Source organism: Myotis nattereri (genome assembly GCF_964212035.1).
Source record: "Myotis nattereri genome assembly, chromosome: 4".
Lineage (NCBI taxonomy): Eukaryota > Metazoa > Chordata > Mammalia > Chiroptera > Vespertilionidae > Myotis > Myotis nattereri.
The window spans coordinates 48,971,196-49,043,284 of record NC_138079.1 but is presented as its reverse complement, the minus strand read 5'-3'; the positions used below and the strand labels follow the sequence as shown (position 1 = coordinate 49,043,284).

Genomic DNA, 72,089 nt, shown 5'->3' with positions numbered 1-72,089 from the left:
TAGGTCGATGCTCAACCACTTAGCCACTCCAGCCGGGCTTGACTTGATCTCTTTTGATTTTGCATTCAGGACCATGGAAGACAGAAAAGGGTAGAGAGTGAAACACTGTGTGTGAATGTAAATCTTTGACTGCATGTTTCGCCTCCATTATTACGTATCCATGTTCAAAGAAGGAGCTAAAAGAAATCGTTTTTTTCTTGCATATTTTGCCTCTGAACTTCAAGCCCAGTTTTAAAAACAGCTTTTAAAAATCGTATTTTAGTAAAGCCTTTTGAGTTGCATTGTGATAAAATAATACTACCAATAGCATCAGGCATATGTATAGAAATTTATATTTTTGAAGTGCCATCACAAGTACGGACTGGGGAATAGATTTATTCAAGAACAATGATTGGAACTGGGGCCAAGAAATTTTAGGTTGACCATTAAGAGTAATAAAAATATGAGGCCTTGAGTCATTTCAACTCACTATTCTAATTTCTTATTAGTAACTACAATTTATACTTATTTAGAGATTTACTTTTAGATAATTAGATAATTCTTTTCCACATATATTAATGTTTCTATTTCAATGTATTATAATATTTTAAACTTGTTAAAGTTATTAAGTATATTTTTCTTTTTTAAATAATTCTTTTTTATTATTGATTAGAGGCCCTGTGCACAAAAATTTGTGCACTCGGGGGGGTTCCTCAGCCCACCTATGCCTTCTTACAGTCTGGGACCCTTCGGAGGATGCCCACCTGCTGGCTTAGGCCCACTCCCTGGGGGATCGGGCTCAAGCTGGCAGTCAGACATCCCTCTGGCAGCCCGGCAGCCCTCGGGGGATGTCCACTTGCCAGCGGGGAGCAGACCTAAGCTGCAATCGGACATCCTTAGTGCTGCTGAGGAGGCAGGAGAGGCTCCTTCAACCACTGCTGTACTGGCAGCTGTCAGCCTGGCTTGTGGCTGAGCAAAGCTCCCCTATGTGGGAGCTCACTGACCACCAGAGGGCAGCTCCTGCATTGAGTATCTGCCCCCTGGTGGTCAGTGTGTGTCATAGTGACCAGTCATTCCCAGTCCTTCTGCTGGTAGGGTCAGTTTGCATATTACCCTTTTATTGTATAGAATAGAGGCCTGGTGGGGACCAACTGGTTTGCCCTAAAGGGTGTCCTGGATCAGGGTGGGGGTCCCGCTGGGGTGCCTGGCCAGCCTGGGTGAGGGGCTGATGGCTGTTTGCAGGCTGGTCAAGCCCCCCAGCGGGGACTCTCACCCCATGGGGGTTTGGCCAGCCTGGGTGAGGGGCTGATGGCTGTTTTCAGGCTGCCCACACCCCCTTCAGGGTGGGGGTCCCCACTGGGGTGCCTGGCCAGCCTGGGTGAGGGGCTGATGGCTGTTTTCAAACTGACCAAGCTCCCCAGCAACCGAAGCTCCCAGCCTTTCTTTTTTTTTTCTTTTATTCGCTACAGCTCCGTGGCCATGGCAACTGGAAGCAGGTATCTGGGGTTTATTTACCTTCTATAATTGAACCTTTGTTGCTTTGAGTGGAGCTCAGAGCTGGCTGGGAAGCTTGGCTTCCTCCATCATTGGGGCAACCAAGCCTCCTGCTTGCTCCAGCTCTGTGGCTGCTGGCCGCCATCTTGGTTGGGGTAATTTGCATATAGTTGCTCTGATTGGCTGGTGTGGCTTAAGGCATAGTGAAGGTGTGTGTGGTCAATTTGCATGTTTGTCTATTATTAGGTAAGATTTTATTTTTATTTTTTCCAAAATACTTCTGAATTGCCTACATCATAGTTTTGAGAATATTGGTGTCTTCTACCCATGTGTGCTTAATTATTGTTTTGGAAATTCATGTTTAGACTTGAATCTATTATTTAATAATTTTAAATAATAAATTTTTAAAAATAGGCACAGAAATATATTATTAAAAGTAGGCTCTCGGGCCCCTGAATTTCACTCTCCAGAGGTAACTAGCAGTATCTTGAGGTTTTGAGACTTTTAAAATTGAAATTACTTTGCTTATGTGAAAGTACCTCTAATTATAATTATATTGGACAGTTAAAAACGATTTTACAATTTTCTCTAAAGCACAATGTTAAGCAAAGATTGGCTTTAAACATAAGTCATTAAGTATCTCAGAATTGTTGAGGTTATCTTTGGGAAAAGCTAGATTTTGGTAAATTAATATTGTTTATTCTTTTTGAAATTCGTACGTTGGAGACTTAAATGAACTTCTGGACAGTGTTCCTTCAAAGGTATTTATTTTGCTTCAAGAGATTTCATGAACATTGTTGTGAATACAAGGAGTTTATAATTATGGTTTATTTTGTAAACTGTTTCCCTCACTATCTCATGTACTTGACCAACTTTCAAAATGCCAAGTAGTTCTCTGCTCATTTCACATTAGCTAATCTCTAAACTTTAAACATCATTATTAATCTTTTTGTCAACTTCCAATCACTTAAAATAAGTTAAAAGTTTCAGGACATAGTGTTCTCATGGAGTTAGAGGAAGAGGCTGCTCTATCCCTAACCTCTGTCCAGTGGTTTCTTGTCACCACAACAAGAATAGCTACAGCAGTGGCCTATTAACTGTAAGTCTTCCCATTAGCAGGTTAGCAATTGTTGTGTCTACTATGCTGAAATCCCCTTAATTCTTAAAAAAAACAACTATATATATATATATATATATATATATATATACATATATATATATATATATATATATATATATATATATATACTTTTATTGATTTCAGAGAGGAAAGGAGAGGGAGAAAAAGATAGAAACATCAATGATGAGAGAGAATCATCGATAGGCTGCCTCCTGCATACCCCACACTGGGGATAGAGCCCGCAACCCGGGCATGTGCCCTGACCTGGAATTGACCCATGACTTCCTGGTTCCTAGGTCTATGCTCTACCACTGAGCTATGCTGGCCCAGCATCTCCTTAATTCTTACCGTTTGTCCTCCCATCAGAGTTTAAGTTAAATTCAGACATTCTGCCAGGTTCTTTTCTCTAGTCCCAAAGCTAGCCCTTCAGTTCAGATCGTCCGTCTTGGAGCAACTGTGGCTGCTAAAGGGAAATTTCACAATAGTGCTACCAGGAAGGTCCCCTAGTAGAACGGAGATGGAGCATTATGCAGCTAGGTAAGTGAGTAACTAAATGTCTTCCGTTTTCTTAATAGCATATAATACAGGAAACTTTGAACATCAAATATATTGTTAATCAATGCCTAAATTGGGGAACAAACCAAGGATGTGAACAAACATTTCTTTCTCATCCATTACCATTATTCCGACTATTCTAGAACTGACAAGGAAAAGATAAATGAGAAGAAAAGACACTGTTTTGAATTAGACACTGCTGGAGCTTTACATATATTGTCTCATTTAATCCTTCTGAGAATTTCATAGATTATGCTAGCTTCATTTTACAGAGCCAGATACTGAGGATTGGGGAGGTTTTTTAAAGCAAGTAAAGAAAAGAAGGGACAAAAGGAGATATGCATAGATATCATAGGATCAGAGTTAGAATATGCTTATATTTAAACAAATAAGAATTAGAGAATATTATGATTTAGTTGTCTATCTCAATAGTTAGGAAAAGCCTCAAGTCAGTAAAAACTCAGCACTTTGAATGTATAAATTACTGTGTTATATCATTGAAGGGGGTGGGGGAAACAGAGACTATTTGATGGGGGAAAATTCCCGAATATGTACAAAATGAATTGAATATTTCATTCTAATATTCAGATGTTATGGTATCATATAGGTATAATTTATAAACACATGCTTGTTTCTTCAAATTGTACATGTTTTGAAATTAAATCTATATTTATGTTTATTTCAGTACTTGAATTTTTTAACAAAACATACTCATTTCTATTTGTGAAAAAATTTTCCAGTTTTATTGAGATACTAGAGGCCCAGTGCACGAATTTGTGCATAGGTGAGGTTTGGCCGGCCTGGGCCCAATTGGGGCAGATCGGTGCTGGGCCTTTGGGGAGGAGGAGATGTCGGGAGGTTGGCCGGCGGGCCTGCCCTGATGGGGACTGATCAGGGCCAGGCTGGCTGGGGGAAAGGGCCATGGGTGATTGGGGGCAGGGCCGGCTATAGGGAGGGGCTGTGGGCAGTGGGCCGGCTGGCCCCACCCCTGAATGGGGTGGGGAGTGCTGATCTGGGGCCAGTGGCCTAGGGGAGAGGCCATGGGTGGTTGGCCAGCTGACCCTGCCCCTGATCAGGGTGGGGCAGAGCCAATATGGAGTGAGGCCGGGTAGGGGAAGGGGCTGCAAGAGGTTGGCCAGCTGCCCCACCCCCTATTGGGGTGGGAAGGTGATCAGGGGCGGGGTGGCTGGGGAGAGGGGCTGCAGGAGGTTGGCCGGCAGCCCCGCCCCCTATTGGGGCAGGGGGAGGGGCTGCAAGCCTATTGTGGTGGGGTGGGCTGATGGGGGCAGGGCGAGGGGGGGGGAGGGAGGAGGCTTTTGGCTGGGCCTGCTCTTGATCAGGATAGGAGAGTCCAATCAGGGGCAGGCCAGCAGTGGGGAGGGGCCGCGAGATTGGCCAGCTGGCCCCACCCCCTGATCGGGCCAGTTTGCTGGCCACAGTGGGCGTCATAGCGACTGGTCATTAGGTTGTTATGGCCATTTTGGTAGCTGGCTTCTTATAAATATATAGATAATTGACAAATAAAAATTGTGTATATATAACATGTACAGTGTAATGATTTAATATACATATACACTGTGAAATAATTACCACAAGTTAATGAACACATCTATAACCCCACAATTACCTTTTGTGTGTGTGTGGTGAGAACACTTAACTTATACTCTGTTAGCAGGCTTCAAGTATACAATACAGTGTTGTTAACTATAGTCATCATGCTATACATTACATTCCCAGAACTTATTCATTTTATAACTAAAAGTTTGTACATTTTGATCAACATTCCCCAGTTTTCCCTACCCTCAAGCCCCTGGCTACCAGTTCTACTCTCTGATTCTATGAGTTTAAATTTTAAAATTACACATATAAGTGAGATCATACAGTATTTGTATTTCTGTGTTTGGCTTATTTAACATAATGCCCTTAAATTTCATCCATGTTGTTACAATTGGCAGAATTTCTTTCTTTTTTTATGCTGAATAATATTCCATTGAATATATACACACCACATTTTCTTTATCAATAAGTAAGTTGTTTTATATCATGACTATTGTGAATAATGCTACAATTAACATGGGAGCACAGATATATCTTTGAGATCCTAATTTCACTTCCTTTGGATATATACCCAGAGGTGGGATTGCTGGATCATATGGTAGTTTTGTTTTTAATTTTTTGAAGAACTGCCATTCTGTGTTTTATAATAGCTGTACCAATTTACATTCCCACCAACTTTGCACAAGCGTTCCAACTTCTCCACAGCCTCATTCAGACTTGTTTTCTGACTCTATAATAGACATCCTTACAGGTTGGAGGTGCTGTCTTGTTGTGGTTCTGGTTTTCATTTCCCTGATTAGTGATATTGAGCACCTTTTTTCATGTACCTATTGGCTGTTTGTAAATCTTCTTTGGAAAATGTCTATTCAGGTCCTTTGACCATTTTTAATCAGGTTATTTGCTTTGATTTTTTGCTTTTGAGTTGTATAAGTTCCTTATATAGTTTGAAAATAACTCTTTATCAGATACAGTGTTTGCAAATATTTTCTTCTACTCCACTGGTTGCCTTTCATTTTGTTGATTGTTACCTTCCCTGTACAGAAGTTTTTCTTAATTTAATGTAATCCCACTGATTTATTTCTGCTTTTGTTACCTGTGTATGAAATTTTATCTTTAATTTTATGGAAAGAAAATGTGCATTGGGATTATGTTTACCTTATATGTGACTGTACAAACATATTAACACTAATGTTAAATAAGTGGCAATTTTCTTTTGCCTTATGTCTAAGTGTGTGAGGAGAGGTGTCTTTGATGATCAAAAGAAAGTTAAAATTAATCCACATTTGGCACTCAAGCATTGTTTCAATCAAAGGTATACTAATCTTTTTCCCCCCTTTAAGCCTCTGAATTTAAATACCCAGATGAATTGTGGTTTGCATGTTCTGCAGAGGAATTGGGCAGGCTGTGTTGTGCAGCCTGACCTTGCTTGACTGCATGGAAGGCAAGTTGACAGTGGGGACATCTGTAACTTGTATTTTAGTAATGGACCCTCTTTGTTGGGAGCCTTTTACCTGGACAGTTTTTCTTTCCCCCACACTCTTATTCCTCCTTGAAGATATCCAGTTCTTTCTTGTCTTCTTTGATTTTTATTATTTTTGCTCTGGGGACAGGACTGAAAGAAACTAATTTCTGAGGTGGAAATGACTGATAGGGTTTAATGTCTTATTTCTTAAAATACAATGTAGGTCAAAGGAATGAAGCTGTTTTATTTAACAAACATTCACTTGCTGTTCTGTGTGTTTTATAAATGTGAACTCATTCAATCCTCACAGTAGCCTGTTAGGTAGGTTTTTAATTGTGGAATTTCAGACAATCAGTGGGGGAAAGCTTGGGAAGCAATCAATCCTTTCATCTTAGAAAGCTTTTCATGAAATGAAATTCTATTTGTATGGCCAACCCCATTTTTTACCCCCACAATAGTAATCAGGAGCCAAGGCAAATGGAGCACAAAATCTTATGGTCTGTCTGGTTGTCTGTGGGGCAGTGATGATAGCCAATGAGACCCTCACAATAGGGCTTTTATCAACTCATACTACAAGTAGAAATGTTCACACTCAGGAATTTGCTAATTCTTGAATTTTTACTACTGCTATAATTGAAGTGTAAGTTAATTTTTGTATAAGAAATCTCACAAAACTTTCATATCTAATATTGTAGTATGTTAAAAAGTGTATATTTTGAATTTTGGAGTATGTTAGTATGATTCCAATTGTAAATTTATGGAGTTATCCATAAACAGTAGTTGCTTGCATTTTTAAACACACACATCTTCTTTTTTTAAAAATATTTTTATTGATTTTTTACATAGAGGAAGGGAGAGGGATAGAGAGCTAGAAACATCAATGAGAGAGAAACATTGATCAGCTGCCTCCTGCAAACCCCCCATTGGGGATGTGCCCGCAACCAAGGTACATGCCCCCGGCCGGAATCAAACCTGGGACCCTTCAGTCCACAGTCCAACGCTCTATCCACTGAGCCAAACTGGCTAGGGCCACACACATCTTCTTATAGAAATTCTATCTCATATGAATGAGAATGAATTGTATTTATTTTTTGTAACAGTGCTATACAAAGGCATTAATATTTTTAAGGCTATGATAAATTGTTTTTTATTTGTTATTTAAGCCTGTTTAATGTGTAAAAATATTTAAATGTAAAAATACATTGTCATTATAACTACTGAGCAATAATACTCTATCAGGAATCTCTTAAACCTCCTTCTAAATATATGAAAGAATAAAAGGATTATAATTCACACAATACCCATTTTAATTGAATTTTTACCCAACTTTTTAGAGTATATGGAAGAATTACTAAGAAAAATTATGTAAGCAGTGAAAACAACAAAGAGAAAAAAATACTAAAAAGAGTACACTGATTTTAATTAGGAAGTATCAAATTTCAATTGTAATTGCAATCATTGCTTTAGTTCCTCAAATCTCACATAATGAATTGACAGGAAATCTGTTCACTCTGAAACTTATTATATAATAATTCCAATTGTATTTGATTTCTCAACTGATAATTTATCAAGTAAATCTTTAAAGAAATATTACAACTTTTTGATTAAGGTCAATACAGACAGGCCTATAACAGTAATTCTCAACTAATACTATACTGATGATAGAATTAAGTCAGACCAAGAAATGATTCAACTCAATTTATCATTATTCATTTAAGTGGCTAAATCATATTCTATGAAATGTTTTGTTGGTACTGTGACATTTATAACCCTTAGGCAACTGGTCTACCCAATATATAGGTCCCAGGACAAATTCTACATACACATTTGTAAGAGTTCAATATTCCTTATGAATATTGTTTAGATTAGAAAGCATTTGTTTATGTTGCAACCTCACTTTGTGCTCAAGAGGTGTTGTTCTAAAACTAATTTTTGCTATATTAATGCTTGCCAACTTACTATTCTTTTTTGTTGTTGAAACACAGCGAGTTTTTATTTTTATTTTATTTATTTATTTATTTATTTATTTATTTATTTATTTTTATTGCTTAAAGTATTACAAAGAGTATTACATATGTCTCCTTTTTTTCCCCCCATCCTTGACAATCCCCTGGCCTCCCCTACCCCCCAGTGTCTTATGTCCATTGGTTATGCTTATATGCATGCATACAAGTCCTTTGGTTGATCTCTTACCCACCCCACTCCTGCCCTCCCACTCTCCCCGGCCTTCCTGCTGTAGTTTGACAGTCTGTTCGAGGCAGCTCTGCCTCTGTATCTATTTTTGTTCCTAAGTTTATAATGGTCTTTATTATCCAGAAATGAGTGAGATCATGTGGTATTTTTCCTTCATTGACTGGCTTATTTCACTTAGCATAATGCTCTCTAGTTCCATCCATGCTGTTGCAAATGGTAAGAGGTCCTTCTTTTTTACAGCAGCATAGTATTCCATCGTGTAGATGTACTACAGTTTTCTAATCTATTCATCTACAGATGGGCACTTATGCTGTTTCCAGATCTTAGCTATGGTGAATTGGTGAACATATGGGTGCATATATCCTTTCTGATTGGTGTTTCTGGTTTCCTGGGATATATTCCTAGAAGTGGGATCACAAGGTCAAATGGTAGTTCCATTTGTAGTTTTTTGAGGAAACTCCATACTGTCTTCCATAGTGGCTGCACCAGTCTGCATTCCCACCAGCAGTGCACAAGTGTTCCTTTTTCTCCACATCCTCTCCAGCACTTGTCGTTTGTTGATTTGTTGATGATAGCCAGTCTGACAGGTGTGAGATGGTACCTCATTGTTGTTTTGATTTGCATCTCTCGGATGATTAGTGACTTTGAGCATGTTTTCATATGTCTCTTGGCTTTCTGAATGTCCTGTTTTGAAAGGTGTCTATTTAGGTCCTTTGCCCATTTTTTGATTGGATTGTTTATCTTCCTTTTGTTAAGTTGTATGAGTTCTGTGTAAATTTTGGGGATTAAACCCTTATGGGAAATATCATTGGCAAATATGTTTTCCCACACAGTGGGTTTTCTTGTTGTTTTGTTGATGGTTTCTTTTGTTTGTGCAGAAGCTTTTTATTTTGATGTAGTCCCATTTGTTTATTTTCTCTTTAGTTTCCAATGCCCTAGGAGCTGTATCGGTGAAGAAATTGCTTCGGCATATGTCTGAGATTTTGTTGCCTTTGGTTCTTGTAGTATTTGTATGGTTTCCCATCGTATATTTAAGTCCTTTATCCATTTTGAGTTTATTTTTGTGTATGGTGTAAGTTGGTGGTCTAGTTTCATTTTCTTGCATGTATCTGTCCAATTTTCCCAACACCATTTATTGAAGAGACTATCTTGACTCCATTGTATGTTCTTGCCTCCTTTGTCAAATATTAATTGAGCGTATTGGTTGGGGCTGATTTCTGGGCTCTCTATTCTATTCCATTGATCTATATGTCTGTTCTTGTGCCAGTACTAGGCAGTTTTGAGAACAGTGGCTTTGTAATACAACTTGATATCTGGTATTGAGATCCCACCTACTTTGTTCTTTCTCAGGATAGCTGCAGCTATTCGGGGTCGTTTTTTATTCCAGATGAATTTTTGGAGAGTAGGTTCTAGGTCTGTGAAATATGCCATTGGTATTTTAATGGGAAGTGCGTTGAATTTATAGATTGCTTTGGGTAGTATGGACATTTTAATGATGTTGATTTTACCAATCCAAGAACATGGTATGTTCTTCTATCTCTTTATGTCTTCCACTATCCCTTTTTTCAATGTCCTGTAGTTTTCTGAGATGAGGTCTTTTACCTCTTTAGTTAAGTTTATTCCTAGGTAGCTTAATTTTTATGGTGCGATGGTAAATGGGATTGCTCTTTTAGTCTCTCTTTCTGCACATTCACTATTGGTGCATAGAAATGCCATAGATTTCTTGGCGTTAATTTTGTATCCTGCTACATTGCCGAATTCTTTTATTAAGTATAATAGTTTATTGATGGAGTCTTTAGGGTTTTTTTTTTTTATTTTATTGATTTTTTACAGAGAGGAAGGGAGAGAGATAGAGAGTTAGAAACATCGATGAGAGAGAAACATCGATCAGCTGCCTCCTGCACATCTCCCACTGGGGATGTGCCCGCAACCCAGGTACATGCCCTTAGACCGGAATCGAACCTGGGACCTTCTAGTCCGCAGGCCGACCGACGCTCTATCCACTGAGCCAAACCGGTTTCGGCGTTTTTTAAGTATAATATCATGTCATCTGAAAATAAGGACAGTTTTACTTCTTCTTTTCCAATTTGGATGCCTTTTATTTCTTCTTCTTGTCTAATTGCAACGGCTAATACTTCCAGTACTATGTCGAACAGGAGTGGTGAGAGTGGGCATCCCTGTCTTGTTCCTGTTCTTAGGCCAAATGGTGTTAGTTTTTGTCCATTGAGTATGATGTTGGCTGTGGGTTTATCATATATGGCTTTTATTATGTTGAGGTATGATCCTTCAATTCCCACTTTGCTGAGAGTTTTTATCAAAAATGGGTGTTGAATTTTGTCAAACGCTTTTTCTGCATCAATTGATATGACTATGTGGTTTTTTTCTTTCAATTTGTTTATGTGATGTATCACGTTTATTGATTTGCGGATATTGTACCATCCTTGCATCCCTGGGATAAATCCTACTTGGTCGTGGTGTATGATCTTTCTGATGTACTGCTGGATCCGATTTGCTAAGATTTTGTTGAGGATTTTGGCATCTATGTTCATGAGGGATATTGGCCTGTAATTCTCTTTCATTGTGTTGTCTTTACCTGGTTTTGGTATTAGGGTGATGCTGGCTTCATAGAATGAGCTTGGAAGTGTTCCTTCCTCTTGAATTTTTTGTAGTAGTCTGAGGAGCATAGGTTTTAGTTCTTCCTTGAATGTTTGGTAAAACTCCCCTGTGAAGCCGTCTGGTCCTGGGCTTTTGTTTGCTGGAAGCTTTTTGATGACTGCTTCAATTTCTTCCATAGTTATTGGCCTATTGAGATTTTTAGATTCTTCCTGATTAAGTTTTGGAATGTTGTATTTTTCTAGGAATATGTCCATTTCCTCCAGGTTGTCTAGTTTGTTGGAGTAGAGTTGTCCATAGTATTTTTTAACAATCATTTGTATTTCTGTGGGATCTGTTGTTATTTCGCCTCTATCATTTCTGATTTTGTTGATTTGGGTCCTTTCTCTTTGCTTCTTGGTGAGCCTGGCTAGAGGCTTGTCAATCTTGTTTATCCTTTCAAAGAACCAGCTCTTGGTTTCATTGATTTTCTGTATTGTTTTTTTTGGTCTCTATGTCATTTATTTCTGCTCTAATCTTTATTATCTCCTTCCTTCTGCTCATTCTGGGCTTTTCTTGTTGCTCTCTTTCTAATTCTTTGAGCTGTAGATTTAGATGATTTACTACCATTTTTTCTTGTTTGTTGAGACAGGCCTGTAGAGCTATAAACTTCCCTCTCAGGACTGCTTTCATTGCGTCCCAAAGGCTTTGGATTGTTGTGGTTTCATTGTCATTAGTTTCCAGGATGTTTTTAATTTCTTCTTTGATCTCATTGGTAACCCAATCAATATTTAATAACGTGCTATTCAGCTTCCAAGTGTTTGAGTATTTTGAGTTGTTTTTATTGTAATTTATTTCTAATATTATGGCCTTGTGGTCTGAGAAGATGCTTGGTATGATTTCAATCTTCTTGAATTTGGGGAGACTTTGTTTGTGACCCAATATGTGGTCTATTTTTGAAGATGTCCCATGAGCACTTGAGAAGAATGTATATTTTGTGGCTTTGGGGTGAAGTGTTCTGAAGATGTCAATTAAAAGTCTATCTGATCTAGTGAGTCATTTAGGATTGCTGTTTCTTTGCTGAGTTTTTGTCTAGCGGATTTATTCAGTGAGGTCAGTGGTGTATTAAAGTCCCCTACTATGATTGTATTGTTGTCGATCTCTCCTCTGATATCTTCCAGGAGTTTTCTTATGTATGTGGGTGCTCCTGCATTGGGTGCATATATGTTTATCAGGGTTATATCCTCTTGTTGTATTGATCCCTTTAGTATTATGAAGTGGCCTTACTTATCTCTTGTTATGGCCTTCACTTTGAGGTCTATTTTGTCTGATATAAGTATTGCTGCCCCAGCTTTTTTTTCATTTCCATTTGCCTGAAATATATTTTTCCATCCCTTCACTTTCAGTCTGTGTGAGTCCCTTCTAATGAGGTGGGTCTCTTGTAGACAGCAAATATATGGGTCATGTTTTTTTATCCATTCAGCCACTCGATGTCTTTTGATAGGACCATTTAGTCCATTTACGTTTAAAGTTATTATTGAAAGTACTTGTTTGTAGCCATTTCTATTTTTTTTGTGTGTGTGTGGCTGTTTTCTTTCTGGGCTTTTTAGTTCTTCTTTTTACACCAGTCCCTTTAGCATTTCTTGCATTGCTGGCTTGGTGGTGATAAACTCCCTTAGCCTTTTTTTGTCTGTGAAGCTTCTTATTTCCCCTTCAATTTTGAATGATAGCCTTGCTGGATAGAGTATTCTTGGATTCATTCTTTTGCTTTGCATCACTTTGTAAATTTCTGTCCATTCTTTTCTGGCCTGATGTGTTTCTGTTGAGAAATCACTTGATAATCTGATGGGGCATCCTTTGTAGGTAACTCTCTGTTTCTCTCTTGCAGCCTTTAAGATTCTGTCTTTGTCTTGTACATTTGCCATCGTTATTATGACGTGTCTTGGTGTGGGTCTTTTGGGGTTCATCTTGCCTGGGACTCTCTGTACTTGTGTAACTTTTTTCTTCCCCATATCTGGGAAGTTTTCTGACATTATTTCTTCAAATAGATTTTCTAATCCTTGCTGCTCTTCTTGTCCTTCTTGCAGCCCTATTATGCGTATGTTACTTCGTTTCCTATTGTCCCGAAGCTCCCTTAGGCTCTCCTCCTGCTTTTTAATTTTTTTCTCCAGTTGCTGTTCAGATTGAGCTTGTTTCTCTGCCTTATCTTCTAATTCCCTAATTCGGTCCTCTGCTTCTTCTAGTCTGCTGTTGAAACTTTCCATGGTGTTTTTGATTGTAGCTATATCACTTTTCATTTCTTCCTGATTCTTGCATAGATTGTTGATTTTCTCATCCATCCGGTGAATGAATTGTACAACCATTATTCTGAATTCTTTTTCTGTCATGTTGCATGCTTCAACTTCATTAATGTCCTTTCTTGGTGACTCCTCATTGTCTTTCCTCTGGGTGTTGTTTCGTCTCTTCATTCTGATTATCTCCCAATGGTTCAAGCGTCGAGTTGCGTGGGCCTGGGCCGTGTGCAGTGGGAGCCTCCCACCACCCTAGTGTCACTGAAGAGCTCTGACACTAAGATGTGTGGTTGTTGTGGGTTGGTGGGAACCAGGCTCGCTCAGAGTCAGTGTTGTCAGCGCTCAATGTGGCCTCGTATGCGCCCTTAGAATCAGGGACCCTGCCTGCACCGTGCTGAAACACAGACCCCCCTAAAGCGTGTTGAAAACCAGAGCCCCCTAGCATGCGTCAGGAGTCAGAGTTCCCCAGAATCCAGTATCAGAGTCTCTGTCGCTTCGCGCGACCTTGCCTTGAGAATCAGGGTCCCTGTGTGCCCTTGCACCAGGAATTGGAATCACTGGCTCTTAGTATGAATGCACAGGAAATCAGGATCTCAGGCGCAGGTGATAAGAAACACAGTCAAGTCACTGGTGCTTGGTGCTGCCTCCTGCCCAGAGAATCAGGGTCCCTGGGCCTGTGATACGCAGGACAAATTCCCGGTGTTCACGCGATTGCTCCCAGCCCAGGGCTCAGAAACCGGCAGTGTGCTTAGGCTCAGTTCCTGGGGTTCCCGGGATTGCTCCCAGCCCAGGACTCCTGAACCCTGCCCTACGCGGGATCAGTTCCAAGGTGCTCTCGCACTTCCAGGCTAAAGTTCCTGGAGCGCTGAGGCCCCGGCAAGGGGTGGGTCTATCAGTTAGTTACTCTGGCGCTGCTGCAAGCCTGCGGGAAGAGGGGATGGGCTCTGTTACTCACGGATCTGCCGCGGGGATTTCTGAACTTTTGGTGTCCGCAGGTCTGTAGCTGTGGTCACAGGTCTCTGTCCCCAGAGGCTGCAGGGTCCTGGTATGCGTCCGAGATCAGACTGGGTGGTGCTGAGGCCAGGATCCTAGTCTCAAGCAGCTCTGTTTCCCAAGATGGCATGGTCGCCGTGCCTGTGCTGGCCGCCCAGGAGTGTCCGCGCAGGGAGCGGGACTCGGCTGCCTAAGACTGCCCGGTTTAGCAGCCCCTTAGAAGCCCTGCAGAATCTAACTGTCCCTAGCTCATACACACACACCACACGCGTCCACACACTCCTCTATCACTTCCTTGTGCTCTCACACTCTCTCCCTCCCTACCTTCCTGCTGGTCGCCATTTTCTAATTCCGCCAACTTACTATTTAATAAAAATTGAATTATAGATAATTTCCTTTTTTCACCCACCTACCATGAGGAGTTATGGAGGAGGAAAATAAAAACAAAAACGTGCTGCTATAATGCTATAACTATAAGCCCCTTTGTCTTCTCCCAAACAGCTATAAATTTAGGGCATTCAAAAAGAATGCAAAATCAAAGTTGAAATGAAAACATTATCTTTTTTGCTAGGGAATTTAGTTGTGTCTATAATGTGCCTCTAATACATCTAAAAATTAGAAATGAGTCAATCTATAGCTTAGCTACACACAAATTCCTTGAGAGGCATCATACGTTGTTGGTCTAAAATAAGCATTAGATTTATTACCTAAGTAATAGATTTAGTAGGTTTACTACAATATAAGGAAAACACTTTTCAGTGATTTACATGAGAGTTTATAATACTTCAAAATATTTTTGCATTTTATTAGGGATCATTTTTTTCTACACAATTATTAGTACTAATTATATTTTACAGGTTATGAAATAATTTGATATATATTTTACATAAAGTCTAAATAAAGTAGAATAATTATCGGAATATTTTATAAAGATGGGATTTGAGGTTTACAAAGATGGGATTTGGGCATGTCCTTGGACTTGAATTAAATGCTGAGGTCTGTGACAATAAAATATGAAATGCTAGTAACCCATGGCATGAGGAGGCATCACAATTAATCAAATTATCACCTATGATTGTGATGAGTATCTTTGGAAAGAAGTACCTTGGGAGCCAAAATGTTATCACGCTTGACCATTATGGCTGTATTAATGACTAAAAGAAGCTTGGTATAGGATGGATTCTTCTGAATGAACTGGAATATTTATTTACAGAAAAAAAATTGAGAAGCACATGTTTTTAACATAGTTCAAGACATGGTCAGAGAACCTGAGAGCTTCTATGATAGCCTTAAAATAATCTCTTATTTCATGTAACAACAGTACCAATATTGCTGAAAATTAAACATAGAATTTAATTGTAAAGATTACAAAATTACAACATAAGTTGAATTGACAGGCTCACCAAATGGAAGCAGCTTGCCTATGAGAAGACTACCCTTCCCTGCTTGCAGACCCTGCAATAACCTTACCCAGGGCATCTACCTTTTAAGGGGGCACCCATTTTTCTCAAGGCTCACCCCAACCATTCTTTTTAGAGCTATTATTAAGGTCCTATCTCAGTGTGCTCCAAAGTACTTAGTCTCACAAAATAACTTATATGCCAATAACTTATATGGCAAAATTCTGCTAATTTATATTGACAGAAATTTGTGGAATAAATAAGGAAATGAATTCTAAGGGCGTTAGACCAATACAGATGGACTAGAACATTATGTTGGATATGGATGCACTTAACTAAAGATTCTAAACTTAATGCACAGCTTGTGTAGCTGGAAGTGACTAAAAGTTTACTTGCTTGGTTGACTGAAAGTTAGACTCTATATGCCAGGAATTCTTTGAAATAGTAAAAGTCAAAGGCTTATAGAGATAGGAATGTTGGAGTGGATTTATCATGCATGTCATGCATAGCCATTCCTAACTATGTGAGCGGAGCACCCGAATCCTTGAATAGCTCCACGGTGACTGTTCTCTATAGGCCAAACAGCAGCATTTAGTTTCCAAAAACCATTTGGGCATATTTCCTGTAGTGGATAGCAGAGGCATAGTGGTAATTAGAATGTCTGGACCTGCAGGGAAATATAACCAAGAGCAATTCTCTCAGTGGGCAGAATCCTCAGCTGTCCATTTGCCTGGGTAAAAAGTACATTGTATTAATTTGCTAGGGTTGTCATAGCAAAGTATCACAGATTGCCTACTTTCACAGTTCTTTTGCCTTCCTTCATGGCAAACCTTTTGAGCTCGGTGTGTCAGCATTTTGAAAAACCCTAACTTAACCCTGGTGCCGTGGCACATATAGAAATTTTTTGATATTTGCAACCATAGTAAAACAAAGACTTATATTTTTTATATTTATTTTATATATTTAAATGCCATTTAAACAAAGAAAAATCAACCCAAAAAATGAGTTCGCATGTCACCTCTGACACACGTGTCATAGGTTCGCCATCACTGAACTAGGACCTCACCTGGCTGGTAAAGGACTTTACCAAACTTTTATTTGTGATGGGTCTGAATCCTGCCCTTTTTAGTTATTGGAGTTTTCAATTAACTTTTACTATTGGACATGGAAGTTCTAAGAAGTGCCCAGAGAATCCCCTGAATTCCAGACACGGTCTCCTTGCCCTGTTGGGTAGTATCAATTAATCACAATCAAGAAACTGAACATGTCCAATACCTCAGTTTCCTCATATCCCCTTTTTTAAAAAATATATTTTATTGATTGTTTACAGAGAGGAAGGGAGAGGGATAGAGAGTTAGAAACATCGATGAGAGAGAAACATCGATCAGCTGCCTCCTGCACACCCCCTACTGGGGATGTGCCTGCAACCAAGGTACATGCCCTTCACTGGAATCAAACCTGGGACCCTTCATTCCGCAGGCCGTCGCTCTATCCACTGAGCCAAACCGGTTGCAGGGGTGGGCAAACTTTTTGACTCGAGGGCTACAATGGGTTCTTAAACTGGACCGGAGGGCCGGAACAAAAGCATGGATGGAGTGTTTGTGTGAACTAATATAAATTCGAAGTAAACATCATTACATAAAAGGGTACGGTCTTTTTTTTTTAGTTTTATTCATTTCAAATGGGCCGGATCCGGCCTGCGGGCCGTAGTTTGCCCACGGCTGGGTTAGGGCCTCATATCACTTTATAATTTCTCCCTCCCAGCTTCTTTGTCTCCCCCTAGCCTCACATACCTAGGTAACCTCGAAATTTTATATAAATTTGATTACATAATATATGCTTTTTTATTTATTTATATATATTTTTGCAATTCATCTATGTTGTCGCGTGCAACTGCAGCGTGTGTATTCTCTTTTTCAGCAATCGCAGCTTTAGGGCATGTTATGAATTAATGCGTAGATCATCGTAACCAAGCCTATTATTTAATGAGAAAGACCATGCTTTGTAAGCTAATGGTTTGAGAATACACATACCGTAAATTTCAAGTGTATATAAAATTGGCAATTGTGCTGTTGCTTCTGCAGCTTGACTAAGCATTCATTTGCTGTTGTACAATGAGGAGGAATAAAAGGCTAATAATATTGAGAGACTTTCTAATGAAGCCCAAAAGACAGAACACATTCACAATACTGAGAGAGAATCCCATACTAGTTTGTAGACCAAAGAATAAAGGAGGGGTTGGTTGATTAACTACTCAGAAATAGAAACCATGTTAAAGGTGATGTTTTGGCTGTTAGGCTTTCTTCAGGCCTTAATATATAAAACTGTTTTTTTCTAAATTTCTTTTTCTGCCCGAGGAAGGCCTCACAGACAGAATGCTGCCTTTAACCTTATTCTGTATTCCACAGAGTGTTTTAAAGACTAAAAAAAATATTGCTGGGGCAAAAATGATTGGGGCTCTGAAAGATCAAAAGAAATCTATCATTATTATTATTTTTTTTAAAAAGGCAGACACTGAGAATTTCATCCACAAAGTTATTCTGAAGTGAATGTTCTAGCAGGGATTTTGTAGTAAATAAATAAGACTGACTTACAGTTCACTGTATTTTTGGATTTGAGGGTTACTTTCTTTTCTTTTTTTTTTTTTTTAAATATTTCTGTTTATTTCAGGGAGGAAGGGAGAGGGAGCGAGAGACAGAAACATCAATGGTGAGTGAGAATCATTGATTGGCTGCCTCCTGCACCCCCCCCACCCCCCCCCCCCCCCCCCGCACTGGGGATCGAGCCCACAACCCGGGCATGTGCCCTTGACCAGAATCGAACCTGGGACCCTGCAGTCCTCAGGCCGACGCTCTATCCACTGAGCCAAACCGGCCAGGGCAGAGTGTTACTTTCTTTTAGATTGGTTTACCTGAAATTTTGCCTTCCTTTCTATAGTAGTATTATTTATATTTTAGTTTTAAGTCAGATGTTGAATTAAAAAGTTATTTTAATTTAGACCATTGAATTGAACAATACATTTCACTTATGCACATTTTTATAACAGCTTAAAATATTATTAAATTATATTAAGAATTTTCTAGAAATTATTGAAATCACATTTTTTTTGTTTTTCTCATTGAATTTTGTGTATAGAATTTTTAACAAAATAAATGAGCTAACAGTTTGGAAAAAATAAAAATGACAAGTTGAAGCATTGATTCCAAAATTAACAGCAAGTTGGTCTTCATATAATTTGTCTAGTGAGCAAATACACATGCTCTGAAAAAAAATGTTTTTGTCTTGATAGATAGATATGGCCAGTATGTGCAGGGATTGTGACATTTACTGAGGACTACAGGACTATATTTTAAAAATCAAGGTAGCTGCTATGTTGGTCTATTGTGAATATCTAAAAAAAAAAAAAAAGGGAAAAATATCTACATAGCACAAGGAAAGAGAATTGAAGAAGGGAAAGGCACTATTGATTACTGAAAGCCAACTCTGAACCAAGTGTTTTTGCATATATTATCTCCTTTAATCATCATAACAACCTCATTAGGTATAAAGTAGTTACCCATTATTATACAGTTAGAGGGTGTCACATCCAGCACTTTAATGGAGTGTTTGCTCTCCAAGCCTGCTTTCTCTCCACTACACAGAGTTACATCTTAAATACCAAATTCATTAATTTGGTAGCAAGCAACAACTTTATAACCAAATAGTATTCCAATACTATGAAATGTATTAAATACTCATAAAAGTCATATATCTTTAATATTAATATTCTATAAAAACATGTAGATTTCATATTAAGGTTTTATAATGTCAGTAGTAGATATTTTCTAAAAATTCAAATTTTGATCTTAAAGTTTATTTTTATAAATTTCAGTGCTGGTATTTCATATATTGACGAGTATCAATTTATCATATACTAGAGGCCTAGTGCACAAAATTGTGCATGGCAGGGGGGGGAAGAGGGCTTCCCTCAGCCTGGCCTGCATCCTCTTTTAATCTGGGACCCCTCAGGGGATGTTGGGCCTAAACCGGCAGTCTGACATCCCTCTCGCAATCCAGGATGCTGCATGCACCAGTGACCATACTTTTCATACAGGTGAAAGGCATCTTGCTGTTGTATGGGCAACCACATTTTTTGCCCTGATTATAAAAGGTAGTACATAACATGATCCTTCTGAGGCAGTAGTACCATTTTTTCCATCTTATGGGTGGAAAAACTGAAGCAGAGAGAAGTTAAGTAATTGGCTTTGTCACACAGTTATAAGTGTCAGAATTAGAGCTGACCACAAAATGCGCAAGCCAGCGTCCATGCATGTCATCGCTGCATCATCCTGTTTTTTCAGTGTTAGAGTAGCCTTGCCAGGTTTTAATTCTTAAATCTAAGAGACTGTTTCCAATATGTAAGGTAGGGTCCCTAGGCCTGGCCGGTGATCAGGGCCATCTGTGAGGTGACTGGCAGGTGGGGTGGTCAGGGGCCCCCCTGCTGGCACCCACCTTGGCTGGCGGCCTGGCACTGCCTGCTGGCCGGCCCTGCCCCCTGATCGCTGCAACGCCCCGCATCCTGATTGCCACCACCAGTAGCCTGGTCATTCTGCCAGTCTTTCCGCCCTTTGTTCCATCTTTCGGTCAATTTGCATATTAGGGTTTTTATTATATAGGATTCTTTTCTAGGAGAAAATGGACTAATGTACCACAAATGACTAAGTAAAATAACAAGCTCCTCCACAATAAAGAAATCATTCAAAAACTAGATAATCTGTTAAAATTTGCATATTTTGATGGTAACTATAGTTTCTTGTTAATTAACTTTTTATTCACTTTAGTATTTAGTTCTTTTTTAAAATGACAAAATTGTCATATTTTAGGTTTCATTCACTGATAATAATAAACTAAGTCATAATGAATGGACTCAAAGTCAAGTAAGATTTTTAAATGAATAGTAATGCTTCTGAAGACTGGAAATCTTGTGCTATTTTTGCCTATTATAGTTTCTAGAGAGCAGCACAAAGTTTACACCAGGGATGTAGGTCCTAGGACTTCACTCTTCATACCATCTATAGGTTATTTACTAATCAGGATATAAGTAGTTTCTTACCAGCTGGGTTTGGAGCACTTGCTGGGAGTCACTATTTCAACCCAGCTGCAGACCCTCTGTTAAAAATTTGTTGTCTATAAAAAAAGCTTCTGTAGTTACTCTGAGAACATTCTCACAATGGACATCTTGGAGGATAGAGTAGTCTACTTTAACTGTCTTCATGGTGGGACCAAGGTGAAGAGGCACTTTCATTTTCAATGAAGTTTGATGAACAGATCACTAGATGTATTTTCAATTCTTTGAGTCAGTGCTAAATGACCAATGCAAAGCATTGACATGCAGAACTCATTTGACTAGTTCAACATAGTGCAAACTATACTTGGAATAGTTGTACTCAGTCTCTTTATAGTTACCACATTCTATTTCGGTGGCTATAGTCCATGGCTAAATGTGCTGTATTTTTTTTTCTTTACAAAAATGAACTAAAATTTTGTTTGGAAAGTGTAAGGAACTGTCATAATACTATCTAATTTTGGGACATCTACACTAATAAAAGAGAAAAATGGTAATTGGCGTATGGCAATACGGTTTTCATTGGCTAATCAGGGCTATATGCAAATTAACTGCCAACTAAGATTGGCAGTTAACTGCCAACAAGATGGCGGCTAATTTGCATATGTAGTCACAATGCAGGGAGGTGAAAGGGAAAGCAGGAAGAAACCCCCTGCCACTGACAGTGATCTGAAACCCAGGGGGGAGCTAAGAGCTGGGGGGCAGGGCAAAGGCGGCCCTGGGGCCGCCTTTGCCCTGCACCCCAGCCATGATTGGAGAATCAGGCGCCTTTGCCGCCCTGGCCAGTGATAGCAGGAAGTAGGGGTGGAGCCAGCGATGGGAGCTGGGCACGGTCGAAGCTGGCAGTCCCAGGAGCTAGGGGTCCCTTGCCTGGGCCTAAAGCGAAGCCCACAATCGTGGCGCCCCCCGCTGCCTGGGCCAGACGCCTAGGCCAGAGGCAACCGTGGGGAGCTGGGGGTCCCCTGCCCAGGCCTGACACCTCTGCCGGAGGCCTCAGGCCTGGTCAAGGGGCCGATCCGGTGATTGGTGATCGGAGGGTGATGAGGGTCAACTCCTCTGGCCGAGGCATCAGGCCTGGGTGGGGGGGCGGAGCCGGGGATTGGGGGGATATGATGGTCCCCTTGCCCAGGCCTGAAGCCTGGGTCAGAGGCGTCAGGCTTGGGCGGGGGGTGGAGCAAGCGATCAGAGGGAGATGGGGGTCCCCTGCCCAGGCATGATTCCTGGGCCAGAGGCCTCAGGCCTGGGCGAGGGCCAGAGCCAGTGATCGGGGGGAGGTGGGGGTCCCCTGTCCAAGCCTGACACCTCTGGCGGAGGCGTCAGGCCTGGGCAAGGGGCCGATCAGGCGATCGGAGGGTGATGGGGGTCAACGTCTGAGGGCTCCCAGTATGTGAGAGGGGGCAGGCTGGGCTGAGGGACACTCTCCCCCCCACACACACACCCAGTGCACGAATTTCGTGCACCGGGCCCCTAGTTTTAAATAATTCAAAACTATGAGATTGGAGTAAGTGGTTTAGAACCACACTAACAACAAAATTATAATGAATTATTTCTTAGTGATAATTTCTGAGTATGACAATTCTGTCTGAACCTCGGTAGAACAAAGGACTATCATTGATTACTAAAAGATGATTATGAAACTAACTTTGTAAACACCCTTTTAAATGGCCCTTTCTCTTGACTAATGCTAGGGCAAATATAGTAGTAGTAGTATTGCAGAAGACAAACATGTATCTGTTAGTATTCTTTTAAATTAGAAGAAATTTTTTTTTATTAAGTTGATGCTATTTTAAAATACTTCTGTACTGAATTTAGTATTGCTTCATGAAATTAGTTTTTGACAAATGCTTGTTTTCAATCATCTCTTCAACTACTGATAGTTTTATAACTCAGTAAAAGAGGGGAAATGTACTAACCACCTTGTCAGATTTATTTCCAAAATATTTGTTTTTCTCCCTAGGAAAGACTTTAGTTCCAGATTATTAAACAAATACTAAAGAATTAACTAATAAATGTTTACTGCTAGAGTTAAATTAGATTATTACCTGAATTGACCTCATGAGTTAGTCCAAATTGAGTTACTGACTTTCCAACATACACTTCAGTTTTCTTTTCCTGCAGAGATAGTCTTAGCGCTTTATATGGACATTTTCATTACATTTTTTAAATGGAGAATTACCATTTTTCTTCATTTTGTTAAAGAAAATAAGATTCATATTAAAGCCAATGTGGTTTGGCTGAAAAAAGTAATTATTTTTCAATAACCAAAACAAACACAAACAAAACTTCAACAGTGTGGTAACTAACTACAATAAGACATTGTGACAAATACCTGTTCCTTAAGCTATACATTCAGTCCCCCAACTCAATCTTTAGTGACTGTATGAACCTGTGGAGGGCAGGTAGGAGTGGGACTGACTATATTTTATTTGAAGAGCAAATTAAGAAGCTCTAAACAGTGAATCAATGCTCTGAGGAATTGGTGAAGGCTTTTTGCATGAAGAAGCAGCAAGGAAAAAAAATACAAAAATGCATAAAACTCTGTACAGCAGTTTTAGAGCTTTGATAAAATATAAAATGTCTTTAACCCTTTCGCTGTTCTTTCAAACGCCTGCAATTCAATAATTTTATTATTCTGGGGCTAACGTATTTTAAACCTCAATAACTGAATGTTTCCTCTGGGATACCTTCAGGCAAACTATATATTGATTTTTCTCAGAATGCACTGTATTTTTCATTAGTACCAAGGTTTGGTGGATATTTAGTCATTTGTTCACCAAATTCCTCTGAAAATTAAAATGGACTATTCCATTTTAGCTGTGGAGTCTTCAGAGCATAGACATTAATTTTTTCTATTAACACTACCAGCATGCTCTATTTTGACATTCATCTTGTCCAGGGCATCTAATACCAAATCACCTCTTTGATGTGGTATGCCATTTTCCTCTCCTAGTAAATACCATTCCCCATTTGCTACTTGGGTTTGGTGACATATTTCACATCATCAAGATAAAAATGTTTTTCTGATTTATATTTTTCAGCTATAAAGTTACATGCGAATAAAATAAAATCTTATCTGATCATCCCCTCATTTGAATTATCCATGACATTTAATTATTTTAAAAGGCAAATCATGTTGACTCTGCTCAATAATAGTTTCATTTGTTGGTAGAAACTTTGTGACTAGGTAATGCCGTTTGCACAGTGGGAAGTGGAATCACTGAAGTAATTTTGATGTACCTTCCAGTCTCATTCTTTTTTTATTATTTTTTTGGTGTTGGCTGCTTTGGTGCAAAAAGCTTTATTGTTTCATTTGTTCCAATGCATGGGAGAGGGCTTCAGGGCGGTTAAAAGAATGGCTAGGAGTTTAGGGAAGAGGCTCAGGTAAAAGCCAGACACCAGGTAATTCAGAGGGCCCCCTCAAAGGCCTCGGGGCTCCACAGGCTCCTAGTCCTGCTTGAGGGTGAGCCTTTCGAAGGGATACTCGCTCAGCCCAGCCTGGGGGCGGCCAGCCTGCGGAGGTGAGTCAGGTGTCGCCCATCTTCTTGATGAGTTTCAGCCCCTCATCCCGGAAGTGGTTCTCCAGGAGGTCACAGAGACGAGGGTCTGCACAGGTAGAACCAGGGCCTGCGGCTCCACCAGGGCCTGGTTCGGGTTCCTCTGCAAGGCCAGCGCGGCTGCCATGGCGTCCTGAGTTTGGCCCACTCGTCCTGGGGAGGCTTCCGCACGCCCTGGAAGGGAATGTGGCCACCGCGCTGGTTTTGCAACTTTAAGAGACGCTCAGGGCCCTCTCGCTTCTTCTCCGCCAACTCGCGGAAGTGGCCCACACCCTCGAGAGCCGCATCGTCAGGGTGGAAATAGAAGCCCAGAGAGAGGTAGGTGTGGGAGGCCTGCAGATGCCCGGTGGCCAGGGGGTTGACCGCAGCCTCCACCTCGGTGGAATGATTCTGATGAATTTGGGAGCTCATGGTTGTCTGGCAATAAGGAGTTAAGGTAGAAAAAAACCCGTGTGCTGTTAGGTCTTGGAGGTGGTTCCAAAGGTGGTAACTGGATAAGACTCTGGAGAGTGGTTGGAGGCTGGAAAAAGGCATATCCGTGGTTCTGTTTTGTCCAAGCACTGTGTTGTTGCTGTTTTAAATCTTTATTGTTGAGTATTATAGATGTTTCCCTTTTTTTCTCCCATTGCCCCCCACCACCCAGTTACCGACCTCTCTCAGGCCTTTACTATCCTACCATCTGTGTGCATAGGTTAGGTCTTTGGTTAATCTCTTCCCCATTTCCCTACCCTTTCCCTCTGAGATTTGTCAGTCTGTTTCATGCTTCCATGCCTCTGATTCTATTTTATTCACCAGTTTATTTTGTTCATTAGATTTCTTGTTTGTTTACTTTTAGATTCAATTGTTGATAGAAATGTATTTGTTGCCATTTTATTGTTAATATTTTTTTTTATCTCTCCTTCTCCTCCATCTCCTTCTTCCTCTTTTCAAAGAATACCCTCCAACATTTCATGTAATACTGGTTTGGTGGTGATGAACTCTAGCTTTTTCTTGTCTGGGAAGCTCTTTATCTGAACCTCAATTCTAAATGATAGCTTTGTTGGGTAGAATAATCCTGATTATAGATCCTTACTATTTTTTTTTTAATCTTTATTGTTGAAAGTATTACATATGTCCCCTTCACTCCCATTAACCTCCTCCAGTCCAGCCCTACCCCAGGATCCCCCCCCCCCAATTGTCTGTGTCCATGTGTTATACATATATACATATAAGAACTTTGGTTGATTACATCCCACCCACCCACCCTCCCCCACCTTTCCTCCAGGATTCTGCACCCTGTTCCTGTTCCATGCTTCCATGTCTCTGGATCCACTCTGTTCATCCATTTATTTTGTTACTAAGATTCCACATATGAATGAGATCATGTGATACTTGTCTTTCTCTGACTGACTTATTTCACTTAGCATGATACTCTCCAGGTCCCTCCATGCTGTCTCAAAGGGTAAGAGATTCTTTTTTACTGCTGCAAAGTATTCCATCGTATAAATGTATCACAGTTTTTTTAATCCACTCATGTGCTGATGGGCACTTAGGCTATTTCCAAATCTTAGCTACTATAAATTGTGCTGCTATGAACATAGGGGTGCATACATTCTTCCTGATTGGTGTTTCTGGTTTCTTAGGATATACTCTTAGAAGTGGGATCACTGGGTCAAATGGCAGTTCCATATTAGATTTTTTGAGAAAACTCCATACTGTTTTCCATAATGGCTGTACCAGTCTGCATTCCCACCAGCAGTGTACTAGGGTTCCCTTTTCTCTACATCCTCACCAGCACTTGTCATTTGTTGATTTGTTGATGGTAGCCATTATGACAGGTGTGAGGTGATACCTCATTGTCATTTTAATTTGCATCTCTCTGATGATCAGTGACTTTTGAGCATTTCTTCATATGTCTGTTGGCCATCTGTATGTCCACTTTAGAGAAGTGTCTATTTAGATCAGCGGTTCTCAACCTGTGGGTCACGACCCCTTTGGGGGTCAAACGACCCTTTCACAGGGGTTGCCTAAGACCATCGGAAAACACATATATAATTGCATATTGTTTTTGTGATTAATCACTATGCTTTAATTATGTTCAATTTGTAACAATGAAAATACATCCTGCATATCAGATATTTACATTACGATCATAACAGTAGCAAAATTACCGTTATGAAGTAGCAATGAAAATAATTTTATGGTTGGGGGTCACCACAACATGAGGAACTGTATTAAAGGGTCATGGCATTAGGAAGGTTGAGAACCACTGATTTAGGTCCTTTGCCCATTTTTAAATTATATTATTTGTCTTCCCTTTGTTAAGTTGTATGAGTTCTTTATATATTTTAAATGTTAACCCTTTATCAGATGTATCATTGCCAAATATGTTCTCCCATACAGTGGGCTCCCTTTATGTTTTGTTGATAGTTTCTTTTGCTGTGCCGAAGCTTTTTGTTTTGATGTAATCCCATTTGTTTATTTTCTCCTTAGTTTCCTTTGTCTTAGGAGATGTATCCATAAACATATTGCTAAGAGAGGTGTCTGAGATTTTGCTGCCTATGGTTCCTTCTAGGAATTTTATGGTTTCCTGTCTTATGTTTAAGCCCTTTAATCCATTTTGAGTTTGTTTTTGTGTATGGTGTAAGTTGGTGGTCTAGTTTCATTTTTTTGCATGTACTGTCCAATTTTCCCAACACCATTTATTGAAGAGACTGTCTTGACTCCATTGTATGCTCTTGCCTCCTTTGTCAAATATAAATTCAGTGTAATGGCTTGGGTCAATTTCTGGGAGCTGTGTTCTGTTCATTGATCTATATGCTTGTTCTTGTGACAGTACCTGCTGTTTTGATTATGGTGGCTTTGTAGTATAACTTGATAACACGTATTGTGATTTCTCCAACTTTGTTTTTTCTCAAGATTGCTGGAGCTATTTGGGGTCTTTTTTGATTCCATATAAATTTTCGGAGTATTTGTTCTAGATCTGTGAAATGTACTGTTGGTATTTTAATAGGGATTGCATTGAATCTATAGATTGCCTTGGGTAGTATGGACATTTTAATGATGTTAATTCTACCAATCCATGAACACGGTATATTCTTCCACTCTTCTATCTCCTTTTCTAACGTCCTGTAGTTTTCTGAGTACAGTTATTTTACCTCGTTGGTTAAATTTATTCCTAGGTCTTTTAATTTTTGGTTGCAATGGTAAATGGGATTGTTTGTTTAGTTTCTCTTTCTGAGAATTAATTATCTATAATAATAAAAGTGAAATATGCTAATTAGACTGGGTGTCCTTCCAGACAAAGCCACAGCAGCGGAGGGTGGAAGGTGGCGGGAGGTGGCGGGGGGCTGAGGCAGAGGCTGGTGGCCACTGTGGTGGGCAGGGGCCAAGGTAGAGGCAGCCCCCACTGCAGCGGGGGCCGAGCCCCTTGTACAAATTTCATGCATCGGGCCTCTAGTTGGTGTATAAAAAAGCCATAGATTTTTGGGTGTTGATTTGTAGCCTGCTACATTGCCAAATTCATTTATTAAATTTAGTAGTTTTTTTGTACAATATCATGTCAGAGGGCAAAATTGTCCCACAAAATGGTTGTGTTCACATTCCCATCAATAATGGAGGCAAGTGAGGTTCCTTAACTTGAACATGGCAGACTTACATAATGAAGTATGAAAAACTATAGAATTTTAACATAAAAGAACAAGTTTTAGAAAAATCGAATTAAACTTTTAAGATTATATATTTATGCTCAGAACTACTAAACTGCTTTCCTTCTTCTATTAACTTTATTATCTGTCAGTGCCTCAGGCTGGTATCTTCTTGCTCAAGATAGAAGTATTTCTGCAAAGATAAAAACACTCAATGCCAAAGGTTTTGTTGCTGTTGTTGTTGTTTTTACATGTAATTTGTATTTGTACTGTGTTTGCACCTACTGTTATGTTTCCATGGTCTGAAGTACTTTTATGTAGTATTACCACCCAATATAAAAGCTATCAACCAGAATCCTTTCTTCATCTATAATAACTAGAATAATTCCAATATTGCCTTTTCATTTCCACTAATTGGATGAAAAATCTTTTCCTGGGTCATAATTCCTTTTTCAGGAATTCTACCTTCCATTTAATTTACCTAATCATTTAGAAATGTTGAATTCAATCAAAGTTACAAATCTGTATTTCAAACTCAGAAATTTAGCATCAAATTTCAACTAATTTTAAGATAAATTTTGCTTACTTAGGGATGTTCTGAAAATTAAGTACATATTACTCTTGTGTCGTGTTAAGGAAATGCATAAACAAAAAAAAACAAACAAAACTCATTTAAACATTTTATATAATGACCCTTAGAGTTTTTTAAAGTTAAGGGAATCTATTTATAGAGAACGTAATTTAAGACACTTCTTGAATTATTTTCAAGGAAAATAACAAGGATAAAAATTTGCTAAATGGATTTATGACCTCAAATCAACAAACATTTATTGGGCTCTGCCACATGCATGGCACTATGTTAAGTGCTGTTGAATTCAACACTAAATGAGATATGTCCCCCACAATTCAAGGAGCTTACATTTCAATCACGAGATAGACTTTGGTCTCTATTCTAGGGAGATAATAGTTATACATTCTCTGCACTTTTCAAACAAAGATAAAGTTATAAACTTGATTAAATCAATGCTGAGTACTAGCTGAAAATAATTCACTTTTGGCTCCTATCTCACATTTTATCTCCAGTAGAAAAGATAAGAAATGATGATAAGAAGTAGGAAGCTTCTTTTTTTTTTTTTTTTTTTTTCCAGGTAGCCAGAGATCCTGGCTGAGACAAGCTGTTCACTAAATAAGTCCTTTATGGATTTCAATACTTCTGACTATGAGGAGAGTGTGTGCAATGCTGAGGAAATGCATGGGAATGGAGATTATGCATATTCTGGTGAATTATCAGAGAAATGATTGAATGAATTGCTATGAACTTTGAGGTTTATGATTTATAGTCTTGAATTGTTGAAACAGGTTTATGCAGTCTCTCCTTCTTACAGAAATTGTAGAGGATTGGTTTCAAAATAAAAACTGAAACAAAAACCAGATCTGTCAAAGTGATGCTCTTCAGATAAACCTGAGCCTTCAACTATTCTAGTAAATAGACTGTGATCTCACAGCTAGATGATAAACTTTTGTAAATGAAACATACTTTAAGCTTTTTTTTATGAATTAAATATTCTAAGTACTGTTTGCAATGATATCATTACTTGCAAAAAGCATATAAGAAGAATAAGGAGAAACAGAATTCAAGAGTAACTTGAGCTTTCTCTAGAAACAGATTGCCTTTACAGGTTATGTCCCCTGAGTGCTATGCTCAACAAAAATGCACACACAGACACCCCAATCATACTGTTTTCTCATCCTGACTTTATGCCCTAAAGTCAAACCATTGAACCATTAGAATTAAACCACTCAAGGAATAAACATTTGTTTATTCACAATGAAAGAATGGATGAATTCAAGTCAAGTTTGTGGTTTAATTTCAATGTACTGAAACTAGAACTAAATAGTTGAAGGGTTTGTGACAGGTCTAGTAAAAATTAATTTTTCTTTATCAAAGTGGTTTAGTCTGTGAACTTAAGTTAACCTTTATTATTATTTTAAATTATTTTTCTATGCTCACAAAATTACAGAGGGTGTTTGGCTATTTATACAATATAGCAGCAGTTCTCCAATGTTTTACATAAAAATCACCTGGCAATGGGTGCAGAGGACCTTTCGTTAAGTTGTACACTTGAAACCTGTATGGTTTTGTGAAGCAATGTCACCCCAATAAGCTCAATTTTAAAAATCACCGGGGGGGCTTATTAAAAATTCAGATTGCTAGGCCTCTCCCCCTATGATTCTGATTCAGTAGGTCAGGGTAAAGTTCAGAAATCTTTATTTTTCTCAGCCACCCCTTTCCATTCTGATGTTAGGTCGATCCAAGCCTTGCACTTTAATGCTGCTAGAGGCCAAAATCTAAAATAGATTTAGTGAAACATTTGGAGTAAAATATAATTTTTTTCTTTCTTTCCTGCTGTCTTTTATTACTTCTCTTCACTACGCCAAACTTTCTGTACAAACTTCCATCTACCTGCTTGCTCTCAAATCCACAATTAATTAATGTGATCTTTTCCTAGCAGTGTTTGTTTTTCCCATGGAAAACATTACTTTATTCCTTTTATGTTCCTCTAGTTTGTCTCCCCCCCCCCCCCCCAGAATGTTGAATTTTGCATTTTTGTAGAGTCTAGTACAATTCGTGCAGCCTCATTGGTAGTCTTTATGACTAGAGCCGGGGCATTGGAAGTTGGATTTTGCTTCCAAATGTCTTCTCTCGTAGTTTTCCTACCTTTGTAAAAAACTGATGAGGAATTAATAACCCTAATAATAAACCTGCTTTATAAAGTAAAATTTTCAAAATGATTTTGAAGTGGGATGATAGTGTTACTATGATCATGGTCCTCTGGTTTGGGGGACACACCATCTTGACTCTTCCCCTCTGAGGATCTTCGTTTGCAGAGTGCAGTTGTTTGTTTCTTCTTTAGTTTAAGGATCATTTTGGAAATTAAACATTCATTGTTCACCGCACAGATATTAATTCAGTGTCAACTCCATGAGAAGCATTGTCCTAGGCCCTGGGGACACCACTGGGAGCAAAATGGAACTGGTCCTGGTCCTCATGAAATGTTCCATCTAACTTGTGGCCTGAAGCCTTTGGTAGATTTATGAGATTACTTGGGTGGTTAAAGTGAATTTGGAAGCTGAAAGGATTTTAATGATACCAGGCTTGCTGAAGATTTTAAAAGCTGGAAGAGCCCTTAAAGATGATATATTTTAGTCTTCTTAAAGTTTAAACAACTGGAATTAAGGGATAACTCCTCATTTTAAAATTGAACAAAACTGACCCATGTCCCAAAGCCACATGGCTGCCCAACATTTCATATTCTTAGTTGGACTCTGTTTTCCATTCCATTTCTATATTTTTATTTCTCATATTTTTTGTAACTGGTGGGGAGGCAACTTCCTTTGACTCAAGGCAATCCCTTACGGAGGTGCACAGTGTGAGCCAGACCAGTCAGCATACCGGACGGTTGAGGTTCTAAGCACAGTTGATCAATCGAGGTGAGTGGGACTAGTCAAACTGAGTTAAGAAAATTTATAATTCAGAGATTCACTGTTTTAATAAGATATTATTTGCTTCAATAACTACTGATGTTTTTAAAATTTCCTTTTAACTTAATTTCTTAGATGTTGTTTATACACTGACAATTTGAACAGAGATGAATTTGCCAGCAAAGCCTCTGAAGCATGTTCTTATAAGAACTGACTCTAGATTACTAGATGAGCACCTATCTTCCTTTAAGAAATTAAGAGTTGTTGAGCTCTTATTCTCAAAAGGCTATAAAGACTGACTAGACAATGTGTCCAAGCACTGCATAGTAATAATCGTGAGAAAATGGAATAACTTGATTGAAAAAAGGGGAGAATCAGAACATTTTAATGAGAAAGCAGTACAATTTTGTGCAAACAGGGATAAGAACAATAAGAAAATATGTTAAAAAAAAAAGAGAGAATCACGATAACTGGGATTGCTAATGCTTAACTGTGTAGGGAGCTACATACACTTAGAAACAACTATAACTGCAACACTAATCTTTGAGCAGCATCACCAATGTCCTATAGCATCATACATCTAAATAGCCAGTTAGGACACTTGTCATCAGGGAATGATAGCTGCAAAACAGATGAAAATATTTAAAGGATGTTTCCCAAACTATCCCCAATAAGTCTCAGAATACCAGAGTAAGGACTAACAAAATTCATCAGCTCATTACTATCACCAACCACCATTTTGTGCCAACAGAAAAGGATGGCTAAAAGTTAAATAACACTTGTAAATTATAACAAAACTAAATAAACTATAATGTTAAAATAGTAGCATCAAATTAAGCATGATGACAAATTTGATAAACTCTTATGGAATAAATCAAACTGTAGCATTTAGATTTATGCATTTTTTAATATTGGAGCTGGATATGGTTCCAGAGGCGAATCAGTTCAACTGTGTTTGTATTATATTGAAGACAAGGAGAAAACAGGTCCAGAGATGTTGGATGACTTATTTAAGATCATTCACTTAGTGATAAAGGCTAGACTAGAAAGCTGATTAAAATATATCTACTGTAAGCTCCATGCTTGTCACTGTGAGCTGTTAAAAAAGCAAACGTTATCCAACCTTTCATGTCCAAAAGGAGTTTGAAATCAAGCTTGATCTTTGTCAGGAAAAACATATGTGCTCATCTCAATGTGACAATTCATGCCTCTAAAATTGAGGGAAAGGCAAATGGAGTGAGCCAATTGTGAAATTATTTGTAGCCTCTTAATGCAAAAAGTTTTTCTTTACAAACTTAATTCTCTCTAAACTGTGTATAGAAATAGAATTGAGTCACCTCAAAAGTGCTGGGGATTATGGAAATACTTGAAATTTTGAATGTTTAAAATTTTTTCATTCCTTATGAATTTTTGGAACACAGAATTCACCCTTAACCAGTTTCTCAAACTGGAAATTTCAACTTGGCTCTTGATCATGAAACATAGTGATTTGGAGATATATTAATAATGGTCCATGGTCAGTGAATTTTTAAACTGGGAATGTAGGAGGAGCATTTATCTGAAGATATACCTGAGGAAGGAACAGAGATCTTTGGTTTGTGAAGGGAAAAGTCCGTAATTTTTACAAAATTCTTGCATATGAGAAAATTTTAAATGCTTTAAAAATCTGTTTTTTTTGGGGGGGGGTCATTTATTTATTTATTCATTTACCAATATTTATTAAGGCCAGGTATTTTTCTAGATGCCAAGAACACAGCAGTGAACCATACAGACATAAACATCTTCTTTCAATTAGCTTATATTTTCTTTTGATACACAATGAGCAAAAAAAGAAGTTAAACATATAGTATGTCAGATGGTAACAAGTGCTACGGAGTGAAAGGGATCAGGACTTTGGGGGTTAAATTGCTATTTTAAACAGCACATGAGAGAAGTCCCCACTGAGAAGATGACATTTAAGGAAAATCAAAGGAGATGAGGAGGCAAGCTGCATAGCTCTCTGGGAAAACAGCGTATCCGGAGGAAGAGTGTTCCAGGCAAAGGAAACAGCAAGGGCAAAGGTCCTGTAGTGGAAGCATGCTTAACGTGTCTGAGGAGGCCAGTGCAACAGGAGCAGATGCTTGAGGGAAGTAGAAGGGGAAAACATCAGAGGGAAAATGGAGGGTCATAGCATGTAGGGCCTTGAAAGGTAGTTGATGACTTCGGCTTTTACTCTGATGGAGAAAAGTCATTCAAGGGTTTTGAGCTGGGTAGTGATATGGTCTGCCCTATACTTAAGAAAAGAACATGTATAGGTGCTATGTTGAGAACATCTTCTATTCTCTGCTGGGGCAGAAATGGGAGACCAGTTAGGAGGCCATTACAATAAGATAAGTGGTGATGGTGGCTTGAAACAAACTAATAGCAGTTGAAGTGGTGAGAATTGGCCAGAGATATGGGTATATTCTGTGTAGAGCTGAACCATTTTGCTAGGGATTAATTGAGAAGACTGAGAAAGAGAGAGGAGGAGCCCAGAAAATATTTTGCCTTGGACATTGTAAGGTTGGAATTGCCATTTGCTGAATGGGGGCATGGGGAAGAGCAGTTTAGAGAGGAAGACTAGAAGTTTGGTTTTGAGCATGGTTAACTGTTTTTTCTCATATTTTGCTGAGATTTGCTGTGTGTGTGTCTATGTGAAAAATAAATCATCTTACAGACAAAATAAATTAAGATCATATCAGTTTGGGCCACAACACCCATCAGAAATTTTCTTTTTTTTTTCCTCTAGAAATGTAGCAAAGGATTTAGTAAACATTCTTTAAAATATTTAATATTTACACTTAAGTAGAGAGATTTGTACTTTAGGCAAATCCAGGTTTGTTTGTTTTTTCCCCCCCTCAGAATGTCAAGAAAAAAATTTAAATGTACAGTTGTTAATGATGAGATGGAAATAATAGAATCAGTTAAATATTAATGAGTATAATGGTGTTGATTTTCATTGTATGATTTTTGAAGCAAATCCTGGAGAGCATATATTTTCACTCATAAATACTTCTGTAAAAATGTTTACATCTGAAAAATATTTTTCCACTTACTTATCTAGATATAGCTTTTAGTTCCAATTCCAATTTCAATATACATATACTACCACATTCAAGGCCTTATCTGTCTACCAGTAGGTGTAAGAGATCCTTAAAGTAATTCAAGAGTTGCTCTAAAAAAGTGACAATAATAAAGTTAAATAAAAATTTTTCAGTGTGATTACACTATACATATTAAAATAAAACATTTCCTTTCCTCATGCCATCTTGCCAAAGTGTTTGATATGTCTGGGAATATTTGTGTACAGTTACTAAACATCTGCTTGAAATATAGCTTAGGCTATGTCTGCAAATGAACTAAACTGAGAACTTTCCTGGGCGATTAAAAATATTTCAGTGTTCTATTTAACAATGCAAGAGATTTTAAATGATCCAAAGAGAAGTTTCTAGATTTTGATATTTTCAAAATATTTAAGTGGAGTGAACTTTTAGTGATCATACAACTTTGGAACATTAACAAATTACCTGAGAAATATTTTTGCATAATTGATTGATAAATAAATATTTATCTGGCTGTCAATTGCCTCCAAATTCAATTGCACAGATTATTACCATATTTATAAAGCCTACAGTTGAAATTTATTTTAGCCAAAAATATTCCCAAAGATATTGAAAAGAGGGCATAAATTTCAGCCATTCTTAGATTCTTCAAACTGATCTTTGTGGTACATCAAGGGTTTATTTTGGAAAGAAGAACATGGGTGTACAGGTCTGGAAGTGCCCATAGGGTTAATCTAGTTCATCATGTCATCCTAAGCATTATTAAAATTTCCAGGTGCAAAACCAGTTATAATAGGCTGATTTCCAACCTCTGAACTCTGGAGAACTCTTTTAAAGGCAGAACATCCTTTTCAAAGATATTAAAAATAAGGTTTCTCCTCATTTCACTTCTGCAGAGTCCCCCATAGTGATGGATATTTTAAAAGATCTTCTCACAATACTTTAAACCCTTAAAAAATTTTAGAACTTAAACTTCAAATAATCTTCTCTTTGTCAAGTCCTTTGGTGTTCTTCAAATAATAGTCCTTTGTTTAAAGACTTAAACTTGTGTATTAAGTGATTAAAGTAAAAGCTCATTATTATGTTTTTCCTGTTACTTCACCTCTGATCTTTCAACTATAACCTCTGCTTTTGATCTATTTCCAAAGTATTAAAATATAGCCACTATTAAGAACAAGCCATTATAATAGCACAATTGCCAACATGGCCCTTGGCTATTTCCAGTTATTCAGGCCTTGTTCTTCAGTTTTGAGACCACCTAGTACTTTTTGATACACTTCATATCAGTGGTTACCCAACTTTCTCTTTCAAGGGACTCTTTTAGCATCTGTCTTATTATATTGAACATTAACATAATTAAAATATTTAAAACTTCTATTTTTTGCAACTATGCTTATAAAAGGAAATAAGCAAAAAATGAAAAAGAAACTATGTTAAGGTAGAGGATGATAGGTGATTATTTTCCAAATATTCTTGAATATTGTTGCTATGTCAACAGTAATATATATATATATATATATATATATATATATATATATATATATATACTCCTACAGTGGATTAAATATACCAGGCATGTTAAAATATCTGAGTTAATAATGATATTTTAAAAGCATACTTCATTGGTCATTCTTGGGAACCAAATCATTCTGAAAACTGATCAAGGTAAGACAGTGAGAAAGAAAGGTAGAGTCAAAAAAGAAATATTTTAGTTTTTAAATCTCAGAAATTTAAAAATATCTACTTACTTTCCATCAAATATTTTTTTTATTGCTTAAAGTATTACAAAGGTATTACATATGTGTCCTTTTTATCCCCCCGCCCTTGACAATCCCCTGGCCTCCCCTACCCCCCAGTGTCTTATGTCCATTGGTTATGCTTATATGCATGCATACAAGTCCTTCGGTTGATCTCTTACCTACCTCCCTCCTGCCCCCCAACCCTCCCCGGCCTTCCTGCTGTAGTTTGACAGTCTGTTCGAGGCAGCTCTGCCTCTGTATCTATTTTTGTTCCTAAGTTTATAATGGTCTTTATTATCCATGAATGAGTGAGATCATGTGGTATTTTTCCTTCATTGACTGGCTTATTTCACTTAGCATAATGCTCTCCAGTTCCATCCATGCTGTTGCAAATGGTAAGAGTTCCTTCCTTTTTACAGCAGCATAGTATTCCATCGTGTAGATGTACCACAGTTTTCTAATCCATTCATCTGCTGATGGGCACTTAGGCTGTTTCCAGATCTTAGCTATGGTGAATTGTGCTGCTATGAACATTGGGGTGCATATATCCTTTCTGATTGGTGTTTCTGGTTTCTTGGGATATATTCCTAAAAGAGAGATCACAGGGTCAAATGGGAGTTCCATTTTTAGTTTTTTGAGGAAACTCCATACTGTCTTCCACAGTGGCTGCACCAGTCTGCATTCCCACCAGCAGTGCACAAGTGTTCCTTTTTCTCCACATCCTCTCCAGCACTTGCCATCAAATATTTAGAAACTTCTCTTTCCTCCATCCTTTGCATTCCAGATCCATTTTATATCTGCCACAATTGTAATATCACCTATGCTAGGTTCCAGGGTTTTACAAGATCAACTTTGGAATATTTAGGGACTTATTAGGTAATATTTTTTACAGAAATATACTTCAATAAAAAAAAAATGGTGGTGCTATTTTAAAATGAAAGAATTAAATGATTTTCCTTAAAGGCTATGTGCTAGTTGATTAAAAGGGGAGGGCCAAGTATGGGAGAGTGAAGATTTTCCTGTTTTCTCCCGGTGCCCACTAAAGGCCTTTTATCAGGGAGAAGCTTCCTAGAAGCTTGGTGCCATCTCAAAAAAAAAATAAAAAATCTCACTATAGCTTAAGTTTAAAACAACCCTGACACTAAATTAGTAGCTTTGGGCTCCAGATTTCATGACTCCAGGTAATTGCTTTGATCTTTTGTACTTTTGTAGATGTGTGATATTGATACCCCCTTCTTATGATCATATCCAAGTTATGATGAATTCCGATCCAGAACACTTCTCTGCCTTAATCCACTCATCTGCCTGTATGTCCTCCTTATTGTTCTCCTTGCTGGCTTTGGCTTTTACCTCAACAGGAATTCTATGGCAAACGTTTCCTTAACAAGAAAAGACAAGCTTCTACCCTACGTTTCTCCTGTCCCTTGACTATATACACAGTCACTGGTGTGCACGAAGCATATTCACTTAAAATAGTCACCTTTGCAAACTTTCAGATGCAGCTACCATGTTCCTGTCTTCAAGAAGTGTTTCTCAAGCTCTCAGATGGAGGCAATGGCTCCATTCTCTGACAAGTCACAGAACCTAGTTTATAACTTTACTGGAGGTCTGATGCAAGAGTAGGCCTTCCTTTCCCCAGCTACTGGCACCAGCTTCCCTCTGGCACCCGGGACCCAGGCTTTCCTCCGGCTGCCAGCAGGCACCCGGGACCTGGGTTTCCCTCACAGCCCTGGGTACATCCGGAAGGTTGTCCGGAAGGATGTCTGGTCTAATTAGCATATTACGCTTTTATTATTATAGATTGTAGCATTTACTGTGTTCTCTACTCGCATAGTCACGTAATGGTGTAGCTCTCACTGGTCATGAGCTTTTCAGAAGCAGAAACCATCTCTTCATTATTTTTTCTTCTAGCACAGTTCCTGATTTTGGTAAATATTTAATAAACATCTGTTGAAAGGCTAAAAGAATTGATGAACAAATAAATGAATGGTCTTGTGTACTTTAGTTTCTTTGACAACTTCTTCCTGTGCTTATGGCATTGTTTATTTGTTTGTTTTCATGATTACTATGCTTTTATATTCATTAAGTGGAATGTGGTCTTTAATCTAAATAAGTAACCCTAATTTTAATATCCCCTTAACTTCAATTTAAATAATCCATGCATTAGTAAAGCACTGTGGGAACTTCATTTTATGTTTGTCTATGCTGGAAAACCCCAGCTGAATTGCTATAAAAAGGCAAAATTAGGGTTGGTCAAGAGAATGACCACATGGTTTGATTTATTTTATTGGAACTTATCATCAACATAGGCTCTGATTTCTAATTTACAGGTTTTTTTTTCTCTGTAGATATTGGTAATCAGAGAGAAATTGGCAATCCTGTAAGACATTTAAAAATTTTTATCCTGAGCATTCTGCTTAATGCATAGTAGGTGCTCTAGTAACAGGTTTTAAATGAATGAATAAATAACAATTGACATTTTTAAAGCAATTCATACACATCGTGTCCATTTTTCTTACTGCATTGTGTACGTGTGATTATCATCCCACTTTTGAAATAGTAAAATTAATTTTGTTTTTTCCAGGGGTTGCTGCTCTGCGATGAGAGCCCAGAGTAAAATCAGTTCAGATTAAACCGTGCCTATCCTATTACTGTGTATTCTTAGGACCTAGAGCAGCACTTGAATTATGGGATAAGAGCTCTTATGTTTTCCACTTGCCTAGCATAACACTTTAGGAACGTTAACTTATTTAATTTTTGCATGAATTCTATGGTGAAAATCTCCATTTACAGATGAGGAAACTGATGTGCGAGGAAGGCCATGAAGCCCTTGCCTACACTAGTAAGTGGAAATGCTTTAGAGCGGTGCTTCTCAGAGTCCGCACCCATCAGAATCTCCTGGGGGCCTTGTTAAAACAGAGGTTGCTAGTTCCCCACTGCACTGTTTCTGATTCAGCAGATCTAGGGTGAGGTCTAAGAATTATCATTTTCAAGTTCCCAAAGAATGCTGCTGGTCCAGAAATTACCTTTTGAGAATCAGTGCAATAGAGTTTACAGAGCATTTTCTCACACTATCTATATTAATGCCCACATTTCCACAATCAGTTATTTTGCCCATTTGTGGATGAGGGAACTGAGGTGAAGAGAAGTTAATCAGCCTTCCCACAACCACAGTTAGTGGAAAGTCCGCTTGGACTCAAGTCTGGCTCTAAATCAGTTCTCTTGGCTTTGCCCTAAGAGGCCCTACATGGTACTGAATTTTTAAAAATGCTGCTCCAGTAGATAAATTGTAAAGACTTTATGGATTTGGCAGATAAACAAAGGAGCCCTATGGGAACAGAGGAACTTACATCTTCTACTCTGTTTCCCTTAATTAATCTGAGTAAACAAGATAGTCTCTAGACAAGTTGACTTGTTCAAAATTTATTTTCATTCTAATTTAGACCAGCCATAAATATGATTCAACTACTTTCCCTTTTTGTGTAGTACAGTTGGAGGCATATGATAGCATTTTAAGAGATGCTTATCTGGCTCATATTACTGTTAAAGAACCTTTCCTGCAAAAATGAAAGAATAAATTCTGGAGTATTTATTGAAAAGCATTATTTTAATATTTAATCCTTCTTAATAATGACATTACAAAAAATCTTACACAACAATTTTCACTAAAATTTATGAAGTGCTTTAACTCTTTTTTCTTAGATACCGATCCTACAGCACACCAGAGACTTAAAGCTGCAAAACTTCGTTTTCCTCAGCTTCTTTCAGGCATTAACATTCCGATGCCATATTCTTATGACAAAGACTAATAAGAAGAGAAAATGGCACACCCTGGATCTATTTCAGTGATAAAGATAGGAGTGGGAAACAGTAAAAATCTACCTGGTTCTCATTACTACAGTGCTAAAATGGTCATCAATTATAATCACTCACCACATCCCTAACGGGAGACTTTGTTGGTAACTTCTCTTGAACACAAACTCAGTCTCCTTTAATCCAGTACATATGTGAAATATGTATGGAAATATATTGATAGTGCTTACATTGATGGCATTCTCTTCACTTATAAAAGCATGTGCTGAAAAAGAAGTGATATCAGTGCATAATAGCACGGTTTCTATAAGACAGTTATTCCTGTTTTATTGCCCATCATCTTATACGCAAAATAGAAAATGTTTCACGCACTTACTGCCACCTATATTTCATAGTCATAGTTATATATGCAGAATTTTTCTTTTGTCTTTGCCCAATGGGCAAAAATGTCAATATACGTTTTCCCTACCCTTTGCCTGTGGCCTCATGTTCATTTCTATTCAGTTTGACTTGACTCATTTTTTTCACTTCTTTAGTTCACCTTCTCCCTTTCTCCATCTCTTCTTTTAGCAAATAATTATTGGTGTTCAAGATTTGGAAAGTAAGACACTTATATTATGCTGGAGAAGAAAACATAGACATATGAAAAAGTCCCATAGTTCATGTGGTACATTATATGATGAAGAAGCAAGAAAATGTACAGTACAGTGCAGTACAATAAGCATTCAATGGGAACAGAGATCCCAAATTAACCGGTGTGTTTGAGAATGGCTTTGTAACAAACATTTTTTTTAACCTATTGCTGTATATTAACTTATTATTTGTCTTAATTGTACCATCTAAGCTGGGCTCAGCTGTCTTCTTCTTCACTTGGTGTCTGCTGGTGTTGGAATGTGCAAGATGGGTTCTTTTATCTAGGTCAGTGGTTCTCAACCTTCGTAATGCCGCAACCCTTTAATACAGTTCCTCATGTTGTGGTGACCCCCAATTTCATTGTTACAAATTGAACATAATTAAAGCATAGTGATTAATCACAAAAACAATATGTAATTATATATGTGTTTTCTGATGGTCTTAGGCGACCCCTGTGAAAGGGTCATTCGACCCCCAAAGGGGTCGCGACCCACAGGTTGAGAACCACTGATCTAGGTGGTCAGAGCCGGTGGGAGCTGACTGAGGTCTCCCTAGTAGAGTAGCTGAATCTCTTTTCATGGTGGCTCAAGGCTCCCAGAGAGCATTTCAAGAGCTTAAACCTCAGTGTGCATATACTTCAAGCCTTTACTTGCTTCCTATTCACAAATGTTCCACTGGCCAAAGCAAGCCAGTGTAGGAGGCAATGAATTCTAGGCAGCTAATGAATACTCGGTTCTCTGTGAGTCACTAATCTAAACAAAGCACTTGGAGGATATGGAGAATTTGAGCTGGACTGACTAAAAACATTATGGATTAGAAAAATCCATTAGAAGAAAAGGTATTTGGAGGAACAAGTTTTAGATATAGTAAATATGAGATGATAAAAATATCCAGTAGGCAGACAGAGAAAATTTATTAGAAGACACAAGTTAAAGACTGAAGTTTTAAACTCTGTAGTCATGTGCAGAAAAGTTCTGAGAAAGATAAAAGTTGGATCAATGAAATTTGACCTCTGTTTATAGTTAGAAGTTGGAAGGAAAAAGAGCAGCCAGATTAGGATACCGCCTATTCCTTTCAAATGCTGTGATACTATTAGAATTTTTATATTTCTAGTTGAATTTGATTCTCATTTTCAGACATCTGGGAGTAGAATTTACTTCAGAAGCAATACGGTTTTATTGTAGCTATTTTTACTATGGAGCACTTCTAGTGCCTAAAGTTAATGACTTAAAAATATGTATTTATTAGTAATAGCTAAGATCTTTGAGTCTTCATGGTTCTCAAGTAGGTGGAATTTATTGTATGAAAATAAAGTTAATGATACAATTTGATAGAAGTCAAACCTTTATTAATTTTATCAAATCAATTCTATTAATTAAGCTTCACGAATCCTTCTGTAGACTAACAAAATTGTATAAGCTTGTTTTCAAAGATGAATTAATTTTCTTCTTATGAAATGGACTTGATATTGAGTCTAGGTCAACTCAAGCACAGGAGTTTAAAAATATGGTGCAGAAATATTTTCCTATCCACTGACAAACTAAACTCAATATTCAGAAGCAAATAATAGTTTCCTAAGAACCTGCTACACTCATTGCCCTGGCTGCTGTGGCTCAGTGGTTAAAATGTCGGCCCATGCAACGGAAGAATTGCAGGTTTGATTCATGTACCTGGGTTGCAGGTTCCATTCTGGGCTTGGTCAGGGTGTGTTTGGGGGCAACCAATTGATGTGTGTGTTTCTCTCTCTCCCTCTCCCCTCCCTTTTCCTCCTTTCTACTCTTTCTAAAAATCAGTGGAAAAATATCCTCAAGATGAGGATTAACAACAACAACAAAAAAGAACCTGTTACCCATATAAATGAGAACTATTGATTGAGGAACTGTATTCATATACAGTGGGGCCTTGACTTATGAGTGTCCTGACTAACGAGGTTTTCGAGATACGAGCCGTCTCTCGGCCGATTTTTTGCTTTGAGTTGCGAGCTAAAATTCGGGTTACGAGCCAGCTTCAGATACCCCACCGCCAGTTGGCGCAGTGAACGTCACAGTGAATACCACAACATCAGCCCAGCATCACCTGTCTCACTCGATCACTTTTGATTTGACATACGAGTAATTTGAGTTACGAACTCTGTCACGGAACGAATTAAACTTGTAAGTCAAGGCCCCACTGTACTCCCTGAGGAAGTGTCAGGAAGTTGTTTGCATTTAAGCACTGTCTTGTTTTGCTGAGCTACTCAGGTAGGCCTTCAGTAGTAAATAGAGCTATGACAATCAGACCCAAACAACTATGGGTAGCTGTGGAACCTTGTCACACTTAAGCCCAGGGGGATGGGATAGAGTACAGAAACCATTTGGATTTTTTTTTTTTAATTCAGTCCACTGTTTTTAGAGAAAAATGTAAAGGCTAGGAATTTGGCCAAAACTGAGATTAAATATTTGTGATCTTGTTCTATGGGATCACTAATTTCCCCTTTCTGTTGCACTTTTAAATCATTTTGAATTTATTGTTTGGAAAACAATTATACAGTACATGCTTGCTTATCTGTAAGATTATAATGAGAATGATATCAAAAGTAGTTATAACTTTATATGTCCTTATTCTGTAACACTTTTATTTAATATGTTACTTGGTTCTCTCCACTTTTTAAAGACTCATGGTAATATAGCTATGTGTTATGTAGGTCACGCCTTCCCTAGCATGCTACGTTATGACGTAATAAAAATAGGTAACATTTATTGAGCTCCTAGTATATCTTAAGTGCCTTATATGTATAATTTTATTTGATCCTCAAAGCGGCCTTATAAATTAGGCACTATTATTCTTAATTTGCAGCAAGGGAAACTGAAACACAGGTCTGTAACCTGTTCCAGGTAACAAAGCTAGTCAGCGGCAGAGGAGAATTTAAGCATGCATCTCTGAATTTACAGTCAGAGCTTCTAACTACTATTCAGGCACCAAGCATTTTATGATCATTTTATGATCTTTCTTTTACCATGTTGCAATTCCTTTATTTTCTACCTTTCAAAATCTTGAACTATGAAACTGAGGGCAAATTGACCAATGGAGAAAGGGCACTCATCTGTAACATTTCCTTGCTATTCTCTATTTCCTGAGAGAATATTCTCTCACTATTTCCTCTCACATCTGTAATCAGGTAGCTGTTATATATAAGAAATACATAGGTTTTGCTCTATGTCAGTGCTGTTGTTTGAAGTGTATTTTGTTTTTGCTTTTTAATTCTCAGAACAACCCTATGGCATAGACATTCTTATCTCCATTTTACAGGTGAGAAAAATTAACACGGAGATATTAAGCCGCATGCTCGAGGTCACACAGCTAGTAAGTGGCAGAGTCACAGTTCAGATTCAGACAATCTAACCTCAGTCCATGTGTTTAACCACTACAAATACTACTTCTTTAGCTTTAATTTGTTTTCTTAAAAGCTACATTTTTACATAATTATAATTATAAATTTTTATTCTGACCTGAGGACATGTTCCCCCCCCCCTCCCCCGCTGCTGTTGATTTTAGAGAGAGAGAGGAAGGGAGAGAGAGAGAAAGAAACATCGATGTGAGAGAGAAACACTCAATCAGTTGCCTCCGGGGTGCCCTGTCTGAGGATTGAACCCACAACCTAGTTATGTGCCCTGAACAGGAATAGAAGCCACAACCTTTTGGTGCAAGGGATGATACTCCAACAAACTGAGCCATCCAGCCAGGGCTTACATAATTATTTTCATGCAACAAACTTAAACAATTAAAATTAGTTTTGCCTATATAAAGAATAATATACTGTATATTCCATTCTTCCCTCCCCAATATCTTTTAAAAACTAGATGGTTTGTACTGGGATAATAAAGCTATTCTTTGTATTAAATAATGGTTTGTGGTTTATCTTATCCCTTTTGTTTATTAAGTGTCTACTTATTTAATCTGCTCATATGTGGGGCAAGGACATGTGTGTCCTCACTCATTGAAGGCTCAGAAGAAGATTTGAAAATAACACTAGGATTAGAATATCCCATGAATCATATTTTTACAATAAAGAAATAGAGATACCCTTTAATCTAAGCATATCATTCTGAGCTAGGGGGTTGTTATAAGAGCCAAAGAAGCTTTCCTTGTAAAACTGTTTAGTGCTCAACAAATGAGCCTATTTATAGTAGGCAATTCTTTTTTTTAACACTTTATATATTTTAGAGAGAAGGTAGCTTACTGATGTATCTTCTGAAAATAATTAGTAATATTATCATTAGGAATAATTCTTGAAATTAGAGCAGGAGGTCCTTTCTATAAAACTATGGTGACCGTGCAGAAAGGGAGAACATGCCCATGGCATCTGTTCAGGTGACTGTGTTGATCCTGTCTGCCCAGACAAATGGCTGATGTCCAAAAAATCAGAAAATGCGCGCGTCTCAGGATATCAACATGGTAAACACTAACATTTTAAAGGGAACTTAGTCAATGGGGACAGAAGTAATATTCAAATTTCTGACTTCTTTCATGGCCTCCAGTGACAAACATTTTTTAATAAGGAGTTTTTCTTAATATTGAAATGCAACGGAAATAAAAGTTTTCAAGTGAGTTGTTAACGCGAAATTCATACTTATGCTTGACTACTGGATTCTCTCCTTCCTGTTGACTATATTAGATTTGGAAAACTTATAGTTTACAAAATTAATTCTAACAATGCTATATTAGAGATCAGTAAAATGGAGATCTAGATGTAAAAACTCATATTAAAATCACTGTTACATTCTTTCAATCCATAGAATCCGAAAACACAGTGGAACGTGAAGCATCCTTCAGAGTATTAGTTTATGTCTAAAAAATTTCCTTCAGTCTTTAAATAAATGGGAACTTCCAATGAACTTTTAACGTGAAAATAACGTTTGCTGATTACCTCTTTGACTTTAACATTTTAAATAATTTTTATTTGAAAAATATCCAGAATTAAGTATATGGAATAATTGGCAGCATGTTCATAGTGACTAGATATACCATTCTAATAATTTTCAGAATGCAAAAGTAATTATATATATTATACTAGTAGATTTATTTCCTCATTTTAAAAGGGGCTATAATAAATATAGCTTTAATTTATCATGACTTTAAAAATTCCTTGGGATTTTTATTATACATGAAGTAATGAATAACTAACTGTCCTTTAGTCATTCATAGTCTTTCACTCAGTGAACACAGAGTTTAGGCAGCTTTCTATGCAGGAATATGAATCATCTAGTAGAAAGGTTTTTTTGCTAGCTGCTTGTATCCCCATAGTGATAGTAGGTATTAAACTGAAGCTAGAAGAAAATTCCTTACTTTCATATGATCTTCAAATAATTTTAAACCCACTAAATTCTTTTCAAGCTTGAATTTCATGTGTTTCAATAACCCTGGGCTCTTCTTTGAATCTTGTTATCACAGGATATGTGATTTTAGAAATGTTTTTATTTAAGTCATAAAATAAAATGTACCCCTGCTCTAGCATGGATATTGCATGCCTTTCAATTTAACATGAGCCAACCTTCTCTCAGCTAACACCATTGTTAGAATGGAGTTCCCACGGAATCACAAAAGCTGAGAGCTATATTTTATATGAAGTCTGTTACTGTTTCCACAGTGGAGGAAATAACTTACTCTTTCATAGTGGATTCCAAGAGAGTGAGACCTTTTAGGTCCCATCAACTCAAATTTAGTGATTAGTGACAGACTTGAAGATTAGTGATAGACTCGAATTGTGGCCTGTGCCTGCACTACAAAGCAAAGTCAAGAAAGTTATTAGAAGATTTGGTCATTACAAGTGCATTTTTTCCTGAGTTAGTGACTCAGTCCTCTACTTACATAGTTCAGTGTACATGCAATTTTATTCTTTCTTTATAGAAATTTGTAGTAATATTCCATGAGTACTAATTAATCTGTTTTACTAGGATGACCCCAAAGGGTCAGAAGAGGATTGTATTTAAACTTGTTAATTCATTCACTCATCTATTCTTATTCATCTATTCAACAAACTTTTCTTTCTTTTTTTTTTAAAATATATTTTATTGATTTTTCACAGAGAAGAAGGGAGAGAGATAGAAAGTTAGAAACATCGATGAGAGAGAAACATCGATCAGCTGCCTCCTGCACATCTCCCACTGGGGATGTGCCCGCAACCCAGGTACATGCCCTTGACCGGAATCGAACCTGGGACCTTTCAGTCCGCAGGCCGACGCTCTATCCACTGAGCCAAACCGGTTTCGGCAACAAACTTTTCTTAAAAACACATCAGTAAGCAGGGGAAAAATACAAAAACTATATAAACAGCCATGATCTCACTCTTAGAAAGGTTCAGACAAGTGGAGGAGGCAGGCATTAATCACATCACCATACTAATGAAAATGCCATATAATTACAAGTAGATATGTTATTTTATGGAAAGCAACTCTGCATTCAGTATAGCAAAGCAGCTAGGCTTTGTCTATGGGTGATATAGGGGTGAAAGAAAGGCTCTGCTGAAGTTTGAGCAGGGTGGGGTATGAGGGAGCTTCTATTGAAGGAAGAAAAAACATTTGCAACAACCATAGGTGGGAGTGAGGTGGCGAGCTGGGAAACTGAAAGGCCAGTGTTGCAGTTGTTCCAAAGGAGACAGAAGCAGAAGCTGAATCAGCAGTCAAACCACTGGGAGATTTTCAGCAATTTATAAATGTTGGTCTTTTAAAAAAATTAAATTGATTGGGGTGACATTGGTTAATAGGATCATTTAGGTTTCAAGTAGTACATTTCTATGATACAAGATCTGTACATTGCACTGTGTGCCCACCAACCAAAGTAAAATCCTCTTCTGTCACCATCAATTAAGTCCCCTCCACCCCTACCCCCCAAACTTGGTCTCTTTTATCCAAATAGCAAGTAGAAACTGTGACAGTGTTTGAGAAAGGGAGTGCAGTGAATTTAACTGTAGCTCCCATAAAGATATATCTGAAACCTGACCCCTGGAACTTGTGAATGTAACCTTATATTGTAGATATAATTAAGATAAGGCTTTCGAAATGAGATCATCCTGGATTATCCCAGTGGGCCCTAAATCCAACGATATGGCCTTAAAGAGACAAAAAAAAAAAAGGGTAGGGGAAAAAATTAGATCCTAGAAACTGAATGTGTCTCCATGTCACTGTAACACAAGACTGATTGGTAGGAAATACACACCTCATATGGACATTCTGAGGCCACAGTCTGAAGTTATAGTGTCTACCCGGTTGTGCTTCCTCAGGAGAGGGTCTGTTCCTTGATCCTTTCAAGCTTCTGATGATTGTCAGCATTCCTTGAATTGTGGCTTCTCAGTCCAATTTCTGCCTCCATCTTCACATGGCCTTCTCCTTTGTGCCAGTTGTCATCAGGGACAGATCAATGAAAACCACAATGACATATTACTTCACCTCTGTCAGGATGGATAGATACTGTGAAAATAACAATAACAACAGCAACAACAAAGCAGAGACAGGAATTGGTGAAGATGTGGAGAAACTGCAACATCTGTACACTGTTGGTGAGAGTACAAGATAGTTCAGGCACTATAGCAAACATAGAGGTTCCTCAAGAAATTAAAAATAGAATTACTATATGATCCAGCAATCCTTACTTCTAGGTATTTACGCAAAATAATTTAAATTAGTATCATGAAGCAATATTAGCACTTCTATGTCCACTGCAGCATTATTCAAAATAGCAAAGTGTGGAAGCAACCTAAATGTCCATTGATACATGAGTGGATACAGAAAATGTGGTATATACATACAATGGAATATTATTCAACCCTAAAAAAGAAGGAAATCCTGCCATTTGTGACCACATGGATGGAGCTTGAGGTGATTATGCTAAGTGAAATAATCCAGTTCACAGAAAGATAAATATTGCATGATTCCCCTTATAGGAGGTATGCAAGAGTCAACTTTATATCATCAATGAGTGAGATGGTGGTTTCAAGTCCTGGGTGAAGAGGAAAATGGGAAGTTACTAATCAAGGAGGAAAAAGCTTCAGTTAAGCAAGATGAATAAATTCTAGAGATCTGCTATATATTACGGTACTAATAGTCAATTATATTGCATTATACACTTAAAATTCATTAAATAAAAGGATAGATGTCATGTTACTTGTTCTTGCCACAATAAAATAAAATTTAAAAAAGTTATGTGGACTTGGCCTTATTCTGCGGGATTTCCTAAAAGGGACAGGAGCTGAAGTATCCACTCTGTATGGCTCACAAGGTTCAGCCGCTGAGGGAATGAATCAGCAGGAGGTAGACAGAGGGCCCTTATGGTGAATCCTGCTCCAAGGCTCACACACTATACCTTACTTCTGATTTTGTTTCCTTAAATCTTTAAAATACCTATTTTGTAGACTCATTTTGAAGATTAGTGGATCTTTGTAAAAGATTTAGCAAAGTTTGGGGGTTGTAGTAGGAGCTAAATAAGCAGTATTGATGATTACGGTTATTGCAAAAATGTTAGGAAGAGTCATCTTAAATCTCTAAAACAATCGCCACTGATTAGCTACTATAATTAAATGCCCTGCTCATTTGAGGAGGTGGGCAGAAACTATTCCTCGGAAAGATCTGAGGCAGAAAATTTCTTTTTATTTATTTATTAATTTTTTTATTGTCTAAAGTTTTACATATGTCTCCTTTTTCCCCAATTGACTCCCTTTTCTTCCCCCCCCCACCCCCACATTCCCACTCCGGGCAAGACCCCACTGCCCCAGTGTCTGTGTCCATTGGTTATGCTAATATGCATGCATATAAATCCTTTGGTTGCTCTCTAACCCCCCCCTCCCCTACCATTTGTCTCTGGATCTATTCTTGTTCACCAAATTATGTTGATCATTATATCCCACATATAAGTGAGATCATGTGATATTTATCTTTCTCTGACTGGCTTATTTTGCTTAGCATAATTCTCTCCAGTTCCATCCATGCTGTTGCAATTGGTAAAAGTTCCTTTTTTTTATAGCGGCGTAGTATTCCATTGTATAGATGTACCACAGTTTTTTAATCCACTCATTTGATGATGGGCACTGAGACTGATTCCAGATCTTAGCTATGGTGAATTGTGCTGCTATGAACATAGGGGTGCATATATCCTTTCTGATTGGTGTTTCTGGTTTCTTGGAATATAGTCCTAGAAGTGGGATCACAGGGTCAAATGGGAGTTCCATTTTTAACTTTTTGAGGAAACTCCATACTGTTCTCCACAATGGCTGCACCAGTCTGCATTCTCACCAGCAGTGCAGGAGGGTTCTTTTTTCTCCACATCCTCGCCAGCACTTGTTGTTTGTTGATTTGTTGATGATAGCCATTCTGACAGGTGTGAGATGGTATCTCATTATTGTTTTGATTTGCATCTCTCAGATGATTAGTGACTTTGAGCATGTTTTTATATGTCTCTTGGCCTTCTGTATGTCCTCTTTAGAAAAGTGTCTATTTAGATCCTTTGCCCATTTTTTGATTGGATCATTTATCTTCCTTTTGTTAAGTTGTATGAGTTCTGTGTAAATTTTGGAGATTAAACCTTTATGGGAAATATCATTGGCAAATATGTTCTCCCATGCAGTGGGTTTTCTTGTTGTTTTGTAGATGGTTACTTTTTATTTTGATGTAGTCCCATTTGTTTATTTTCTCCTTAGTTTCCATTGCCCTAGGAGCTGTGTCTGTAAAGTTATTGCTACAACATATGTCTGCTATTTTGCTGCTTCTGGAGTCTTGTAGAATTTTTATGGTTTCCCATCTTATATTTAAGTCCATTAGCCATTTTGAGTTTGTTTTTGTGTATGGTGTAAGTTGGTGATCTAGTTTCATTTTTTTGCATGTATCTGACCAAATTTCCCTGCACCATTTATTGAAGAGACTGTCTTGACTCCATTGTATGCTCTTGGTGAGGCAGAAAATTTCAAACAGCCTTCTGCTGTTCCATTCAAACAGGCTATGGGTGAAAAATCATACTGTGTTTAAAATAGAATATTTCTCAAACATCTGTATGTAATCATACTTATTAATTTTACAATGCTTATTTCAAATTTAATTCCATTGTAATTATGTATATAAGGAAAAAATAGTCTCCCAATTTATTGACTTCCTAGATGTTTCTTGGTTACTTCTGAAAGCTTCAATGGATGCTTTCCCTTCATAAGAGTGTTACTTAATAAAGTATTATTTACTTAACAAATGACTAAATATTACCTTAGTGCAATGGAAGAAATAACTTACCAAATCTCCTCAGAATGACCATATATTTCAGTAAAGATTCATTTATTTTAAACTGTTTGAAACTCACCGAGGTTCATATTTTCTTACATTTTATCTGAGAAATGCACAATGTTTATTTTTAAAATGGAAATGAATTTTAATATTGCACTTCTTACTGCTGTGGGGTTTAGAGTTGACTTGATATCATTAAACGCATGGATGAATTAGTGTGTTTATTTGCATGTGTGATATAGCTGTATTTCAAAGCAAACATTTCAAAGGAGCACCAAAATATATATGTAAAGTTTGTATTTGCCTCCTAGTAATGTTCAGAGAGAGGGTATGCATTGCACAGATCTGGGTTTAAAGAAAAAATTGACTGCTTGGAACTCCATTACTCAATTTTCATGGCCAGACATGTAGGCAGACTTATAAATGCAAAATTTGCAAGTGTTTATGACATAATTTTAAAATCTGACAATAAATAGGTAAAATCAAATTTTACTCACATGTGACTTAATATTGGTCAAAACAGTGCCTCTGCTCTTCTGTATTTATAACACAGAGCCAAGACACATGGGGCCAACGTAGTTTGTGAGACAGTTACTCACACATTTCATTTTATAATGCGAACACTTCACAGTAAATAGCCTGAGACCAAGGACATATTGGAAATAGTGCCAGGGGGCTGGTGTGCCATTTCAGTTATCCATACATGTAAATTTCTTTAATTAAGCACAACATGGTCTCATTTTTTAATACACTTTCCTCTAGATTTTAGTTCTTTTTATTTTATGAGAAATATATTTGAACCTATGAGGGCCTGGCTTCACTTTGATATGTGCGTATTTGATTCCCATGTAAGTTAATGGGGGTTATGAATACCTATGGAGGAGAGAATACACCCACAGCCTCTAAAACAAATTTAGAACAATTTAAAATGCCCTGGAGTGATAAAGAGCAAGTTTAAGGGGTCAATAAGAGGGTAAAGGTATGTTTTAAAGATTATTTTTGTGAAAACTCTTGTGGCTTTGAGGCCCAAGGGAGGAATAGATGGGTGTGAACAGAAAAAAGGATAAAAACTAACAATTATGCCTAGGGTAAAAGTGTAAATTACAGTTTACCTTGGCAGAAAGCATGTGCGTGGTAACATTTTTTATGAGAGCTATTTGTATTTCCAAGAGCTGTGTAACCATGTTTATCCCTCAGAATGTCCTTGTGAGGTGTGCATTTCCTACCAATCAGTTTTTTGTGACAGTGACATGGAGACGCGTTCAGTGTCCAGGATCTAATATTTTCAGTGGACAATTAAGCTATTGTCAGTACGCCCCGGGCATATGAGAAGTCAGAGAGTTAAAAGGGGTTTAGAACTTTCCTTAAATCCTTGAGTGGCAGCATTTGGGTTGGATTTTGTAAGGAAACACTCTGTTGTGTTATCTAAGAGACACGGAACACAGTGGTTGCCATGTACCATGCCTGCCTCTTCATCCTTCCACCTCAGCCCCTTCTCTTCCATAGTCAACCTTATTATTAGTTAGCAAGGTGCCAGGAAAATACACGCTTAGAACCTCAGTCTTGAATGATATTTAAATGTTGGCAATCCTACACTCTCCTTAAAAACCATCAGAAAATATTAATTTAGTCAGTAATACTAAATGAAAACCTTCACCTTCACTCCCCTTAAAGCAACAGCAAAAATAATCTAGTGACAGCCCTGGCTGGCTGGTCCAGGCTCACACGGAAGGCAACTGATTCATTCTCTCTCTCTCTCTCTCTCTCTCTCTCTCTCTCTCTCTCTCTCTCTCTCTCCCTCTCTCTCTCTCTCTCTCTCTCTCCCTTCCTCCCTCCCCTCTCCTTCCCTCTATCTCTAAAAATCAATAAAATCATATCCTCGCACAAGGATTAACAAAAATAACCTAATTCAAATCAGTTGCATAATAACACACCACCTATTTTGATTTAGTATTATGCAGTGTAAAAACCATTGAACTGAAGTCACAATACCTGAGTTCTCAACTCTGGCTGCTATTAGAAACATCTGGTGAGCTTTTTTAAAAGCTACAGGTGTTAGAAGCAACTTTCTTGATACCCAACAGTCTAATTCAATTGGTTAGGCATGAGGATTAGGAATCAATATTTTCACAGACTCCTCAAGTGAGTTCACTATTCTACTTTCCACTTTATAACACCAACTTTTTATGAATTTCTCTCAAGAATTCAACACCCTCCCCTTAAGCTTCTATTTTTGGATCTCTGAAATTGGGCAACACATACTAGCCTGATTGTCTCATAAAGTCATGAAGATCAAATGGAGAGATGATTTAAAAACTTGTGAAGCAAACACATGCTATACTTATGTGAAATGAAGATGATCAGGTTAACATTCTTATGCTTTAAAGAAATACGTTTGAAGAAACATTGGGAAAACTTTTTCCTCACATCTTCAATTCTTTTTTTATTTTCTACATTTGTTTCTTGATAAAGGTTCAGTCTGTTTTTATGTGAGTACTAGTGGCCTGGTGCATGAAATTCATGCACATTAAAAGGAAATTAATTAGAGAAAATATTTTAATATTGCTATTTGCCCTTTCTCTATAATAGAAGTGTCAGAGATGAAAGAAAATTAGTAAAATGTATATGAAAATCTTCCTCCTGACAGAGTCTGGGGCACGCCACGGGACCCAGAGTCAAGTCTCTGCCTACCCACGTGCACCTTGAAATCACTCAAAACCCAGACCTGGCTAGCCCTACCCCCATTGGGCAAGATCCAGACCTGGCCGGTCCCACCCCCCCGTCAAGCCCTGCCGGGTGGGGGGGCGCAGCCTCAGGTCCCCTGTCAAGCCCCACCTGGCAGTGGGGGGTGGCACAGCCTCAGGTCCCCTGCCCTGACCTGGTGCCACGCAGCCTCAGGTCCCTGCTGATTGCTCCTTACAGTTTGTTATGGGAACCCTGCCTCCACTCTGAATGAAGCCATCTTGTGTTACAGGAACCCCGCCTCCACTGTGGGTGCAGCCATCTTGTGATGGCATGATGGAGTGGGGGTCAATTTGCATATTACCTCTTTATTATATAGATATGTTGTGTACTTGTTTTTCATAGTGTTTGCTAATTGATTTCTGTCAACACAGTGATAAGGATAGTGAAAAGGGCTAATGTGCGTGTGTGTGTATATATACTAGTATGTGCTCACATGTGCACAAGTTTGTCCACTCTCTTGATAGATTTAAACAGTGGATGGTGATAAACATATAACAAGGCAATTGGCCAAAGCATGTCATAGCATATTCATTCAGCCAAAAAATACTTTATTGAGGGATAAATATGTGCCAGTCTTTCTGCCAAGACATAGAAATAGATGACATTGTCAACACCCTGAAGAAATTCACAGGCAGTTGACAATGACAGACAAGGAAAACAACACTTATAAAACAGTGTTATGAATGCTGCAATTGAAGATTTTTCAGCATCCTGAAGAAGTCTGTAAAGAGAAGTGAAAGGCATGAGAATGTGGTCAGGGAAGACATATGAGAAGATACAAAGTATGAACTGAGTCTTGGGGGACACATGGAGTAAGTTAGGTGGGGGAAGGGGATGGGTCTTCCAGGAAGAGGCAAAAAGTACAGGAAGAGAATTGAAAAAATGTGGCCCATTCAGGAAAGTTTCTGAAGTTTATGTACCTGCATGTGAGAGTACATTTGGGGAGCTGGTATTGGATGAGGCAGGAGAGAGGAAGCCAGGGACCAAACATAATTGGATTTACAACTTAGTCTGAAGGCCATAGGGTTACATTTTATTTTCATAGGTGAGTACAAATAGTGTGTGTGTGTATATATATATTTTGTAAACTCACTCCAATAACCAGGGGAGAGCAAAGGAGATGGACCAGGAGGTAAGATACCAAAAGAGTTCACCTTTAATGTAGCCCAGGGGGAAAAAATGATAAAATATTGAACTAAGGCAGTGGCAGGAAGAAGGTCAAGCCATTTAACAGAGTAGAATCAATAAAATTCAGTGACAGATTATTCATAATCATATTAAACATTTTTAAATAAAACCAAAACACAGATAATAGAATGTTAGAATGGAACAGTTAGTAGGCTAAAAAAGCCCCCCTACCATCCCAAAGATGTTCATGTCCCAATCCCTGGAACTCTGTGAGTACATTACTTTATATGATAAAAAGAACTTTGCAGCTATGATTAAATTAATGACTTTGAAATTATCTTGCATTACCTATTGGGCCCAATGTAATCACAAGGGTCTTTTAGGGAAGAGTGGAGAATCAGAGTCAGTAGTAGATGTGACAATGGAAACAAGAGGCTGGAGGGATGGGGGAAGGGATCTCAAGCTAAGGAATGTAGAAAAAAGTAACAAGATGAATTCTCCTCTAAAGCCTCCAGAAGGAAAACATCCTTGCCAACACCTTAATTTTAGATTTGTGACTTTCACAACTGTAAAAGAATACAATTTTTAAACCTCTAAGTTTATGGCAATTTGTTACAGCAACAATAGGGAGCTAATATGCAGACTTTTCTTGCCACAGTGTTGGGTGAGAAGCAGATAGAATAGATATCAAAATACCAGATATCAACTCCCCCCCACTCCCAAGTATATGTAATTGGAGAAGCTGCCTTTGGGAAGGGGTACTTTCTAATCACAGCCTAGTGAGGCATGCTTCATGGGCATTACTTGGAAACCTTAGAAATAAATTCCCTGCAGTTAGAAGGCACAGAGTATTCACATCCTTTTCTTGACAGGAAGAGCTGGGAACTGGGTTCCGAATGCTACTTAGGAAATCTGGATGGTGCAGGAAAGGCTAACTGACCACTTGAGATTGCTGCTATTTGGAGACTGAGTATTTCAGTTGGTTGGAGTGTCATCCTGATACGCCAAGGTTGTAGATTCAGTCGCCAGTCAGGGCACATGTAAGAACCAACCAGCGAATTCAGGGATGAGTGGAACATCAAATCAATCTCTCTTTCTCTTCTCTTGTTAAATGAAAAAACAACAGACTCTGTTTTGAAGTTATGCTGGCTATTCAGGTACCAATGGTAATTAATATCTTTTCTTTTTTTCAACATGCTTGGATATACATGCCTGATTCCTGTTTTTTGTTTTTTGTTTTTTTTTTCCTGGGATTGAGTTGTCTGATTAAAAACTAGTGTTTAAAATCTCAATTTAGCTTACCCTCAATTATAGATTTCTATATCATAATCTCCAACAGTTCCAATTCCTTCCTAGTAATGGAAAACATTTCTTCTCAATTGAGTTCCAAAACTACTTAATTCTTCTTCAGCCATTCTTTCATTTTATGTTAATTAACATATGTATTTTAAATTAGAGGCCCAAATCCTCAGTCCTTAAAATCAATTAGAAATGTTATGATAATAAAAATAAATAACAATTATTGAGTGCTTACAATGTGTGGCATTGTATTATGTTCTTTACATATCCTTTAAGCCTCACAATTTTTGAAATTGAATGATACTTATAGTTCCAAGCTTATATAGTTAGTAAGTGCCAAACCTGAGACTTGAATCAAAAGAGTCTGGATGCAAATTCACTGTACTTACTCTTGCCTGCAGATAGAAGCATTGTATGAAATAGAGCCAGGGGTGGGCAAACTTTTTGACTCGAGGGCCACAATGGGTTCTTAAACTGGACCGGAGGGCCGGAACAAAAGCATGGATGGAGTATTTGTGTGAACTAATATAAATTCAAAGTAAACATCATTACATAAAAGGGTACGGTCTTTTTTTTTTTTTTTTTTTAGTTTTATTCATTCGTGGGCCGTAGTTTGCCCATGGCTGATAGACCCTTACATTTCACTAAAGCTGTGTAAGGGAGCTTTGAGAATTCTGAGATTCACAACACCACCAAATGAACCCATTTACCCTATGAATAACAAATAGGTTTCCTAAAATCAGTGAAGAGCTTGCTCTCCCACAGACTAGTCTCATCACTCCCTATGTTCATTTATATCTAATATCACTGTAGATTACACATTATAGACTATTGAGTTTATTAGCTGCCATCTGTTGAATTCATTCAACAGATGTTGAGCATATGTTGAATAAACAAGGTCCTTGTCTTCATGGAACCTATAATCTAGGGGAGGGAACAGGAATGATAAATATATTAATATTTATATAAATATTAGGTGTCTAGTAGGCTATTTTCATATACGTATAAATGTTGAAGTTGTAGAGGCCACCTCAAACAAAGAAGACAACTTTGAGGATGTGAGAGTTTGCAAAAGCTTAAGGGACTTCGATTTGGAAAGAGCTGAGAACAACCAATCTAACCAATGGGAATGCCATGGGAAAATGTTGCTTCTTGGGAGGAAAGGAAGAAGTCATACTGAGGAGGTGTTATGCTATGAATTTTGAGATATTAAGAAAATAACATCTGGACTGGTAGGTTTCTTTGGTTTGCATATTCCTGCCAGTTAAGAGTTAGAATAACCTGAAAATCACCGAAAACTTCTATAATGTCCTGAGTTAGAATTTCAAACTTCCACAAGGAACGAAGGAGTAATAGCAATCCATTCTAACTGTTGCATCCAACTCTCCTGCCTGCACTTAGTCTTCCAATACTACTCAAGCCTTCTGGAACGGCCTCTCCCTCCTCTGGAGAGTTTGGGGCTTTCCATTTTTTTTTTTATATCTTTGCAGATAAAAAAGGATGGGAACTTATGCTTCATAATTACTGCTATTAGAAACCAAATAAAAAACAATTTTCTATTCTATTGCTTTTATTAATCATGATGTAGAGCCTAATGTTTGCTTCTAACTTTAAATGACTCTCTGTTCTTGATTTTGGGTATGGGGTTTAACTGATTTCTTAGAGAATTATAATGACACACAAAACTTTTTTAAAGAATTCACCAGAAAATATGAATGAAAGGCCCATTAAGTTATTTTTATGGTAATACCTGCCAAAAAGATAAACAGATTAACTATTATGTTAACTATTACCAAGAGCCAGCCTAATAGAAATCTTGAGATAAGTGCTACTCTAACACCCCTTTATAAAAATTTGAAATATAACTATCTCTAGGTTATTTTTCTAGTCAGTCTATTTGAGTTATTAACATTTATATTTGGTTCAAATTTATAAATAGAATAATTTTTGATAAAGAAAATTAAATTAATGACATAATAAAGAATCCAATAAAAAATAAACATTTTTAACTTCAGAAAAAGTAATTTTTCTCAAGAATGTATGCAAAAATTCCACTTGCCTATATTTACTCTAAAAATATTCACCTATGCCTTTATTCATTCATGTTGTGAAAAAACAATTAGTTTTTCTGTATAACACAATTTAGAAATCACTTGAAAGAAACAATACTTTTCCTTGCTATGATAATAAAAATAAACTTTGCTGTTATGTTCCTATATTAACAGTTTAAAAGGCCATATGGGTCTGGAGTTGATTTTGAATTTTAATTCTCTCTCCAGTACATACTAGACATATGTTCTTGGACAAATATCTTAACCTAACTGTGCTCTTATTTTCTTATTTATAAAATGGGAGTAGACATAAATTATTTCACAAGACTTGAGAAGGTCAGATGAGATAATGTAGCTAGCATAGACAATGTATATAAACTAGGAATTCCTACACATTGTATTCATAAACACACTCAAAACTTTCTTTTTATTGGTTAACTGGGTTTGTAGAAAAATCCAGTGAATTGATATTTATCAAGAAATATTTTGTGTTTTAAGATAAACTCCTTTAGGAATTTCTACAACTCAATCATATAAGAAAGGGGAATATATAACAATGAAAATGCCACTGTACTGAAGTAGAAACAGAGCATAACCTATCCAGGAATTATGCTGGATAGCAGGAATATTTCTTCAATAGGACATCAATGCTGGATTTGATCTTCTTATCTCAAATAACCCTCTATTCTTTCATAAAATATTATTTTAATGATATGCATATTTAAATTATTAGAAAGTAGTTGTCATCCTCCCCCGAAATTAGAGATCTTACCTTGTTTTATTTAACCTGCTGGCATTTATGGAATCCCAGCCTCCCATGACATGCTAGGCAGTCACTGGGTGAGGATGGAAGTAAATTTAAGAAAAGACATCCTTACTACCCTTTAGGAGCTTATCATCCAGTGAAAGGAATGCACATCAACCCTCAGAACAAGGAAAACCACATTTATGAACCAACATGCCAGTGAGAGCAAATTGATATAAAAATTCTGCTAGTTTGAAAGATATAATGGGCTCAAGTATTTTTAATTGAAATTGTTTTCTGGTTGGGTATGGTCTGCAGTGGTCAGTCAAAATGTGTTCGCATGGTTGTCAAAAGCATGATTTGAAACTTCTACATTTTACAATTCATCTCTCTTTTATTCCCTTTCTTGTTACCTTTGTCCTATCAATTAGACAAATGATACATTTGCAGGGTGATTTATAGTCTAGCTTATATATTTTCATACTTACTGCAAAAAAATTACATTATTACATTTACTACTCTCTTCTATAAAATAAAGCGGAAAATCCACTCTGTCAACCAAAGAGATAGTCTATTTTTCTAGATAAATTATTATAGAAGTAACATTAGGCAGGAACTGTTCTTTTGTTATACAGCATGAAAAAGTTCCATTCGATTCTGTTAAATAAATAATGTTATAGACTCTAACCATACTTTTAAAGTTGTAGTTTGTTTATCCACAGAACTGCACAAATGGCAGGTCTTAGTAAGTTCTAACAAATTACTCCTAGTAGAACCTATTACGTCAGTTAGGATGGGATCGGGTAAGTCCCCAACTTTTGGTCTCTGGTCTCTTTACTTTAAAAATTATTGAGGACTCCCAAAGAGTATTTGTTGAAGTTGGTTATAGCCACTAGTTCCTATTTCATAGTAGAAATTAAAGAAAAAACTATAATTTAAAAATAACAATAATAAATCAATTATATGTTACCATAACATAGTTTATGTAAAATTACCAAATTTTCCAAAACAAAATAAAATAGTAAGGAGAGTGTCATCACTATTCATTTTTTCAAATCTCTTTAACCACTGAATTCTTACATCAGCTGATTGTAATATTACATACTGTGTAGACTTTGGAAAACTCTACTTTGCACTTGTGAGGGAATGACGGCAAAAAGGGGAAAAAGCATCTTCATACTATTATGAAATAAGTCTGACCTCCTGGATCCCTGGAAAGAGCTTCAGGAATCCCAGGGGTTCCCAAAACCATACTCTTAGAACCATTGGGCTAAGTTATACTGTGAAAATATACAATCCTCAAATCCTAGAGATTTAACTGTGAAGTTTTCTTTTTCTTCTCTTTCATTCTAATACCCATTGTGGATCAGTTGGACATTTTGATCCATGTCATTGTAGCTCTCACTCTGGGACCCATTTTGGTGAACAGAACCTCTTTAGAACATTGCTGGCAACTGGGGCAATGAGAAAGGAAAGCATACAAAACACGGACTGATTCTTAGCTTCCCCCTGCAAAGGACACTATTACCTCTGCTCACATGTCATTCGCCAAAACAATTAACATGACTTCATGAAGGCAGCGAGGGATAACCCTTATGTACGGACAGACACAGGATATTAGTGAACGGTAATATTGTCTACTATACCCACTAATACTTTTTAAAGCACTTTTAACTCTGTTGTGTCAAGTCTTAAAGTGCTCATAGACTTTAATCTTGGTCAGAGTTTAGTAAGATAATCTTTAACTTTGCCTCTAAACCTGCTATTTTTCTAGGTTTTAAACATTTTATGCCCCAGTAAACTGAATTAACAAACAAACAAATGAAAAAGATATTTACACATGGCTGGCATATAGTGTTTAATAAAGAATCCACCAAATAAATGGGCAAATACCTGATAAAATGTCATTTTGACTTGGGCATGATACTGTTTGCCTAAAAGTCCAAAAATCATATATCCAAATACTGGTCAGGTTAATTTTGGATCTTGGGAGGGGTCTTATTGATAATTTAGCTCAACCTCATCATTTAACAGATGATTCCATTGAAGTGGGAAGAAACTAAATAACACCATTTTATTTGTAAAAATGAAAATAGAGTTAATGGTATCCAGTATTATGAAAATGGTATTGAGTTTGGGACAGCTTCTATATAAGTCCAGATAAATACTCACATGATATCATCTTACAGATTTCTGCATCAGAGTTATATTTTCCAACATCTAAAATTTCTAGGACTCAAGAGAAAAATTAACATAGTTTCAAAGCAACTGTAGCTTAAAAACTCTTATTTAATTAGCTTTCCTTGAGGTGCCATTGGAGTAAGAATTCCTTCTAAAGTTTTAGTTCTCCTATAGGCTTGAACTCATTGTGAATGCTACTGTGTTGACTACTTTGATTGCAAAAGCCATTTTCTAAAACCAATTATGCTCATCAAAATATCTTGCAGATGATAACAGGGTTATATAATATAAATTGCCAAGATGTGGGTGACTGCTCCCACCTCCAAGAAATACAATTAAACATTTGTATTTTATTTTTATTAACTCTAGAACCCAAAGTATCAAACTTAAATAAAAGAGATTGACTGAATATAGATGAATAGAGAACGCTACCTTTCCTCACAATATAGTAAAAATTAGTTGATGGGAAAAAATAAATGCTTGCATTCATAAGATACTTTCTTCCTAAGAACAATATATTATTTTTTAAAAATATATATTTTTATTGATTTCAGAGAGGAAGGGAGATAGAGAGAGAGATAGAAACATCAATGATGAGAGAGAATCATTGATCAGTTGATTCCTGCATGCCCCACACTAGTGATTGAGCCCACAACCCGGGCATGTGCCCTGACCAGGAATCGAACCAAGACCTTCTGGTTCATAGGTTGACGCTCAACCACTGAGTTATGCCAGCTGAGCAGAATACTGTGTTATTCTAATTAAACTTTACAATAGCCCAGTAAGGATAGAGAAAGGACAAATATTCCCTTTATAAAGATGAAGAAAATCAAGGTGTAAACAGGTTAAGTGAAAGGCAGAGGTCACACAGTGAGTCATTAATAGAGCCAAGAAGCCTTGATGATGCTTCTTTCTTCCAAGATGGTGCCCCAGACATGTAGCCATTCTATGATTATACATTTTGATAAGTAACAAAAATTGGAAAAGCATCTTGGTTAAAATATCTGGCATGGAACCTAAAATTGTACATATGGTAATTATCTTTGCAGGAAACAAGAAATTGCTTTCATTTTCAGAAAGCATCCTTCCCAAATTTTATTTTCCCCCATTTTCTTTATATTTAAAAATATCTATTGTCTAACTTCAAATAAATGCAAAAATAACTGTGATACAAAGTAGCATTTGTGCCACTAGTACCATTAAAAACCCTCATGTATGAATGGGTGTTTAATTAGGCTGTATTAGATTAATCCCATGTCTCCATTGGTTGTAACAAATGAAAAGGTATTATGCACTGCCATGGGGATAGACATTTAAAGCTCAATGTAACTTTCATATTTTTCCATGTGATTGGTCAGCTAGGACTTCCTTTTAATTTGATGAAAATTTGGTTTGTAAATCAGAAAACCTTTTAATTGCAAGAAATGCAAAGCAGAAGTCTCTAAAAAAAAACCTTGACATTACCTTTGTTGTTTGATACATTAAAGTAAGACCCATAAGGGACAGCTCTAAACAATAAACTTCATATAAAATAGATAAAAGCTTGCTCCTTGGGCCTACATAGAAATTCCGACAGAGGCTTAGAAAGAACAACTCAATACTTCTAATATGATAATATTGCCTAGGTAGCACCAGAATATTTGTTATAAAAGGTCTTAAATGTCATTTTCTAATGACATTTTGAGGTAATTTTAGCCATTTTAAAAATAATTGCATATAGATTATAGTTATTGTCTAAGAAAAGATTTGCTTCCAATTTAAACAATGTTGGGAAGTTAAATGTAAATTTAAGTAGTGAAACCCAATTTTTAAATCAGAAAAATATTTCACCCAACATGTAAGTTTTGCTTTGTCACTGTACTGTATTCCGTTCAGTAGAACAAAGACCGGATGCATAATGAGCTGATGTAAATGAAGTCAAATCAGCAAAAGCATAGTGGGGGAGGGGAAGGTGTAAAATATGACAGTCAGTATAATGACCAGGGAGTAGAGAATTTAAATGTTTAATGCCTACACATTCAGATTCATTTTTCTGTCATAGCTTTGAATGGGTAGACTGAGGTGCTTGAAAGTCCAGAATAAAAACATCCACTGGACCAGAAGAATTATTAATATTATTTAATAGCACAGATATGATCTGCACTCATATCATCATCTTTCTACCACTCCCCCCACCTACGTCAGGAAAAAAAAATACAAGAAACAAGGTTATAATTAGAGATAATTAGGAAATGCTGTTAGTGTTTATTTGAGGCTTTCTCTCTTACCCTCCTGTACTGTATTCCAGCTTCCCATCTCCCAGCCATGATGGAAGCTCAGAACACAATAGGAACACAGCAACAATATGAATTGCAAATACATGTATATCTTTCTGCACAACCTATCTTATTGACTCTTAATAAAATGAGTATCTTCTAAAAAATATCCTGAGCTGTAGATTGCTTTGCCACTGATGACGGGCTTTGAAAAAATACTACACATGCCTTACAATCAACGAGACCGAGTTGTGTTAAACAGAATTGCTTAGCTCTTGTCTGTAAATTACTCCCCTCCCTCTCCAATAAAGAAATGAATCTTGCTTAATAATCTGTGCTGCTTAGCATGCGTTATAACTGTACATGTGAAAATCTTCGTATTTTACATATCCACCACTTTAGAACTACAACAAGCCTTCATCATAATGCTCTCATATTTAACATTTTCATACATAGATAGTGTGAGTTTTCAAGAATACTGACATGAAGATCATTTAATGCAGGGTCTGCACCATGCCATTTTCTCTCATGTGCAGTTCCAAACTATGGCTATCTTGAAAGGTATTCATAAATTCATTTTGCTGTCTAGGCAGTTTAACACACAGTAATTAAACTGGAGCTATAAACAGAAAAGCATATACATGGACTTCTCAGATTTTAATATTACATTAAACTAGAGAATATTAATTCCTAAAAATAAGTGCATAGATAATATGAAGGTGGAATTCTATTTTGGGGAGGAGATAGGTGGAAAATGAATTCAAAATTATTATAAAGTAAATTAAATTTCTAATTTTTTTAAGTAATTAAAAAATTTGTCTTTACAGCTTAAAACAAAGACTTCTTTGCCACCAATGATGTGTACTGAAACATTTCTGTTAAAATAGCTTCACATATGGGGGGGGTGTTGAGGGCTGGGGGAACACAGGAACATGAATACTTGCTTTGTAAATATTTAAGCTTTTTGCAGGCTAGAATCCAAGGAAGAAATAAAATGCCAACCTTTTACCTTTGAACTCTTTTGTGAAATATCTTAATGTTGCCAAATGTGAATATAGTGAACTTAATCAGTAAATTTGACTGAGATTTATGAACTTTTTCATTCTAAATGCATTTACATATACACAAGCACATATATGTACATAAATTTATTTTATTACATCCATTTTACACAAGCCAAACCTTAAGCAGTTGAAGTACTAAAAAAAGCCAATCAAAGCACTCTTCATATATCCTTAAGTCCATAAACCCCTTTAAATTGTCTCTTTTAAAAAACAGCTAAATTATGGAAATGCAGGCTGCATTACAGAATATTTGCCAGTTATATCTTGATTCTTATTTGAAATTCCCACAAGAATATAGGCATGACAGTAATATAAACCATAGAAACAGGCAAAAAAAAAAAAGAAAAAAGTAGAACACAGGGACTTGTAAATAAATCCATGAATATCAAGAAGCACAGATGCTCAGATTATGCATTTTTACCAGTGCAGTTCGGTGCTTGTAAACTATAAGGCCAGACATTTGTAAGATGCAGTGTAGCCGGCCCTGCAGAGGGAGGGAGGGGAAGAAGAGACACTGAGAAAGGTGGGGAGGAGGGAAGAAGGGAGCGAAAGTGAGTGAGAGGGGAGAGAGGGAGACAGACAGAGAGAGAGACAGTGACACACAGAGAGGAGGATTGAGAAGGGGGGGGGGCACATAGCCAGACACAATAACGCATAATAATGTTAACATTCCTGCATGTCTAATGGCTTAAATATGCTGTGTGCCTCACTCTGGCCCTCCACGGCAGCTGATGTCAAAGAACCATTTAATATTTTATCAATAGTCCTTCTTTGAACCAATTTTTTTTTTTTTGCTATAAAAAGGATTCAGGGGTTTTCAAGCATAAAAATAATTAAATCTCTTGAATGGCAAAATTTTAAAACACAACATATTTGTGAATACCTCATGTTCTGCAAGATTCACACCATTCTCCAACTCGTCTTACATTATTTACATCTTAGCAGTGTCAACATGTCTTATTTACAAAGGAAACAGTCATATTTTTAGCATCTTTTTTTCTTCATATTAGAAATTTATAGCTTTATTAATGTAAAAGAACTGGGTTGATTGAATTATTATTGTAACATCAGTTGGACTTTTAGGGTTCTTTTTCTTTTGAGTGGAAAATATTGTTTTCCTGTTTGACGGATACAATGCCTGTAACAAAGAATGACTGAATTGTCTTAACAAAGAAGATGAAGGCTGTATGTGTTGGTTACAATAGAATAACCACCTTCCAGATCTCTTAAATCCACAATATATGTAGTGTGGGTCCTGAGTGGCTTTTGTTTTCAATGTCTTTTGTAAGCTTTTAGGGTTTTTTCTGCATCAAATGTCAAGTTAATTTACAGGGCGCTATTACTGATATGTTTCCTTGGTTTGTGGTTTTCTGTGAAAGGCAGGCAGCTGAGACCAAGTCTTAGGCTTGGGGGGGAGGGGCAGCCAGCGAGCCCATAACACATACACTGTGCCAGGGTCTGTAAATTGGCCGCCCGTGTGACAGCGGGCCCAGGGAAACCTCTAGTCTTCATTTGCATGCTGAAGAATATCCAGGATTAAACCGGACTGATTTTCATACAGGATTTAGACCTGACATTTATTATTCGGTTCACAGACCTCTTGAAGGAAAGTTTGTTTTCCACTCATAGATGAAAAATCTTCTAAGATAAATAAAGACTGGCTTAGCAGTAACAGTAAATAAATATCTTTCCTGTATTCCTTATGAATTTATCATATATGATTACCAGACAGATGTTTGCCATTAAATTATTATATTTTCCTCTTTAGCAATTCTAAAGAAAAATATCTATCAAGTCCCCACTCAGTGTTTATGAAATATATCCATTTAATTCTGAAAGTTGATTTTTCATAAATAAAATTTAGAGACAGACACTTGCTTTTTAGAACAAATTAAAACAATATTGGAGTAGTAAAATACTCTGAAATGTTCGTTTTACATCTGCTCCATGTGTTTTTATGAGGACAGAGAAGATTTTGGTTGTACTGTAAGCATCAATTACTTACTTTTATATAAAACATGAAAATTATAAATGAATGCTACACATGAGCCCTATCTACAAAATTTATTACATAGTTCATTTTCATTGCTAGATAGATCCATAAAATATTTTAGTGTCTTTTAACATTTAGGTATTAATTGTTTGTCCACACAAACATTCATAATCTAATACTTTGGCAATATTTTAACTAAACCGAGGTTTAATTTCTAATGTTCAAACAAAACATAATTTGACACAGTACCAATATGAAGAAACATGGTAGAATTGTTTCACATTTTCTGGGATGCATTTTCTATATGGGCCAAAGCAGACTGAAAATAGTGATTAAGAAGGCCCAGAAGAAAGTTAGCATTCCTCATGTATTAAACAACAGATTTTTCAAATGCATTGGAAATACATTTTATACATTTAATAAATGTAATGTAAAATAACACAAATGCCATCAATTAAATATATTATTGTTCCTGTCAGTGCATATGTAAAATAACATTGTAAAATCTGCTACATATTTGAATTTTTAATATGTCAATGGGACTTTTGAAAATGTGTCCCAGTATTTGATTTCTTTATGGATATTAACTTATTCATAACAAATCTTAAACATAAACAATATAGGATGTATTCTTTGAAAATTCTGTTTGCTTTAATGTTTCATTTCATTATAAATATACATATTAATCACATTTGCTGCTTCAAACTGATTTATGAATATTCTTAGTAAGATATCTATATATTATTAAAGTTTTAAACAGACTATATTAATGAACTTTTTATAGAGAGATATCAGCATCATATATACAATTCAGATTATTAACCAAACATTTAATAAATGAACAAATGAGTTCATCTAGTTTTATCTCATTTCAATTACCACATAAACATGCACATGAATAATCATACTCTTTATTAAAAAGTTAGATAAAACAGAAGAGTAGAAATTATTGCTGTGAAAAGATTTTGGTCATTTTTCATATTGAAATATTTCTCCTTTATATTTATGTAAATTATAAATGTTAACATAAATGTTATTGTAAAATGTGTCTACACATGTAAAGTGAAGAGAATCAAGCACTTATTTGCACAATTCAGGCTAAACCCCTCAGTTCTGCTTGCAATAGATAATTGAAGCAAAAGTGTTTTCCCTGAATTATCTGGATGATTGTATCAATGCTTCACTTTGCTTTATATGTGTATATAGACACAGCAATGTGTCTTCAGAAACTGCCACTTTAAAAAACATGCAAATACAGAACACATTCATTTACGACACTGCTACCTTTTAGGCTTAATACACCACTGAACTTATTTGTTAATCAAATTGGAATCTCAAAAAAAGGGGAGGGGTTAAATATATTTTCCTAAGTAATTATTTCTAAAGCAATATACAGTGATATTTAGATGTAACATACAATTATATATGCATCATTCAAACTAGGTTTCTCTAACCTTCTCTGGCATACTAATGACCCAGTATCCTTGTTATTACTTCTATTAGCAGTCTACTTCCACAGTAGGCCCTGCTAATTGTATGGAGGGTATTCACAATGGCGTGTTACCAATAAAGTACTGAGGAACATTTAATTGTGAAAGTTTGACCCTCAACCCGAAATCCTGAAAGTATGTGCTAGAGAAAAAGGTATTCTGAATCCAGTTGGTTGGAATGGAAGGACCATTTTGAATCAAGCCGATTTTTAATGACTTAATGTTAATACACTTAAAAGTATGGCTGATATAATGAATTGAATTCATACAGTTATTTTACCTTTTTTAGTGACTGCATAAGAAATAGATATTAATTGCCTCACCCTTTAAAATTTACTCACTTTAAACTCAAGATGTCTCTCAATCAAATTGTGGGCTCTTTATTTATACCTTCAGTGTAATTAGTAGTGCTCAGTATTCATGACAAACATAAGAAACAAGGAAAAGCATTTTTACTTGGTGATCATTGTAAATATGAAATTGTCATGCTATTCCTAATTAGTCACTGATAAAGATAATATGCAAGTTTCTAAGAGGTGCAACAGACTTAGAACAAAATTCAAATATGTCACAATTAGATTATTATTTCAAATGCCTCTGCTTAATAAAGTTGGTACACCATGTTTGCCAAATAATTCTTTCGGGCAAGGGTTCATAGTTTAAAAGTAATTAAGCAATTTAGCCTCATCTTCAGAGGGTACACACCCATGTTCAAACTTTTGTTGGTATAATATACTTGATAAAAAGTGTCGCCCAAGAAAAAAATTCAGTAAGTTATACTCTTTAAACTTCAACAGGTAGAAGATCAGTTTTAAAGTTGCTTTTAAAAATCATTCTTGTAAAGTATTTGAATGTTTAACATTTTTATTATCCAAGTTTTTACTATTTCTCACTACTCCCTGGAGAAGGGCTGAGAAAATATTTAAAATACTATAGAAATATAAAGGATAAGATCTTTGTCACTCTCGTTTAAATTGATGTATGCTGCTGTCCTATAAACGTCACATCAGATAACCCTGAAAAATTACCATGAATCTCCATAATTACGCATATTCATGATGCTGTTTTGCATAGTGCTAACAGCAGACTGCATGTGGGGTGGGATGTGAAAGGGGGTAGGAGTGATGTGACAGATTAAAATTATTACCGGTATCATGGAAATAGACATAGCAACAGTTCCATTTTGTTAGGTCTTATAAAACAAAAGCATACCATAAAATTGCATAATAATTAAATAACTAGAACTTTTTCTCCTACACACTTCACCCTAAAAAGTTAATAGTGATAAGCTGACTAGAGATGTCATTGTTACTTGAAATGTGCTTATATTTATCATAGATTCCTAGGAACAGGACTCTGTCAACTGAAAACGGTGGATGCTTTTTAACTTGTTTTGAGTGGGGAGGGGAGTAAGTGGGGTGACAGAGAATTTTCAAACCTTCCAAGGTACATGGGCTTCTTATATGGTTCAAAGGCTCTTGATGAGCTGAGTGCAAATCATGGGGGTACATTTCCTCTGATAAATATGAGGACTGAATCATATTTGATAAAGTGTTAAAAGACTCTACGAGATAGAAAAGTTGTCTAGTGTCTGTCTCAATAGCTTTTTTGTGCTGAGGCAGAGAGCAGAGTTAATCAGGGACTCTAGAAGTAATTATCGACAGAGTTTGGGTAATACAAATGCTTGGGTAAACAGCGATTGTTCTTTCCACAAGATTTCGAGTAGAAACAACAATACTGGTATTGTCCTCCACTTCTCATTAAGGAGACTGGGGAGGGAGAGCTGCACTGCGAGGCGGATGGGAAACTGACAGGCAAACTGTGCTCCAAGGGCTCTCTCCTGATCCCACTACCACAAGCTCTGGCATTTGGCATCAGGAGTGCCAGCTGCATCAGGAGAAGCCAAGCTTGTCATACCATCTTCTCATCAAATCCACTGGGCACAAGGGCTGGAGCGTAGTTAGAGCTTAATGAAGAAACAAATACAAAAGGGAAGATTAGGCCTTGTTAACACTTGCATTCATTTGTTCTTCTAGAAACTGTACTGGTTGGGTTGTTTTATAGAAATCATTCCTTTTTCTTTTAAGCAGGAATGTTACATTAAGGGTGCATTTTTAATACTGTAAATATGCAGGGAAAAAATTGTTCAGTTCCCCTGCAACTATCAGTCAGAAAATTGTTTTGTCAAAAAATGCCACTTGAAACAGTGATGTCCATGACAACTGTCAAAATTGGTAAATAAATACTTTTCATTTTTTAAAATATTAATCATATTGTACTTCTTGTTACATGAATCATTTCCTTGCATACTTAAGTGGTACCATTGCATTCTTTTGAAGAATTGGGATGTGAAACTTTATCTGTTGTTATTAGATAACAAACAATCTCCTCTTTGGGGTAAAATATTTATACTTTATGGCAGCACATTACTTTTATCTTCAAATTAATTGCATTTGAGAAAAAAGAACCATATTTTGAAGTTCACTATAAACTAGCCAGAAAGTTTGACAGCAGTATGCTACAATTATTTTTTTATTGTTGTAAGCAATCATTCAACTGTACAAAGGTGTATTGTGTACAGCTGCAATGTAAAACCTACTTTTGTTTATGCTATCTGTCAACCACTTAATATGGCTAAGGTGCTTCCTACATTATATTATTCCAAAGGAAGCAAGAGCACTTTAATGGAATAATGTATTTTCTCTTCTACACTTTGTGTGTAGGGCCTACCCAAGAAAAGTTCATAATGTGGGTCTTTGGCTCTTAAACTTTAGATACATGTTGCAAGAGGATAGGCAATTTGTTGTAGATTCCAAAGAGAGAAATGAGCAATACCTGCAGTGGAACTGAGATATTTGAAACTCCATGAGGAGACCATTCATGAGCTTTGCCTTGCTTATGATGGAAAACATAGGAATATGGACAGCTGGGTATTCTTTCAAAAAGTAACTTTCTATAGACATATAAGACAATCTCCAGACACAACACAGTCTAATTACTAAATAATTTATTTTTTATAATAAAAGCATTTAAAATAAAGTGTATTATAGAAATGGCGAATGTCCTGGCCACTGTGGCTCAGTGATTGAACATCCACACATGCACCAAGAGGTCACCGATTTTATTCTCAGTCAGGGGGCTTGCAGGAGGTAGCCAACTGATGCTGATGTTTTTCTCTCTCATCGATGTTTCTATCTCTCGCTCTCCCTTTCTCTCTCAAAAAAAATAATAAAAACATATTTTAAAAAAGAAATGGTGAATGGCCCAATGATCAAGTCATTTTATATAAATTGAGTTAGCCGAAGGCCGTGGTCAGCAAACTGCAGCTCGCGAGCCACATGCGGCTCTTTGGCCCCTTGAGTGTGGCTCTTCCTAAGCCTTAGGAGTACCCTAATTAAGTTAATAACAATGTACCTACCTATATAGTTTAAGTTTAGAAAATTTGGCTCTCAAAAGAAATTTCAATCGTTGTACTGTTGATATTTGGCTCTGTTGACTAATGATTTTGCCAACCACTGGGCCCTAAGGTAAATTTATATCTCTACTCACATAATGATGATGACAAAAAAGGACATTATAAATTAAATTTTATACAGTTTCATATAAAGCAAGACTCTATATCTCAGGTATTACTAGCAAATTATTCCTTAATTTTTGAGAACTATTACTTGAATTTGCATTGGCCTAATATGAACGAGTCCTTTTTTCCTTTACATGTCTTAAAGAAAACCAATGTTTTCAGCATGGTGGGAATGAACCCTCTTTATTCTGTTGGTATCTGGAAATATCACCAAATTAGGGTTATGTACTGAGTTCCCCTGACCTTTTACTGCACACGGCATTATATTTTTGTGTGACATGATTTTGCCCACATTTATCTAAAACATCCAAACAACAGTGGGCCTTGAAATACTCAAAAATATCTCAGATTTCTTAGTGCATATACTTCTTAGTATTCTCATACTTCTCTAAACTCGTGGATTTCACCATTTTAAGGTAACAGCATGTTAAAATGTGAGGTCATGTTGAGGGAACTGATCTTGTTACAAACACTTCTTAGAGAATTTGTTACAATAGATTTGTTGATTAATCATTTGAATGGCACCTAGTTTTTATAAGTGGTGATTTTCATATGCTTTCAGTCCAAGAGCAGATAAATTCTGAATACTAAATATTACTATTTTTATTTGTTAGTCCTATTAGTAATGTTTTTAGTAGTTTAAAATTAAACA

The 72,089-nt window shown here is 37.0% G+C and overlaps 1 pseudogene across 1 annotated transcript; it reads right to left on the bottom strand.

Moving 5' to 3' along the window:
• Positions 1-24,184: 24,184 nt before the first annotated feature.
• Positions 24,185-24,705, bottom strand: LOC308518494 (ferritin light chain-like; annotated as a pseudogene). Its single transcript has one exon. The product of its transcript is annotated as a ferritin light chain-like (transcript).
• Positions 24,706-72,089: the final 47,384 nt, after the last annotated feature.